This window comes from Moschus berezovskii, chromosome 21, assembly GCF_049115385.1.
Source record: "Moschus berezovskii isolate FMDL1 chromosome 21, NW_MosBer_1.0, whole genome shotgun sequence".
NCBI lineage: Eukaryota > Metazoa > Chordata > Mammalia > Artiodactyla > Moschidae > Moschus > Moschus berezovskii.
In genome coordinates, this window is record NC_142480.1 from 67,935,729 (window position 1) to 68,007,817 (window position 72,089).

The 72,089-nt window shown below is 40.2% G+C and overlaps 1 pseudogene; it reads left to right on the plus strand.

Moving 5' to 3' along the window:
• The first annotated feature begins 6,870 nt into the window (after positions 1-6,870).
• Positions 6,871-15,638, plus strand: LOC129550011 (eukaryotic translation initiation factor 4E-like; annotated as a pseudogene).
• The last annotated feature ends 56,451 nt before the right edge of the window (positions 15,639-72,089 follow it).

Sequence of the window (72,089 nt, forward strand, 5' to 3'; positions counted from 1 at the left end):
AAAAAATCCAACTAAATAACCTAACTCTATACCTAAACCAACTAGAAAAGGAAGAAATGAAGAACCCCAGGGTTAGTAGAAGGAATGAAATCTTAAAAATTAGGGCAGAAATAAATGAAAAAGAAACAAAAGAGACCATAGCAGAAATCAACAAAGCCAAAAGCTGGTTCCTTGAGAGGGTAAATAAAATTGACAAACCACTAGCCAGACTCATCAAGAAACAAAGGGAGAAAACCAAATCAATAAAATTAGAAATGAAAATGGAGAGATCAAAACAGACAACACAGAAATACAAAGGATCATAAGAGACTACTATCAGCAATTATATGCCAATAAAATGGACAACTTGCAAGAAATGGACAAATTCTTAAAAAAGTACAACTTTCCAAAACTGAACCAGGAAGAAATAGAAAATCTTAAGAGACCCATCACAAGCACGGAAATTGAAGCTGTAATCAGAAATCTTCCAGCAAACAAAAACCCACGTCCAGACAGCTTCACAGCTAAATTCTACCAAAAATTTAGAGAAGAGCTAACACCTATCCTACTCAAACTCTTCCAGAAAATTGCAGAGGAAGGTAAACTTCCAAACTCATTCTATGAGGCCACCATCACCCTAATACCAAAACCTGACAAAGATGCCACAAAAAAAGAGAACTACAGGCCAATATCACTGATGAACATAGATGCAAAAATCCTTAACAAAATTCTAGCAATCAGAATCCAACAACACACTAAAAGGATCATACATCATGACCAAGTGGGCTTTATCCCAGGGATGCAAGGATTCTTCAATATCCAAAAATCAATCAATGTAATACACCATGTTAAGAAAATGAAAAATAAAAACCATATGATTATCTCAATAGATGTAGAGAAAGCCTTTGACAACATTCAACATCCATTTATGATCAAAACCCTCCAGAAGGCTGTAATAGAAGGAACATTCCTCAAAATAATAAAAGGTATATATGACAAACCCACAGCAAACATTATCCTCAATGGTGAAAAATTGAAAGCGTTTCCCCTAAAGTCAGGAACAAGACAAGGGTGCCCACTCTCACCACTACTATTCGACATAGTTTTGGAAGTTTTGGCCATAGCAATCAGAGCAGAAAAAGACATAAAAGGAAACCAAATTGGAAAAGAAGAAGTAAAACTCTCACTGCAGATGACATGATCCTCTACAAAGAAAACCCTAAAGACTCTACCAGAAAGTTACTAGAGCTAATCAATGAATATAGTAAAATTGCAGGATATAAAATCAACACACAGAAATCCCTTGTATTCCTATACACTAATAATGAGAAAATAGAAAGTAAGGAAACTATTCCATTCACCATTGCAATGAAAAGAATAAAATACTTAGGAATATATCTACCTAAAGAAACAAAAGACCTATATATAGAAAACTATAAAACACTGGTGAAAGAAATCAGAGAGGACGCTAATAGATGGAGAAATATACAGTGTTCATGGATTGGAAGAATAAATATTGTGAAAATGAATATATTACCCAAAGTAATTTATTAGTTCAATGCAATCCCTATCAAGCTACCAATGGTGTTTTTCACAGAGCTAGAACAAATAATTTCACAATTTGTATGGAAATACAAAAAAACCTCGAATAGCCAAATCAATCTTGAGAAAGAAGAATGGAACCGAGGGTATCAACCTGCCGGACCTCAGGCTCTACTACAAAGCCACAGTCATCAAGACAGTATGGTACTGGCCTAAAGACAGAAATATAGATCAATGGATCAAAATAGAAAGCCCAGAGATAAATCCACGCACCTATGGACACCTTATCTTTGACAAAGGAGGCAAGAATATAAAATGGAGAAAAGACAGTCTCTTTAACAAGTGGTGCTGGGAAAACTGGTCAGCCACTTGTAAAAGAATGAAACTAGAACACTTCCTAACATCATACACCAAAATAAACTCAAAATGGATTAGAGAGCTAAATATAAGACCAGAAACTATAAAACTCCTAGAGGAGAACTTAGGCAAAACACTCTCTGACATAAATCACAGCAGGATCCTCCAAGACCCACCTCCCAGAATATTGGAAATAAAAGCAAAAATAAACAAATGGGACCTAATTAAAATCAAAAGCTTCTGCACAGCAGAGGAAACTATAAGCAAGGTGAAAAGACAGCCTTCAGAATGGAAGAAAATAATAGCAAATAAAGCAACTGAGAAAGGATTAATCTCAAAAATATACAAGCAACTCCTGAAGCTCAATTCCAGAAAAATAAATGACCCAATCAAAAAATGGGCCAAAGAACTGAACAGACATTTCTCCAAAGAAGACATACAGATGGCTAACAAACACATGAAAAGATGCTCAACATCACTCATCATCAGAGAAATGCAAATCAAAACCACAATGAGGTACCATTTCAAGCCAGTCAGAATGGCTGCTATCCAAACATCTACAAGCAATAAATGCTGGAGAGGGTGTGGAGAGAAGGGAACGCTCTTACACTGTTGGTGGGAATGCAAACTAGTACAGCCACTATGGAGAACAGTGTGGAGATTCCTTACAAAACTGGAAATAGAACTGCCATACGACCCAGCAATTGCTGGGCATACACACCGAGGAAACCAGAATTGAAAGAGACACATGTACTCCAATGTTCATTGCAGCGCTGTTTATAATAGCCAGGACATGGAAGCAACCTAGATGCCCTTTGGCAGAGGAATGGATAAGAAAGCTATGGTACATTTACACAATGGAGTATTACTCAGCAATTAAAAAGAATACATTTGAATCAGTTCTAATGAAGTGGATGAAACTGGAACCTATTATACAGAGTGAAGTCAGTCAGAAAGAAAAACACCAATACAGTATACTAATGCATATATATGGAATTTAGAAAAATGAATAATGATAACCCTGTATATGAGACAGCAAAAGAGACACAGAAGTATAGAACAGTCTTTTGGACTCTGTGGGAGAGGGTGAACGTGGGATGATTTGGGAGAATGGCATTGTAACATGTATATTATCATATGTGAAATGAACTGCCAGTCCACGTTCAATGCATGATACAGGATGCTCAGGGCTGGTGTACTGGGATGAACCAGAGGGATAGGATTGGGAGGGAGGTGGGAGGGAGGTTCAAAATGGGGAGCATATGTACCCCCAGGGCAGATTCATGTCAATGTATGGCGAAACCAATACAATAATGTAAAGTAATTAGCCTCCAACTAAAATAAATAAATTAAAAAAAAAAACACACAAAAGTATCAGTTATTCCCCATTCAGCCTTTTTTACGGTCCAACTCTCACATTCATACCTAACTACTGAAGAAAACATAACTTTGACTATACTAACCTTTCTCAGCAAAGTGATACCTCTGCTTTTTAATATGCTGTCTAGGTTTGCCATAGCTTTCCTTCCAAGGAGCAAGCGTCTTTTAATTTCATGACTGCAGTCAGAGTCTGCAGTGATTTTGGAGCCCAAGAAAATAAAATCTGGTGCTGTTTCCACCTTTTCTCCTTTTGTTTGCTGTGAAGTGATGGCAAAGAATGCCATGATCTTGCTTTTTTGAATGTGGAGTTTTAAGCCAACCCTATCACTCTCCTCTTTCACACTCACCAAGAAGTTCTTTAGTTCCTCTTCACTTTCTGCCATTAAAGTGGTATTATCTGCATATCTGAGATTGTTGATATTTCTCCCAGCAATCTTGATACCAACTTGAGCTTCATCCAGCCCAGCATTTCATATGATGTACTCTGCATATAAGTTAAATAAGCATGGTGACAATATAGACCATTGTTCCATGTCCAGTTCTGTTACGTCTTGACCTGCATGCAGGTTTCTCAGGAAACAGATTAGGCAGTCTGGTATTCCCATCTCTTTAGGAATTTTCCACAGTTTGTTGTGATCCACACAGTCAAAGGCTTTAGCATAGTCAATGAAGCAGAAGTAGACTTTATCTTGAACTCTCTTACTTTATGATCCAATGAATGTTGGCAATTTGTTCTCTGGTTCCTCTGCTTTTTATAAACCCAACTTGTATATCTGGGATTTCTCAGTTCACATACTGTTGAAGACTAGCTCAGTAGATTTTGAGCATAACCCTGCTAGCATCTGAAATGAGTGCCATTGTATGGTAGTTTGAACATTCTTTTGCATTGCCCTTTTTTGGGATAGGAATGAAAAAGGACCTTTGTGACCTTTTCCATTCCTGTGGCCACTGCTGAGTTTTCCAAATTTTCTGGCGTATTGAGTACAGCATCATCTTTTAGGATTTGAAATAGCTCAAATAGAATTCTATCACCTCCACTAATTTTGTTCATAGTAATGCTTCCTTAAGGCCCACTTGACTTCACACTCTGAGATGTCTGGCTTTAGGTTAGTAACTACGCGATTGTGGTTATATGGGTTATTAAGACTTTTTTGTATAGTTCTTCTGTGTATTGTTACTCTCTTCTTAATCTCTTCCACTTCTGTTAGGTCCTTACCGTTTCTGTCCTTTATTGTGCCCATTCTAGATAAGCAATCTGGAGACAGTTTATAATATATGGTAGGATGTGCACAGATTACATGCAAATATCATATCACTTTATAAAAGGAGTTTGAGCATCCATGGATTTTAGCATCTTTAGGAGTGAGGGTGGGGGGAGAGGGTTCTGTGGGTACTGAGGGGTGACTGTACTTGATGGGCACCAGGGAGGAAATGCAAAACTCTCCCTTAATTTTCCCACCAATCAGCCACATAATTTAGTGAACTAATGTGTTGGTCCAGACAGTCTCCAGCACAGAGCCCACTGGGTCCTGTTCCCACATTCACACTCCCATGTCTGCATCCAAGTCTCACTGCTGTGGAAAGTAAGTCCTTTCTAAGGGATTTACCAGAATGTCCTAATGGCGCAGGTCACTAGGTCCCTGCGAGACACACTTCCTTCCTTGGTGAATGAGACAGAAATCCTGATCCCAACGGGGCTATGTTTGTGGTGGAAAGATGCAAACTGTCCCAAACACGGGAGGAAGAGTTGGAGATAGCTGAAGGTTCTGAAGTGTGTGGAAGGGTATGTGAAGGGGAGGAAGGTCACGGAAAATGCTACAGAGGAAGATGAGCCTTCCTCAGGTAGACGAGGGAGACAAGGAGCTTCCAGCAAAGGAAACACTTGAACACTTTCCCCATTCTTATCTGATCACCTGCAGGTGGTCAGGTCCCCATTGACCTTGTCCACTCCCTCCTTAGTCCCTATGGGATGAGGACACAGTCAGTGCTAGGTAAATGCTTATTATGAGGAAGAAGAGAAGGAAAAATACAGGGAAACACACTTCAGCTGGGAGATGGCTAGTCTGGTAGAGCTGAGGTGGGGAAACCAAGGGAAGAGGTGAAATTAGAAATTCAGGGGAGGCAGAGGCAGGAGTAGGCCTGGTGTGCTGAAGTCCATGGGGTCGCAGAGAGTCGGACACAACTGAGCGACTGAACTGAACTGAGAGGCAAGAGTCTGGTGTGACATAGTGAGGAGCTGGGCTTCATTCTGAAGGGATGATGGGAACTCTTATTTTAAGAAAGAGAGAACACACAGTTGCTGTTGCTGCTGCTGCTGCTGCTAAGTCACTTCAGTCGTGTCCGACTCTGTGTGACCCCATAGACGGCAGCCCACCAGGCTCCCCCGTCCCTGAGATTCTCCAGGCAAGAACACTGGAGTGGGCTGCCATTTCCTTCTCCAATGTGTGAAAGTGAAAAGTGAAAGGGAAGTCGCTCAGTCATGTCTGACTTGTAGCGACCCCATGGACTGCAGCCTACCAGGCTCCTCCGTCCATGGGATTTTCTAGGCAAGAGTACTGGAGTGGCTTGCCTTTGCTGTTACATATTAGAAAAACAACCCTGGAAGTGGTAGGCCAGATGGACATGGGGCAGAAAGGGTAGTTGGAGGGTTGGACAGGATATGTGCCTGCAGACCAGTTTAGAATACTTGGGAAAGCTGGAACAGCATGGCGCATTGAGTAGGGTGGTCAGGTCAGGCAGGCAGGAGTGGGGGGAGGGCAGGACAGAAAGAAAGCATGTCATGTTGCTTAAAGATGCATTCTGTTTCTTCAAGAATCAAGATTGCACTTTGAAAATATTTTTTTCATCCATCCTAATTGGCATTTCTCCAGTTACACTTTTTTCAGGTTAGAAATTTGTGGTAAATTAAAGGAAAACGCCAACTTAGAGTATTCAAAAAAAGATCCCAACAGTGTAATAGAACTGTGTTAGATCAGTCCCGGTGAAATTGCAGAGATCCAGCCTACAGTCTGCTCTGCAACCTCCCTCTCAGGCACTGCCCACGGAAGGGTGTCCCCTCTGTTCTGACCATGGTCTAGGCTCAGTCCACTATAGATTTTAATGACAGGGCTCTGGGTTAGCATCTCTTCCCATTCAGACTTGGAGTGAGAGTAGCCCTACCTTTACATACTCTAAATTCTCTTTTTGTTGTTGTTTTTCTGAGCTTCAAAACTTAACATGGGAACTTGCTTGTGAGCGTCGTTTCTCTTGCTCAAATTGGATTTCTGTTCATGAAGCTCTTTTTTATATCAGCAAACAGATTGCTCAGGAGGCCAAAAACAAACCTGGACTTGACTACCTAGCAATATTATGTTGACTATATGATGGTAAACTGATAATCAATTTTCCTTCCAAATTTTTATTATGAAAAATCTAAAGATAAAGAACAATTGAAAGAATACTACAGTGAACATTCACATATCCACCAACAATATTCAATATTCCACACTTTGTCATGTGAACTTCTCTACCTAAGCTAGCTGCTCTGTTTTTGGACCTATTAGAAAGTGCGTTACACTACTTTACCTCTTCAGCATGCATCTCTTGGGAAAAAGATCATTCTCTATGACTACAATGGCATCAGTTCAGTCAGTCCATCGAGCTGGTGATGCCACCCAACCATCCTCTGTCATCCCCTTCTCCTCCTGCCTTCAATCTTTCCCAGCATCAGTGTCTTTTCCATGAAACCAGTTCTTCGCATCAGGTGGGCAAAGGATTGGAGCTTCAGCTTCAACATCAGTCCTTCCAATGAATATTCAGGACTGATTTCTTTTAGGAGGGAGTAGCTGGATCTCCTTGCAGTCCAAGGAACTCTCAAGAGTCTTCTCCAACACCACAGTCAAAAGCATCAGTTCTTCAACGCTCAGCCTTCTTTTTAGTCCAACTCTCACATCCATACATGACTACTGGAAAAACCATAGCTTTGACTAGACAGACCTTTGTTAACAAAATAATGTCTCTTCTTTTTAACATGCTGTCTCCGTTGGTCATAACTTTTCTTCCAAGGAGCAAGCGTCTTTCAATTTCATAGCTGCAGTCACCATCTGCAGTGATTTAGGAGATCCCCCCACCCCCCCAAAGAAGATCTCTACTGTTTCCAGTGTTTCCCCTTCTATTTGCCATGAAATGATGGGACCAGATGCCATGATCTTAGTTTTTTTAATCTTGAGTTTTAAGTCAGTTTTTTCACTCTCTTCTTTCACTTTCATCAAGAGTTCCTCTTTACTTTCTGGCGTAAGGGTAGTGTCATCTGCATATCTGAGATTATAGATATTTCTCCCGGTAATCTTGATTCCAACTTGTGCTTCATCCAGCCTGGCGTTTGGCATGATGTACTCTGCATACAAGTTAAATAAGCAGGGTGACAATATACAGCCTTGAAGTACTCCTTCCCCGGTTTAGAACCAGTCTGTTGTTCCATGTTCAGTTCTAACTGTTCCTTCTTGACCTGAATACAGATTTATCAGGAGGCAAGTAAGGTGGTCTGGTATTCCTTCAACAGCATAATTACCCTTAACTTCAATTCCCTAATATCATCTAATATCTTCTACATATTAGCATTTACCAGTTGTCTCTAAAGTGTTTTCTAATTAATTTAATTATTTTATTTGGAGGCTAATTATTTTACAATATTGTGGTGGTTTTTGCCACACATTGACATGAATTAGCCATGGCTGTACAATGGCAAGCCATGGCAAGCCACTCCAGTACTCTTGCCTAGAAAATCCCATGGACGGCGGAGCCTGGTAGGCTGCAGTCCATGGGGTCGCTACAAGTCAGACATGACTGAGCAACTTCACTTTCACACATTGGAGAAGGAAATGGCAACCCACTCCAGTGTTCTTGCCTGGAGAATCCCAGGGACAGGGGAGCCTGGTGGGCTTCCGTCTATGTGGTCACACAGAGTCGGACATGACTGAAGTGACTCAGCAGCAGCAGCAGCAGCCATGGCTGTACAAGTGTCCCCCATCCCAAAACCCCTGCCACTTCCCTCCCCACTCCATCCCTCTGCATTGTCTCAGAGAACTGGCTTTCAGTGCCCTGTCTCATGCATCAAACCTGGACTGGCTATCTATTTCACATACGGTAATATACATGTTTGAATGCTATTCTCTCAAATCATCCCACCCTTGCCTTCTCCCACAGAGTCCAAAACTCTGTTCTTTATATCTGTGTCTCTTTCGCTGTCTCGTGTATAGGGTCAACCTTACCATCTTTCTAAATTCCCTATATATGTGTTAATATACTGTATTGGTGTTTTTCTGACTTACTTCACTCTGATAACAGGCTGTAGTTTCATCCATCTCATTAGAACTGATTCAAATGCATTCTTTTTAATAATTGAGTAATACTCCATTGTGTATATGTACCACAGCTTTCTTATCCATTCCTCTGCCAATGGGCATCTAGGTTGCTCCCATGTCCTAGCTATGGTAAACAGTGCTTCAATGAACATTGGGGTACATGTGTTTCTTTCAATTCTGGTTTCCTAAGTGTGTATGCCCAGCAGTGGGATTGCTGGGTTCTATGGCAGTTCTGTTTCTAGTTTTTAAAGGAATCTCCACACTGTTCTCCATAGTGGCTATACTAGTTTGCATTCCCACCAACAGTGTAAGGGGGTTCCCTTTTCCCCACACCCTCTCCATAATTTATTATTTGTAGACTTTTTTGATAACAGCCATTCTGACTGGGGTAAGATGGTAACTCATTGTGGTTTTGATTTGCATATGTCTGATAATAAGTGATGTTGAGCATCTTTTCATGATTGGGTCATTTATTTTTGTCGTATTGAGCTCCATGAGCTGCTTGTATATTTTGGAGATTAATTCTTTGTGAGTTGCTTCATTTACTATTATTTTCTCCCATTCTGAAGGCTGTCTTTTCACCTTGCTACTTGTTAAAGAGATTGCCTTTTCTCCATTGTATATCTTTGCCTCCTTTGTCAAAGATAAGGTGTCTATAGGTGCGTGGATTTATCTCTGGGCTTTCTATTTTGTTCCATTGATCTATATTTCTGTTTTTGTGGCAGGACCATACTGTCTTGATGACTGCAACTATGTAGTGTACTGTGAAGTCAGGGACATTGATTCCTCCAGTTCCATTCTTCTTTCTCAAGATGTCTTGGGCTATTCGAGGTTTTTTGTATTTCCATACAGATTGTGAAATTATTTGTTCTAGTTCTGTGAAAAATACCATTGGTAGCCTGATAAGGATTGCATTTAATCTATAGATTGCTTTGAATAGTATACTCATTTTCACTATATTGATTCTTCCGATCCATGAATATGATACATAAAAGACAATAAAAAGTTGTCCATTTTATTGGCATATAGTTGCTGATAGTAGTTTCTTATGATCCTTTGTATTTCTGTTTTGTCTGTTGTAATTTCTCCATTTTCATTTCTAGCTTGATTCTCTTCTCTTTTTTTCTTGATAAGTCTGGTTAATGGTTTGCCTATTTTCTTTATTTTCTCAAAGAACCAGCTTTTAGTTTTGCTGATTTTTTGCTGCAGTCTCCTTTGTTTCTTTTTCATTTATTTCTGCTCTAAGTTTTGCTCCATCTATTTGTGTCATATTTGATTCCTCTCATCAGTGTTTTACAGTTTTCTATATATAGGTCTTTTGTTTCTGTTAGTAGATTTATTCCTAAGTATTTTATTCTTTTCATTGCAATGGTGAATGGGATTGTTTCCTTAATTTCTCTTTCTGTTTTCTCATTGTTAGTGTATAGGAATGCAAGGGATTTCTGTGTGTTGATTTTATATCCTGCAACTTTACTGTATTCATTGATTAGCTCTAGTAATTTTCTGCTTGTGTCTTTAGGGTTTTCTATGCAAAGGATCATGTCATCTGCAAACAGGGATAATTTTTTCTTCTTCTTTTCCAATCTGGATTCCTTTTGTTTCTTTTTCTTCTCTTGTTGATGTGGCTAAAACTTTCAAAACTATGTTGAATAGTAGTAGTGTGTGGGCACCCTTGTCTTGCTCCTGACTTTAGGGGAAATGCTTTCAATTTTTCGCCATTGAGGATAATGTTTGCTGTGGGTTTATCATATATGGCTTTTATTATGTTGAGGTATGTTCCTTCTATACCTGCTGTCTGGAGAGTTTTTTATCATAAATGGGTATTGAATTTTGTCAAAGGCTTTCTCCTCATCTATTGAGATAATCATATGATTTTTATCTTTCAATTTATTAATGTGGTGTATCACATTGATGGATTTGTGAATGTTGAAGAATCCTTGCATGCCTGGGATAAAGCTTACTTGGTCATGATGTATGACCTTTTTAATATGTTGTTGGATTCTGTTTGCTAGAATTGTGTTAAGGATTTTTGCATCTATGTTCATCAGTGATATTGGCCTGTAGTTTTCTTTTTTTGTGGCATCTTTATCTGGTTTTGGTATTAAGGTGATGGTGGCCTCATAGAATGAGTTTGGCAGTTTACCTTCCTCTGCAATTTTCTGGAAGAGTTTGAGTAGGATAGGTGTTAACTCTTCTCTAAACTTTTGGTAGAATTCACCTGTGAAGCCATCTGGTCCTGGGTTTTTGTTTGTTGGAAGATTTTTGATTACAGTTTTGACTCCTGTACTTGTAATGCTTCTATTAAAATTTTCTATTTCTTCCTGGTTCCGTTTTGAAAGTTTATGCTTTTCTAAGAATTCGTCCATTTTTTGAAGCTGTCCATTTTATTGGCATATAGTTGCTGATAGTAGTTTCTTATGATCCTTTGTATTTCTGTGTTGTCTGTTGTGATTTCTCCTTTTTCATTTCTAATTTTGTTGATTTGATTCTTCTCCCTTTTTTTCTTGATGAGTCTGGCTAAAGGTTTGCCTATTTTCTTTATCTTCTCAAAGAACCAGCTTTTAGTTTTGCTGATCTTTGCTATAGTTTCCTTCGTTTCTTTTTCATTTATTTCTGCTGTAATTTTTGATTTCTTTCCTTTTACTATCCCTGAGGTTCTTCATTTCTTCTTTTTATAGTTTCTTTAGGTTATTTATTTGTTTTTTCTCTTGTTTCTTGTATTGCTATGAACCCTCCCCTTAGCACTGCTTTTACTGAATCCCATAGGTTTTGGGTGGAGAAGGAAATGGCAACCCACTCCAGTATACTTGCCTGGAGAATCCTGTGGACAGAGGAGCCTGGTGGGCTGCTGTCCATGGGGTAGCACAGAGTCAGACACGACTAAAGCGACTTAGCATGCATTCATGTATTGGAGAAGGAAATTGAAACCCACTCCAGTATTCTTGCTGGAGAATCCCAGGGACACAGGAGCCTGGTGCCATCTATGGGGTCTCACAGAGTTGGACACGACTGAAGCGACTTAGTAGCAGCAGCATAGGTTTTGGGTTGTCATGTTTTCATTTTCATTTGTTTCTATGTAAATTTTTATTTCCTTTCTGATTTCTTCCATGATTTGTTGGTTATTCAGAAGCATGTTGTATAGCCTCCATATGATTGTATTTTTAATAGTTTTTTTCCCTGTTGTTGACATCTAATCTTACTGCATTGTGATCAGAAAAGATGCTTGAAATGATTTCAATTTTTTTGTATTTACCAAGGCTAAATTTATGGCTCAGGATGTGATCTATCCTAGAGAAGGTTCCATGTGCACTTGAGAAAAAGGTGAAATTCATTGTTTTGGGGTGAAATGTCCTATAGAGATCTATTAGGTCCAACTGGTCTATTATATCATTTAAAGTTTGTGTTTCCTTGCTAATTTTCTGTTTGGTTCATCTGTCCATAGGTGTAAGTGGAGTATTAAAGTCTCCCACTATTATTGTTTTACTGTTAATTTCCCCTTTCGTACTTGTTAGCATTTACCTTACATATTGAGGTTCTCCTATGTTGGATGCATATATATATTTATAATTGTTATATCTTCTTCTTGGATTGATCCTTTGATTATTATGTAGTGTCTTCCTTTGTCTCTTTTCATGGTCTTTACTTCAAAGTCTCTTTTATCTGATGAGTATTGCTACTCCAGCTTTCTCTTGGTCTGCATTTGCATGAAATATCTTTTCCCAGCTCTTCACTATAAGTCTGATATGTCTCTTGGTTTGAGGTGGGTCTCCTGTAGACAGCATATATAGGGGTCTTGTTTTTGTATCCATTCAGCCAGTCTTCATCTTTTGGTTGGGCTTTCAACCCACTTACATTTAAGGTAATTATTGATAAGTATAATCCCATTGCATTTACTTTGTTGTCTTGGGTTTGATTTTATAAAACTTTTTTGTGTTTCCTGTCTGGAGAAGATTCTTTAGCATTTGTTGAAGAACTGGTTTGGTGGTTGCTGAATTCTCTCAGCTTTTGTTTGTCTGTAAAGCTTTTGACTTCTCCTTCATATTTGAATATAGTAATCTGGGTTGTAGGTTTTTCTCTTTCATCACTTTAAGTATGTCCTGCCATTCCCTTCTGGCCTGAAGAGTTTCTATTGAAAGATCAGCTGCTACCCTCATGGGAATCCCCTTGTATGTTATTTGTTGCTTTTGCCTTGCTGCTTTTAATATTTGCTCTTTGTATTTGATCTTCATTAGTTTGATTAATACATGTCTTGGGGTGTTTTGCTTTGGATTTATCCTCTTTGGGACTCTCTGGGTTTCTTGGACTTGAATGGCTGTTTCCTTCCCTATTTTAGGGAAGTTTCCAACTATTATCTCCTCAAGTATTTTCTCATGGTCTTTCTTTTTGTCTTCTTCTCTGACTCCTATGATTTGAATGTTGGGGCATTTGACATTGTCCCAGAGGTCTCTGAGGTTGTCCTCATTTCTTTTAATTCTTTTGTTTTCTTTTTTCCTCTCTGCTTCATTTATTTCCATCATTCTATCTTCCACCTCACTTATCCTATCTTCTGCCTCAGTTATTCTGCTGTTGTTTCCCTCCAGAGTGCTTTTGATCGTTGATCGACTCTTCTTTATTTCTTCTAGGTTCTTGTTAAATATTTCTTGCATCTTCTCAATCCTTGTCTCTAATATATTTATCTGTAACTCCATTTTGTTTGCAAGATTTTGGATCATCTGTACTATCATTATTCTGAATTCTTTTTCAGGTAGACTCCCTATCCCCTCCTCTTTGGTTTGGTTTGGTGGGCACTTATCATGTTCTTTTACCTGCCAAATATTTCTGTGACTTTTTATTTTGTTTAGATTTCTGTCTAGGGTGCCCTTTCTTTGGCTGGAAGTTCATTTATTGTGGAGCCTGCTCCCTGTATGTGGGGTTGGACAGAGTTTCCTGGTTAGGGGAGCTTGCATCTGTGTTCTGGTGGGTGGAACTGGATCTCTTCTCTGAAGTGCAATGAAGTGTCCAGTAGTGAGTTTTGGGGGGTCTATAGCTTTGGCGTGGCTTTGGGCAGCCTTTCTTTTAATGCTCAGGACTGTGTTCCTGCTCTGCTGGAGAATTAGCATGTTATGTCTTGCTCTGGAACTTGTTGGCTCTTGGGTGGAGCTTGGTTTCAGTGTAGGTGTGGAGGCTTTTGGGTGAGCTCTTTTCTATTAATGTTCCCTGGAATCAGGGGTTCTCTGATGTTCTCAAGTTTTGTAACTAAGCCTTCTGCCTCTAGCTTTCAGTCTTATTCTTACAGTAGCCTCAAGACTTCTCCATCCATACAGCACAGATGATAAAACTTCTAGGTTAATGGTGAAACAATTCTCCACAGCGAGGGACATCCAGAGAGGTTCACAGAGTTACATGAAGAAGAGAAGAGGGAGGAAGAAGATAGAGGTGACCAGGAGAAGAGAGGTAGTCAAAAGGGGAGAGACTAATCTAGCCAGTAATAAGTTTCCTAAGTGTTCTCCACAGTCTGGAACACCCAGAGAGATTCACAGAGTTAAGTAGAGAAGAGAAGGAGGAGAGAGGAGATAGAGGTGTCCTGGGAAAGAAAAGGGAGAGTCAATAGGGGAGACAGCAATCAAACCAGTAATCATACTCCTAAGTGAAAATGGATACTGAATATTAAATTCTTAAAGGTACAAAATTGATAACAAATACCAAAAAGCAAAGATTAAAAATCTAGAGTCTAGGTTCAGATCATTTCAGTTCAGTCACTCAGTCGTGTCCCACTCTCCGCGACCCCATGAATCACAGCACACCAGGCCTCCCTGTCCATCACCAACTCCCGGAGTTCACTCAAACTCATGTCCACAGAGTCGAGGTTAGACTCTCAAAAATACAATATTAAAAATACAAAACAAAACCAATCACAAAAATTGTAATATATATATATATATGAAATTTGCATGAAAAATAGGGTCATTTTTGGGGGAGGAGTGAGGCCTACGGAGAGCTGCTCCCCACGTGGTTGCCAGCAGGACCTGTCTTCCATTCATTCATCATTTCCATGCTGCGCACGTGCCTCAGAGAATGCAAATGGGCCTAGATCAGTCTGTTCTTCCGAGTCTTTATTGTCTTGAAGATTTCACAGACACAGGTTATTGGAAGTAGCAACTTAACTTTTCAAGTTAATTTTCCATTTGATTTTCTCTTTATCTCTTCTACTGGCTTCCTTCCCAATTTAGGAAACCACCCCTACTCCGAATCCCCCGCCTAAGCAGACGAGAAAACAGAATTTAATCAGGAGGTTGCTAACCCAGAACACTATATTAAACGCCCTTTACAGAACAGATGGTCACTCTGGTTTTTAAAAAATGATAATGCTGGGCTGGTGCACGGGGATGACCCAGAGGGAGGATAAGGGGAGGAGGGAGGTGAGAGGGGGGTTCAAGAAGAGGAACACATGTACACCCAGGGCGGATTCATGTCAATGTATGGCAAAACCAACCAATATAATATTGTAAAGTAATTAGCCTCCAATAAAAAATAAACTAATTAATTTAAAAAAATGATAAAAGCAAAACTTTGCAACCACACCTCTGATTGATATCTAAGTTTGATATTGTTGAAGACTTTTGGGCTCTGTACAACCATATCCAGTTGTCTAGTAATTTCATGCCTGGCTGTGACTACTTACTTTTTAAGGATGGTATTGAGTCTATGTGGGAAGATGAGAAAAACAAATGAAGAGGATGATGGCTAATTACTCTGAACAAACAGCAGAGATGAAGTGACTTTGATTGTTTTTGGCTAGAGACACTGCTGTGCCTTATTGGAAAATCTTTTGATGACTACAGTGATGATGTATGTAGAGTTATTGTTAATGTTAGAGCTAAAGGTGATAAAATATCAATATGGACTACTGAATGTGAAAACAGAGAAGCTGTTACACATATAGAGAAGGTATACAAGGAAAGGTTAGGACTTCCTCCAAAGACAGTGATTGGTTATCAGTCCCATGCAGGCACAGCTACTCAGAGTGGCTCCACCACTAAAAATAGGTTTGTTGTTTAAGAAGATACCTTCTGAGTATTCTCATAGGAGACTGCCTCAAGCAATCGAGATTTTGGAGCTGAACCAAAGCCTCTTCAAAAGAAGCATGGATTGCATTTAAATTTGATTTCCATCTAAATGTGGCTAAGATACAAAAGAAGTCTCATTTACCTTTGTCTTGTACTTCTGTGTTCATATTTTCTTTTCTTTTTTTTTGTCTAGAGTATCCATTATTGCAATCAAAGAATTACAGTACACATCATCCCCAGAATCCATAAATGTGTTCCTGGCCCATTCTGCAATAGCTTAATAGAATTAACCATTACAAACACATTTGACCCATCTACAATATTAAAAAAAAAAAAAAAGCTTGCATTTCTATTCCTGACAAGAGAATGATTTTGTTTATGTTCCATTGTATTCAGGAGCATATTTTGCTGGTTTGAAAGAGTATGATGCATACAGTTTTCCTGCAATTTTCTTTGTTTTTTTTTTTTACAGCATTATCTTTGCTGTACTCTTGCTGATGGCTGCTAGATTTTAATTTATTTGTTTTCCCACTTGATAAGATTAGTGATTCTGATTTCAGTTTTTCATTTGTTTTGCTTTAGTTTTTCTTTCTCATGTAACATTGGTGAAGGATCTCAGAATATGACACAAAGGTGGAATAAACATTAATTTTGTGCATTCTTTGGTAATTTTATTTTGTAACTTAACTGTAACACTTTGCTAAAAATTTATGCATTTCATTCAAATCAGTGATCTATATTTTTGTGATTTCCTAAACTTAATTATGGATTATAAAAAATGTAACATCATAATTCATTCCTAATTAGAATTAGTATGTCTGTTTTTATATCTTTATGCTGTATTTCAACACTTTGTATTACTTAGGTTATTATGTTTTGGTTAAAAATTTGGATCAAGTAGAAAGGCAGTCCCATTCATATTAAGACAGTGTACAAAACTGTAAATAATACGTGTACAATGAATTTTCTTTTGGGCTACTAGAATTATCCTTTTATTTCTCCATCTCTGTAGCAAGAATTTGTATTTATTTTTGCAAGGCAGTCTCTATTGTGTCTTCTCTGTAGTGTCTTCCACATGAGCAGCATAAGTTTGGAGTATAAGTTTGTTAATTTTGTTTATTTTAATTTTTATTAAATTGAATAGGTAGCATCATAAAAAATAGGGTTTTTTTGCAAGGTAATAGGTTATAAATATGAAAATTAAAGATGTAATAAAGAACTTAAATTTTAAAAAATTAAAAAGTGATAATAGTAAAAATATATGTAGGAATTTCTCTGGAGCTGTTTTGGGCAGTGTGGGATCAGTTCAGTTTCAGATAGTTCCTTGTTCCAGCTTGTGCTTGTTCTCAAGCATAGCCTCCTTCCAATGCTTAGTCAATGTTAATGGCAGGGTTTTAATCTGTCACACCTGTCACTTCCAGAACAGTTCCCTCTTCTTTGTTTATTTTGGATCCTCTTTTTGCACATTCTTCAGTGTCTAATTTCCGCCCTGACACAAGGGGGCAAAGGTGGTCACTTATTTAGGCTCACTTGTTCAGTTGTGTTGTGGGGAGGGAGGAACACTGCAAACAAATATCACTGGCATATGAGGGGAGTGCTCACAGTGTCTTGGCCACACTGGGTCTGCCCCCACTCACAGGGCGTGTGCTTTCCAAGTCTACACTGCTCAGGCTCCAGGTTGCTCTGCAGGGGAACTGTCCAAAGTGGGCCCTGGGTTTCGTTCACTCCCCAGGTCTAAGCCACTCAGGTTCAGGTTCTTGGGGTACTCCACAAGGGCACAGACTCAGCTGGGCATGCCTTTTGTGCCCTTCCCAGGTCCGAGCAGTTCAGGGGACCAGGTGCTTGGTGAGCACACTGTCGCAGGTGGTCCGTGCATCTTAATCACCTCCCCAGTCCCAGCCGCTTTGTTTCCAGGGTGTGCTGTGAGAGCATTGTCTCAGATGTGCTTTGTGTCTCCTTTGGGGAGCTGATCTCAGGCTGCAACCCTGCTAGCAGATATCAACCATCTAGGATCCCAGGAAGACATGGTTAGCAACTGGGAGCCTGCTTACAGTTTCGTGGAGGATGCCTGTCTTTGAGGCTGAGATTGCAGCAGCCCCTTGCCATCTAGCTCTGGGTGTCGCTCTCCTGCCTCTCAACATCCAGCGGGGTTGAGTTGAGGGAGTTGGGGGGAAGGGTCTGTATGCAGCTGGCTAGCTCTCCTTTGGTACTGGAGCAATCCTTTGTTCTGTGAGCAGGCCAGTGTCCTCGTTAGAGCCTTTCACTGGAAAGCTCTCTTTCTTTTCTCTCTGGTGATACCACAGTTTGGGCTGCTGTCTCACGTTAGCTCCCTCAGATTGTCTTCAGGGCACTCAGGTCTGGTCCTTACCCTAAGCACTGATTATGCAGCCCACGCCTCTCTGTCCAGCCCCGACTCCTTGGTGGTGGACCCAAGCGTCTGGGCTATTTCTCTGCTAGCACTTGCGGTTAGGCATGTATTCTATGGGGTTTTTTCCTTCTCCAAGTTACGTTGCCCTCTGACAGTCCAAAACTCCCCACAGACCCGCCTGTGAGAGGGTTTCCTGCCGTTCGGAAACTTCTCCTTCATGACTCCCTCCCTAGGACGGGTCTCTGTCCCTAACTCTTTTGTCTCGCTTTTTGTCTTTTATATTTTGTCCTACCTCCTTTTGAAGAGATTGGACTGCCTTTCTGGGTGCCTGGTGTCCTTCGCCAGCAATCAGAAGTTGTTTTGTGTAAGTTGCTCAGCATTCAAATGATCTTTTGACGAATTCATGGGGGATAAAGTGGTCTCCCCATCCTACTCCTCTGCCATCTTGGGACCACCCCCCTCTGAAGTGTTTTTTTTATATCCCAATTAAAAAAAAAAAAACCGTAGATGCAACCAAGATTGATAGCTTGCATTTGGTGACTGCATCTTCTCAGTCCTTTTTGATCATATTTAGAAGTGACTAGGACAATTGCCTTATGAAATGTCCAAGTTCTGTATTTGATGGTGATGTCACTTGTGGCATCATTTGACACTCTCCTATAAACTAGAAGTCAAAACAAAAGCTGCAGTTGGATTTAGTGTAGATATTTTCATCAAGAATACTTTAACTTGACTAAAATATTTCCCATTTTCAAACTGTGCCAAATTGGGTTTGATAGCCCCAAGAATACAATGAGGTCACGTTGTAGACGTCCTGAAGATCTTCCTGACTCCTGTCTGTGTATGGGTGTCAGAACTATGGTAGGTTACTTCACTGAAAAATCCATGAACACCATTGTTCTAGGTGGTGGAACAGTGCAGATATGGATTCCAAGATGTTTTTGAATCAACCCTGAAGCTTCAGTTTAGCACTTTAGTTCCTTGAGTTTTCTTTAGCAATGACATTAACATTGTCATGTAACTATCAACAACATCCATCTGTCTTCCAACTCCTCAGCTTCCCAAACTAAAATTCTGTACCCATTAATGTACAACTCCCCATTTTCTTCTCACTCCCCAGCCCGTGGCAACTTTTCTGCTTTCTATCTCTATGGGTTTGTTTTCTCTAGGTACTTTGTATAAATGGAATCATACAATATTTGTCCTTTGGCGACTGTCTAATTTTTATTTAGGATAAAGTTCTCAGAGCTAATCCATGCTGTAGCATGTGCCCTATTCCACTTTATGTATAGACCACATTTTGTTTATTCATTTATCTTTAGATAAACTTTTGAATTATTTTCTTTTGGCTATGCGACAAGTTGACTCACTGGAAAAGAGTCTGATGCTGGGAGGGATTGGGGGTGGGAGGAGACGGGGACGACAGAGAATGAGATGGCTGGATGGCATCACCGACTCGATGGACATGAGTTTGAGTGAACTCTGGGAGTTGGTGATGGACAGGGAGGCCTGGCGTGCTGTGATTCATGGGGTCGCAAAGAGTCGGACACGACTGAGCGACTGAACTGAACTGAACTGAACTGATGGTGAGTAATGCTACTATGAACATAAATGTGCAAATGTCTGTTTGAGTCCCTGTTTTTAATGCTTTGCGGTGTATACCCAGAAGTGGAACTGATGGATTATATGGTAATTCTATGTTTTTTTAAACTTATTGAAAATAATCATAAACTTTAAGGGTGGCAAATAAAAGTATGGTGAAATTTCTATACATAATATTAAAGAAATCATAAGGACAATTTACACATTTCAGTTAAGGTCACATTTTCCTCAGGTAAACAAAATCTGTGAAGCAGCTTCTTGATCTCAGTTTCTGAGACCAGCATCTCAGTGAATGGTGCATAATCTCCATTAGGACTCATGTAAACACTTCCAAAGTGGGCCAATCTGCAGGGAATAGTCCAGGCAGATGGACGGTGAATTATAAGAACCAATAGAACAGATGACAAAAACGTTCATCAAAGCTGCCAGGTCCAGAGATGTTATTCATAGGATGAAAGGAAGTAACTTTTAGATACTGGTTCAGATATGCTAACTCAGGGAGAAATTACGCCAATTTTGAGAATGCAACTCTCTACGTTGTACTGGCAATCTTTTTTTTTTTTTTTCTTTTAATGACTGCAACAGAGAACTAAGCACGTCAGAAACTGGGCCAGTCTCTTTTTTAAAATTCTTTTTTCGTTTTTACTCAGACTAGTCTGAGGGAATATACTCTTTTATGTTGCTGATAAAAGGACTTTTGAAGGAGAAGAAGAAACTGAAATCTGGAGGAAAAAAATAACAAAGAAAACAAAAGAAATGGAGATGAACAGCATCTAATAAGTAAATGGATAGCTTTACATGTATGTATATGTCTGTAAGTATCTCTTTCTCTGGAATCAGTGGGTCCCAATGCCAGCAGACACTCTGAAAGCTGTCACCGAACTCTGCAGCAGGAAGGTAGGGAACGATCAGCCAGTCCTCTGCATGATTTAGGGGAGGTCCTAAAATCCAGGGACAGGACAGGAAAGGCCGCAGCCTGCCTCTGCAAATAGGAGACAATGAATTATTCACTCTGGAAAGTAGAGTCATCCAGATACCATGAATTCCTTAATGCAAAATTCAAACTTAAATTGAAGAAAGTAGGGGAAACCACTAGATCATTCAGGTATGACCTAAATCAAATCCCTTATGACTATACAATGGAAATGACAAATATACTCAAGGGACTAGATCTGATAGAGTGCCGGAAGAACTAAAGATGGAGGTTCATAACAGTGTACAGGAGGTGGTGACCAAATCCATCGCCAAGAAAAAGAAATGCAAAAAGGCAAACTGCTTGACTAAGCAGGGCTTACAAATAGCTGAGAAAAGAAGAGAAGCAAAAGGCAAAGGAGAAGAGGAAAGATATACCCATCTGAATGCAGAGTTCCAGAGAATAGCAGGGGGAGATAAGAAAGCCTTCCTAAGTGAACAATGCAAAGAAATAGAGGAAAGCAATAGAATGGGAAAGACTAGAGATTTCTTCAAGAAAATTAGAAATACCAAGGGAACATTTCATGTGAAGATGGTTACAATAATGGACAGAAATGTCAAGGCTCTAACAGAAGCAGAAGTAGAAGATATTAAGAAAAGAGAGCAATACTACACATAAGAACTATACAAAATGATCTTAATAACCCAGATAAACACAATGGTGTGATCACTCACCTAGAACCAGACATCCTAGAGTACAAAGTCAAGTGGGCCTTAGGAAGCATTAGTACAAACAAAGCTAGTAGAAATGATGGAATTCCAGTTGAGCTATTTCAAATCTTAAAAGATGATGCTCTTAAAGTGCTGTACTCAATATGCCAACAAATTTGGAAAACTCAGCAGTAGCCACAAGACTGGAAAATGTCAGTTTTCATTTCAATCCTAAAGAAGAGCAATGCCAAAGTATTCAAAGAGATGGTTGGATAGCATCACCAACTCATTGGACATAAGTTTGAGCAAACTCTGGAAGATAGTGAAGACAGAGAAGCCTGGTGTGCTATAGTCCATGGGGTAACAAAGAGTTGGATACAACTTGGGGACTGAACAATAACAACAAGAGATACTTTGCTCACCTAGCTTAAGATCTGAGAATCTGAGGTTTAGATGTTCTCCAGACAGAGTGCTCGGGGAGCTGTTGACCCATATACCATCCCAACAGAACTCTGGTTCTCCATGGACAGCAGCAAATACAAAGCAGGACCTGAGTGGCTGAGAAGAAGGACTACAAACAAAAGTTACTTCAGCATGAAAGGGCTTTCCTCCTGAGGCAAGACTAGATCACAAACACCATGATGGCCTTCTTCCACTGTTTTAATTTTCACTCCATTGCTCACCATGTGAATAATAGCTGGAATCACACAGAGGAGCTTCTATTCACACAGATGCTGCACCATCCACAGCCCTCTTCACATGCCACTTTTTCTGCCATATAGAATCAGCAGCAGAGACAAGATGAGGCCCTGCATCTCTTTCAACAAAATTAGACACAGTTTTCCCTTACTTTTCCTGCTCTTCTTGACCCCTGGCTGTCAGTGCTCTCTTTCAGCCCTGGGGACCACCATAGCATGGAAATTCAGGTCTAGGGAACAAGGCTGAGTGTCTGCTGCTGGGGTCCATGGTGCCCAGGATACTGGTGGGGACATATGGGGCTTGACTCAGCTCTGTTCTCATTGTGCTTCCTCCCTCCTCAGCAGCTGCTGCTAACACTCCCTTAAGCTCTCCTGACTAAACTGAAGCTCTCCTGGGAGACAGCTGGCTACACTGTGGGGCCCATGTCTCTCACCTCACTCTGGTCCTAGGCACAGATGCACTGGACAAAAGGCCCTTTTGCAGAGGTCATCCACATGACTTTTTATATCAAGTGTTACAGCATCTCCTGAAGAAGGCCTTAGTGTAGAAAATGAGACGCACAATTGGGCACATGATAATTGTATTCATAGTCCATGTAAATTGTCCTTGATGTTCTCTCAGCGACCACTCAGGTCACATGTAGTACTGGGCTCCTTTCTGCAAAGCTCAGGCCTAGAAACAAGTGATCTCTGGTTTATTCCTTCTATCATGTATCTGTTCATTACCTCACATCTCTATCTGAGAAATGATGGCTGGGCTCTGAGACTCTGCCTTGCTTCTGCAGTCTCTCTAAGTTTTAGATAATGAGATTTGGATGTATTGGAAGACTTTCTTTAAAAATATCTGCAGTACCTCCCTACAAATCATGGTCCATTAAACTGTAACTGCTTTTGGAACATCCCAAGTCTCACACAGAAGCTTTATTTTCCAAGGTTCTTAAACTTATGCTATCGAGAAGAACTATACAGACAAAAAGTGCTCAGTTGCTCATTTGTGTCCTACTCTTTGCAGACTCATGGACGGTAGCTCACTAGGTTCGTCTGCCCATGGGATTTTCCAGGCAAGAATACAGGTGTAGGGCCATTTCCTACTCCAGGAGATCTCCCTGACCTAGGGATCAAACACACATCTCTTGCATCTCCTGCATTGACAGGCTGATTCTTTATCACCACACCACCTGGGAAGCCCATACACAAAGGGAGAAGATGTTAATGCTAACATAACTTTTTGGATTCAGTATCCATAGTCAGAATTGACACTGATAACCCGAATTATTATAAATGTTTCTTTGTAATTTTTCCCAACTATGAAAGTAATAAATTGTTCAGCAATGATAGTTGTGACTTAGCAGCAGCAGCTAGTTCTAGTAAAAATTAAACTATCTGGATGATGCTAAAATATATCATCTTAAAAGCATCCAAGAGCTACATATATGTAGGCTTGCTAAGTCACTTCAATTGTGTCCAACTCTTTGTGACCCTATGGGCTGTAGCCCACCAGACTCCTCTGTCCAGGGGATTCTCCAGGCAAGAATGCTGGAGTGGGTGGCCATGCCTTCCTCCAGGGTATCTTCCCAATCCAGGGATCGAATGCAGATCTCTTATGTCTTGCACATTGACAGGAAGGTTCTTCACCACTAGTGCCACCTGGGAAACCCTATCCAAGAGCTAACTAGAGAGTAAAGAACCATTCAGACCACACTTTAAAAGAAGACAAAAACCAGGAAAGGTAAGCCAAAAACTCAGAGGTATTTTGCCCCTGGGAATCTTCTCTATACACAAACAGCGAGAAAACTGATTTTAGGTCAGAAGGAATTAAAGTCAAAACTCCAGGCCTCCTAAAATAGGACTGAAAATAGACTACATCGACATAGAGTCAGAACTTAAAAGGCCAACACTTCCAGGGTGAGAGTGAAGTGGACATAAATAAACCTGTGCCTAGACTTGCAGCTTGCCTTAGATCTGTCTATGTGCCAAAGGAACCTCAGGTTTTGAATAAGATATAAGGAGTCCTAGCTGAGTGATACATCCAAATCTTGACATTTAAATTAATGGTGTATCCAGAAATTGGAGTACTGTCATACTATTAAAAGAGATTATGTTGGGGAGTAAACTCCAGGATATATTTTTTAAGGGAAAAGAAAGATGGAAAAAATCTGTCGCATGTAACATGCTTCATTTTTCTGGTCAGGGTAGAGGTAAAATATACATATATTATATGTAATATATAGGTATGTATGTATACATGAGCATATATTTTTGAGTACACAATAAAAAATAGATTGTTCTCAATTTAGTGTGTTTTACAAGTTTGACTTTGGGATTATATATTTTCTACAACTGAGCTATTTCAAATCCTAAAAGATAATGCTGTTAAAGTGATTCACTCAATATGCCAGCAAATTTGGAAAACTCAATAGTGACCACAGGATTGGAAAAAGTCAGTTTTCATTCCAATCCCAAAGAAAGATAATTATAAAGAATGTTCAAACTACTGCACAATTACACTCATCTCACATGCTAACAAAGTAATGCTCAAAATTCTCCAAGCCAGTTGTCAACAATACATGAACCGTGAACTTCCAGATGTTCAAGCTGGATTTAGAAAATGCAGAGGAACCAGAGATCAAATTGCCAACATCTATTGGGTCATCAAAAAAGCAAGACAGTTCCAGAAAAACATCTACTTCTGCTTTATTGACTAAGCCAAAGCCTTTCACTCTGTGGATCACAACAAACTGTAGAAAGTTCTTAAAGAGATGGGAATGCCTCTTGAGAAATCTGATGCAGATCAAGAAGCAACAGTTAGAACCAGATATGGAACAATAGACCGGTTGCAAATTGGGAAAAGAGTATATCAAGGTTGTATACTGTCACCCTGATTATTTAACTTATATGCAGAGTATATCATGCAAAATGCCAGCCTGGATGAAGCACAAGCTGGAATCAAGATTGCAAGGAGAAATACCAATAACCTCAGATATGCAGATGACACAAACCTTATGCAGAAAATGAAGAAGATCTAAAGAGCCGCTTGATGAAAGTAAAAGAGGAGAGTGAAAAAGTTGACTTAAAACTCAAAATTAATAAAACTAACATCATGGCATCCAGTCCAATCACTTCATGGCAAATAGATGGGGAAACAATGGAAACAGTGACAGACATTAATTTGGGGGACTCCAAAATCACTGGAGAAGGAAATGGCAACCCACTCCAGTGTTCTTGCTTGGAGAATCCCAAGGATGGGGGAGCCTGGTGGCCTGCCATCTATGGGGTCGCACAGAGTCGGACACGACTGAAGTGACTTAGCAGCTTAGCAGCAAAATCACTGCACATGTTGACTGCAGCCATGAAATTAAAAGACACATGCTCCTTGGAAGGAAAGTTATGACCAACTTTCAGTCAGTCAATTCAGTCACTCAGTCATGTCTGACTCTTTGCGACTCCATGAAATACAGCATGCCATGCCTCCCTGTCCCTCACCAACTCCTGGACATCACTCAAACTCATGTCCATCAAGTCGGTGATGCCATCCAGACATCTCATTCTCTGTCGTCCCCTTCTCCTCCTGCCACCAACCCCTCCCAGCATCAGAGTCTTTTCCAGTGAGTCAACTCGTCGCATGAGGTGGCCAAAGTATTGGAGTTTCAGCTTCAACATCAGTCCTTCCAATGAACACCCAGGATTGATCTCCTTTAGAATGGACTGGTTGGATCTCCTTGCAGTCCAAGGGACTCTCAAGAGTCTTCTCCAACACCACAGTTCAAAAGCATCAAATCTTCGGTGATCAGCTTTCTTCACAGTCCAACTCTCACATCCATACATGACCACGGGAAAAACCATAGCCTTGACTAGATGGACCTTGGTTGGCAAAGTAATGTCTCTGCTTTTTAAAGTGCTGTCTAGGTTGAACATAACTTTCCTTCCAAGGAGTAAGCGTCTTTTAATTTCCTGGCTGCAATCAGCATCCGCAGTGATTTTGTAGCCCCCCAAAATAAAGTCTGACACTGTTTCCACTATTTTCCCATCTATTTCCCATGAAGTGATGGGACCATATGCCATGATCTTAGTTTTCTGAATGTTGACCTTCAAGTCAACTTTTTAACTCTCCTCTTTCACTTTCATCAAGAGACTTTTTAGTTCCTCTTCTCTTTCTGCCATAAAGGTGGTGTCATCTGCATATCTGAGGTTATTGATATTTCTCCCGGCAATCTTGATTCCAGCTTGTGCTTCTTCCAGCCCAGCGTTTCTCATGATGTACTCTGCATAGAAGTTAAATAAGCAGGGTGACAATATACAACCTTGACGTACTCCTTTTCCTATTTGGAACCAGTCTGTTGTTCCATGTCCAGTTCTAACTGTTGCTTCCTGACCTGCATACAGGTTTCTCAAGAGGCAGGTCAGATGTTCTGGTATGCCCATCTCTTTCAGAATTTTTGACAGTTTATTGTGATCCACACAGTCAAAGGCTTTGGCATAGTCAATGAAACAGAAATAGATGTTTCTCTGGAACTCTCTTGCTTTCTCCATGATCTATTGGATGTTGGCAATTTGATCTCTGGTTCCTCTGCCTTTTCTAAAACCTGCTTGAACAAATGGAAGTTCATGGTTCACATATTGCTGAAGCCTGGCTTGGAGAATTTTGAGCATGACTTTACTAGTGTGTGAGTTGAGTGCAATTGTGTGGTAGTTTGAGCATTCTTTGGCATTGCCTTTCTTTGGGATTTGAATGAAGACTGACCTTTTCCAGTCCTGTGGCCACTGCTGAGTTTTCCAGTTTGCTGGCATATTGAGTACAGCACATTCACAGCATCATCTTTCAGGATTTGAAATAGCTCCAGTGGAATTCCATCACCTCCACTAGCTTTGTTCCTAGTGATACTTTCTAAGGCCCACTTGACTTCATATTCCAAGATGTCTGGCTCTAGGTGAGTGATCATAGCATCGTGATTATCTTGGTCTTGAAGGTCTTTTTTGTACAGTTCTTCTGTGTATTCTTGCCACCTCTTCTTAATATCTTCTGCTTCTGTTAGGTCCATACCATTTCTGTCCTTTATTGAGTCCATCTTTGCATGAAATGTTCCCTTGCTATCTCTAATTTTCCTGAAAAGATCTCTAGTCTTTCCTATTCTGTTGTTTTCCTCAATGCTTTTCATTGATCGCTGAGGAAGGCCTTCCTATCTCTTCTTGCTATTCTTTGGAACTCTGTATTCAGATTTTTATATCTTTCCTTTTCTCCTTTGCTTTTCACTTCTCTTCTATTCACAGCTATTTGTCAGGCCTCCTCAGACAGCCATTTTGCTTCTTTGCATTTCTTTTCCATGGGGATGGTCTTGATCCGTGCTTCCTGTACAATGTCATGAACCTCCATCCATAGTTCATCAAGCACTCTATTTATCAGATCTATTCCCTTAAATCTATTTCTCACTTCTACTGTATAATCATAAGGGACTTGATTTAGGTCATACCTGAATGGTCTAGTGGTTTTCCCTACTTTCTTCAGTTTAATTCTGAATTTGGCAATAAGGAATTCATGATCTGAGCCACAGTCACCTCCTGGTCTTGTTTTTGGTAACTGTATAGAGCTTCTCCATCTTTGGCTGCAAAGAATATAATCAATCTGATTTCGGTGTTGACCATCTGGTGATGTCTATGTGTAGAGTTTTCTCTTGCGTTGTTGAAAGAGGGCATTTTCTATGACCAGTCCGTTCTCTTGACAAAACTCTGTTAGCCTTTGCCCTGCTTCATTCTGTGCTCCAAGGCCAAATTTGCCTGTTCCTCCATGTGTTTCTTGACTTCCTACTTTTGCATTCCAGTCCCCTATAATGAAAAGGACATCATTTTTGGGTGTTAGTTCTAAAAGGTCTTGTAGGTCTTCATAGAACTGTTCAACTTCGACTTTTTCAGCGTTACTGGTTGGGGCATAGGCTTGAATTACTGCAATATCGAACGGTTTGCCTTGGAAATGCACAGAGATCATTCTGTCGTTTTTGAGATTGCATCCAAGTACTGCATTTCAGACTCTTTTTTTGACCATGATGGCTACTCCATTTCTTCTAAGGGACTCCTGCCCACAATAGTAGATATAATGGTCATCTGAGTTAAATTCACCCATTCCAGTCCATTTTAGTTTGCTGACTCCTAGAATGTCGACGTTCACTCTTGCCATCTCCTGTTTGACCAACCTAGGCAGGATATGAAAAATCAGAGACATTACTTAGTCAACAAAGGTCTGTCTAGTCGAGGCTATGTTTTTTCCAGTAGTCATGTATGGATGTGAGAGTTGGACTATAAAGAACGCTGAGTGCAGAAGAATTGATGCTTTTGAACTGTCGTGTTGGAGAAAACTCTTGAGAGTCCCTTGGACTGCAAGGACATTCAACCAGTCCATCCTAAAGGAATTCAGTCCTGAATATTCACTGGAAGGACTGATGTTGAAGCTGAAACTCTAATATTTTGGCCACTTGATGCGAAGAGCTGATTCATTTGAAAAGACCCTGACACTGGGAAAGATTGAAGGCAGGAGGAGAAGGGGATGACAGAGGATGAGATGGTTAGATGGCATCACCAACTCAATGGACATGAGTTTGGGTAAACTCCAGGAGTTGGTGATGGACAAGGAGGCCTGGTGTGCTGCGGTTCATGGGATCGCAAAGAGTCAGACATGACTGAGAGACTGAACTGAACTGAAGAAGGAATTGTATTAGATGAGCAGAAAGCAAGGAAACTTTCAGTCTCCTAGGGTCATGCCAAAAAGACTCGTAGTCTGTCTGAAGAGGCTTCCAGTGGACAAAATAAGAGAATTGTAGCATCAAGAAAGCTAATAATGCCACAGGCTAAAACACATCAAATTCATTAAATCCATGAAATCATAAGGATAATAATAGTAGCAACAATAACAAAATTCTGGGCTCATTTCTTTGATGCCTAGAAATCAGTTCATTCTTTTGAAATAAAGGGAAATAATGAAAGCTTTTATTCTGCTTTTCCTATTCAAATTGTACATAAGGGCAAGCAATCAATAAATAAAAAACTAAAAGAAAAAGAATACTTGATTTATAAAATTGTGTTTGTTTCAGGTGTACAGCAAAGTGATTCAGTTTTATATATATATGTGAATATATATATTCTTTTTCAGATTCCTCTCCATTATAGGTTACTTTATGATATTGAATGCAATTCTGTGTGCTATACAGTAAATCCTTATTGCTTATGTTTAGTAGTGTGTATCTGTCAATCACATACTCCTAATTTATTCATCCTTTTCCCTCTTTGACCTTTGGTAACCATAAGTTTGTTTTCTATGTCTGTGCATCTGTTTCTGATTTGTGAATAAGTTCACTTGCATTATTTTTTAGATTCTACATATAAATAATATATTTGTCTTTTTTAAATTAATGTATTTATTTTAATTGGAGGCTAATTACTTTACATTATTGTACTGATTTTGCCTTACATTGACATGAATCCGCTCCGGGCATATTTGTCTTTTAATGTCTGACTTACTTCATTTAGTATGATAATTCTATTTCCATCCATATTGCCAATGGCAATATTTCATTCTTTTTTATGACTGACTAATATTCCATTGTGTCCTGGTGGCTCAGTGGTAAAGAATTTGCCTGCCAATGCAGGATAGGCAGGTTCAGTCCCTAGGTCAGGAAGATTCCCTGGAGAAGGAAACGGCAACCCACTCTGGTACACTTGCCTGGGAAATCCCATGGACGGAAGAGCTTGGCGGGCTGCAGTCCATGTAGTTGCAAAAGAGTCGACATGTCTTAGCAACTAAAAAACATGGACAATTCTGTTTCATTAATCATAGCTATTTCTGTGACAATACCATGCTCTTTTGATTACTGTAGCTTTTCATCATTGTCTGAAGTCTGGAATGGTTATGTCTCCAGCTTTAGTTTGTTTGTTTTTTGTTTGTTTGTTTGTTTTTTCCTGATTGCTTTGGCAAGTCTGGTCCAAAATTGGGAAAGAGTAGATCAAGGCTGTACATTGCCACCTTCTTGTTTAACTTATCTGCAGAGTGTATCATGCAAAATGCCATGCTGGGTGAATCACAGGCTCGAATCAAGATTGCTGGGAGAATTATCAGTAACCTCAGATATGCAAATGATACCACCCTTATGGCAGAAAGCAAAGAGGAACTAAAGACCCTCTTGATGAAGGTGAAAGAGGAGAGTGAAAAACTGGCTTAAAACTCAACATTTAAAAAACAAAGATCATGGCATCTGATCACATCACTTCATGGCAAATAGATGGGGAAGCAATGGAAACTGACAGACTATTTTCTTGATTTCTCCAAAATCACTGTGGATGGTGACTACAGCCATGAAATTAAAAGGCACTTGCTCCTTGAAAGGAAAGCTAAGACAAACCTAGACAGTGTATTAAAAAGCAAATATATCATTTTGCCAATAAAGGTTCATATAGTCAAAGTTATGGTTTTTCTAGTAGTCATGTATGGATATAAGAGTTGGGCCATAAAGAAGTCTGAGCACCAAAGAATTGATGCTTTCAAATCGTGGTGCTGGGGAAGACTCTTGAGAGCCCCTTGGACTGCATGGAGATAAAACCAGTCAATCCTAAAGGAAATCAATCTTGAATATATATTAGAAGGGCTGATGCTGAAGCTGAAGCTCCAATACTTTGGACAACTGATGCAATAAGCTGACTCATTGGAAAATACCCTGATGCTGGGAAAGACTGAGGGCAAGAGGAGAAGGGGATGATAGAGGATGTGCTATTTGGATGGCATCATCAACTCAATGGACATGAGTTTGAGCAAACGCCGAAAGATAGTGAAGGGCAGGGAAGGCTGACATGCTGCAGTCCATGGCGTCACAAAGAGACTACAACAACAGCAACATGGCTTAAGGAGATTCGTATGGGTGATGGATAATTTTATGTGTCAACTTAGATTCATCATACTACTCAGATATTTGATCAAATAGCTGTATGTTTCTCTGAAGGCCTTTTCAGGATGAAATTGACATTTAAATTGATATACGTTGAGTAAAACAGATGGCACGCCATAATGTTAGTGGACCTCATCCAGTCAATTGAAGCCTTAATAAAACAAAGACTGACTTTCCCTGAGCAGGAGGAAATTCTGTCAGATGACTGTCTTTGGGTTTGAACTGCAACCCTGAAAATTTTGGACTTACCAAGCTTCGTAATCACATGAATCAATTCCTTAAAATAAACATCTTTATATGTGTGTGAATATGTGCACACACACATCTTGTTGGTTATGTTTCTCGGGAAAATCTCCTAACACACTATAAAATCTCACTGAAAGAAGTGAAAGTTCAGTTCAGTTCAGTTCAGTCGCTCAGTCGTGTCTGACTCTCTGCAACCCCATGAATCACAGCACGCCAGGCTTCCCTGTCCATCACCAACTCCCGGAGTTCACTCAAACTCATGTCCATAGAGTTGGCGATGCCATCCAGCCATCTCATTCTCTGTCGTCCCCTTCTCCTCCTGCCCCCAACCCTTCCCAGCATCAGAGTCTTTTCCAGTGAGTCAACTTGTTGCATGAGGTGGCCAAAGTATTGGAGTTTCAGCTTTAGCATCAGTCCTTCCAATGAACACCCAGGACTGATTGATCTCCTTTAAAATGGACTGGTTGGATCTCCTTGCAGTCCAAGGGACTCTCAAGAGTCTTCCCCAGCACCACAGTTCAAAAGCATCAATTCTTCGGCGATCAACTTTCTTCACAGTCCAACTCTCACATCCATACATGACCACTGGAAAAACCATAGCCTTAACTAGATGGACCTTGGTTGGCAAAGTGAAAAGAAGTGAAAATGACTGAATAAATTGAGAGCTATTCTATGTTCATAAGACTGAGACGAACACATTGTTAGGATGTCAATTCTTGCCATATTGCTTGATGAATTCAAATAAATCCTACTAGCTTTTGTTCTTGTGAAGAAAATAGACAAGCTAATTAAAAAATGTATGTGAAAATGCAAAGGACTGAGAAGAAACAGAGCACTTAAAGAAGAAAAGCAAAATTCAAGAATTTCAAGACATTTTAATGTTACAGGAATTCAGATAGAGTGGTAGTGGAGGGAAGATGGATAGAGAAAAGCATAACCCACACACAGTCCAAAAATAGACACAAACATGACTTATGCCAAACATGCCACTGCTAGTCAGTCAGAAACAGATGGTGTTTCTAATAAATAAATAAAACAATGAGCTATCTGTTTGAGAAAAATAAGCCTCAACTCCTATCTCACACTTTAAACAAAAGTTAATTCAAGATGGATCATTTATCTCAGTATAAAAACTAAAAAAAAAAAAAATCTAAATTTTAGGAGAAAGCATAGTCGAATTTCATAATGCTATAATAGGCCAAGACTTTAAAAACGTGATACAGAAAGCACAAATCACAAAAGAAAAATATGGTAATTTGGACTCTTAAAATGAAGGCCTTTTGTTCAACAAAGGACATTATTAAGAAAAGCAGAAGTCAAGACAAATGGAAGAATGTATCTGCAATAAATAAACATGATAAAAGATTCATCTAGAATATATAAATAATTCCTATGAGCAAATAATAAAAATATGAACAACTCAAATAAAAATGGGCAAAAGACTTGAACATTCAGTTTACAAAAGAGTATATCCAAATGCCCAATAATCATATAAATTAATGTTCATCATCATTACTCATTGGGCTTCCCTCATAGTTTAGTTGGTAAAGAATCCACCTGCAATGCAGGAGACCCCAGTTTGATTCCTGAGTCAGGAAGATCCACAGGAGAAGGGATATAGGCTACCTACTCCAGTATTCTTGGGCTTCCCTTGTGGCTCAGCTGGTAAAGAATCCACCTACAGTACAGACGACCTGGGTTCAATCCTTGGATCAGGAAGATTCCCTGGAGAAGTGAAAGGCTATCCACTCCAGTATTCTGGCCTGGAGAATTCCATGGACTGTATAGTTCATGAGGTCGCAAAGAGTTGGACCCAACTGAAAGACTTTCACTTTCACTATCATTACTCATTAGTGAAATGCAAAGTTTGGCAATACCAAGTATTGGTGAAGATTTGAGGCAAGTTACACTTTCATACTTTGATGAAAAATAAGCTGGATCAATAACCTGAAAATTTTGTCACAGGACACCAGGTTGAACTCCCTGCATCATACAGCAAATTCCCACTGGGTATCTATTTTGCATGTGGTGATGGACATGTTTCAGCTCTGCTCTTCAGTTTGTCCCACCCTCTCCTTCTCCTGCTGTGTCCACAAGTCCGTTCTCTATGTCCATGTCTCTATTGCTGCCCTGCAGCACCATTTCTCCCATTTCCATGTACATGTGCGAATGTATGATATTTGTTTTTCTCTTTCTGACTTCACTCTGTATAACAGGCTCTAGGTTCATCCACCTTAGTTCGGGAATATTACTTAGCTATAAAAGGGAATGAATTTGAGTCAGTTGAACTAAGGTGGATGAACCTAGAGCCTGTTATACAGAGTGAAGTCAGAAAGAGAAAAACAAATATCATATATTTACACATGTATATGGAAACTAGAAAAATGGTGCTGCAGGGCAGCAATACCACAACGTCTTTATCCATTCACCTGTTGATGGGCATCTAGGTTGCTTCCAAGTCCTGGATATTGTAAACAGTGCTGCAATGAACATCAGGGTACCTCTTAACTGAAGTAATTGCTATCATTTTCACTCAAGGAGTGAAGAAATTTTTCAATATGTCAAGATATCAGCTGTGCATCCATTTCTGGCTTCTCAAGCAGGGAGAAAAACACAGCTGTGTGGGACTAACAGCAGCCACAAGCCAGCTTTGTCTTCAGGTCACAGTGACAAGTTTGAGACAGAAGCCTGGCATCCAGAAATGGACAGCTTTGGCCATGAAAATATGAGCATAATCCTAAGTATTCCAAGACAGATCTTCCTGGCACCCACATTGGCCTATTCTGAGGAATCTTTCAAATAAGACTCCTGGCAGCAGGCCCCTGTTGTTCAGTTGCTCAGTCGTGTCCGACTCTTTACAACCCCACAACTGCAGCACCCCAGGCTTCCCTGTCCTTCACCATCTCCCAGAGCTTGCTCAAACTCATGTCCTTTGAGTTGGTGATGTCATCCAACTATCTCATCCTCTATCGTCCCCTTCTCTTCCTGCCGTCTATATTTCCCAGCACCAGCACCTTTTCCAATAAGTCAACTCTTCACATCAGAGGGCCAAAGTATTAGAGCTTCAGTATCAGTCCTTCTAATGCCTATTCAGTGTTGATTTCCTTTAGAATTGACTGGTTTGACCTCCTCACAGTCCAAGGGACTCTAAAGAGTCTTCTCCAACACCCCAGTTCAAAAGTATTAATTTTTCAGGGCTCAGCTTGAAATACGTGACTATTGGAAAAGCCATAGCTTTGACTAGATGGACATTTGTCAGCCAAGTGATGTCTCCACTTTTAAATACACTGTCTAGGTTTGTCATAGCTTTTCTTCCAAGGAGCAAGCACCTTTTAATTTCAAGGCTGTAGTCATTGTCAACAGTGGTTTTGGAGCCCAAGAAAATAGTCTTTCACTGTTCCTATTGTTTCCCCATCTATATGTCATGAAGGATGTCATGATCTTTGTTTTTTGAATATTGAGTTTTAAGCCAACTTTTTCATTCTTCCCTTTCACCTTCAACAAGAGGCTCTTTAGCTCCTTGCTTTCTGCCATAAGGGTGGTGTCATCTGCATATCTGAAGTTATTGTTATTTCTCCTGGCAATCTTGATTTCAGCTTGTAATTCATCCAGCCTGGCATTTTGCATGATGTACTCTGCATATAAGTTAAATCAACAGGATGATATTATACAGCCTTGACATACCCCTTTCCCAATTTGGAACCAGTGTGTTGTTCCATGTTTGATTCTAACTGTTGCTTCTTGACCTGCATACAAGTTTCTCAGACGGTAGGTAAGGTAGTCTGGTATTCCCATTTCTTTTGAGAATACTCCACAGTTTGTTGTGATCCACACAGTAAAAGACTTTAGCAAACTCAGTGAAGCAGATGTTTTTCTGAAATTCTCTTGCTTTTTCTATGATCCAACAGATGTTGGCAATTTGATCTCTGTTACCTCTGCTTTTCTAAATCCAGCTTGAACATCTGGAAGTTCTCAGTTCACATACTGTTGAAATCTAGCATGGAGGATTTTGAGTATGACCTTGCTAGCATGCGCAATGAGTGCAATTGTGCGGTAGGCCCATGTGTTACAGAAATATACCCTGGGTCCTCAAAGCAGTCACTGGCCCCATCTCTCTGCTGTATCTTGGTGTTCTCGGTAATTCAGTTATTCTTCAAATTGTTTTTTATGTGAGCAGCCAGTGAATCCAATTTCCTAAATAAAGATTTAAAGGTGCCCCTCCTTATGAAGATAAAATGAGTGTAGGCTTGGTTGAGTGTGTTTGCTATCCTCAAAGCACGTGGAAACATTGTCCACCTTCTACACATGCATGCCAGTGTTCAGTTCTATCCAAGGGTCAAAGGGCAATGACTTTCTGTACAAGTGGCACACTATCTTCACAATGCTGCCAAGAAAATATGCAATAGAGAGCAGGCAAAAAGCACCTTTTGGAATTCTCCTATATATCTGCTTTTCCCAGCTATCTTCAGAAATATGTGTATGCGTGTGCAAACCTGGCTTAAAAGGAGCAAGATTCTGTGATGTGCTTTCCAGATGGTGTATCAAGTAATGGATATGTAGTATAATTTAGGACCATGGAAAGAACTCTTGTCTCCAGTACTGCTCATTTAATTCTCATCAGGTTCAGCTGTTCCCACATTGGCACTGTCTCATGTATGTTGCCCTCATGTTCCCCTTAGTCTGAATAGCTCACCAGGTTGCTGACTGGAAATGAGCTTGCAAACTTCAGTCTCCTCCACAGAGCTGACAACTCACATATCACTTATTTAAGAGCTCTCATGGGTCCTTCTAGAATTCCCACTCCTTAGTCAAAGCTATAGTTTTTCCAGTAGTCATATATGGATATGAGAGTTGGACTATAAAGAAAGCTGAGCACCAAAGAATCGGTGCTTTTGAACTGTGGTGTTGGAAAAGACTCTTAAAAGTCTCTTGGACTGCAAGAAGATCCAAGCAGTTCATCCTAAAGGAAATCAGTCCTGAATATTCATTGGAAGGACTGATGCTGAAACTGAAACTCCAGTATTTTGGCCACCTAATGTGAACAACTGACTCCTTGGAAAAGACCCTGATGCTGGGAAAGATTGAAGGTGTGAGGAGAAGGGGATGACAGAGGTTGGATGGCATCACTGACTCGATGGACACGAGTTTGAGCAAGCTCCAGGAGTTGGTGATGGACAGGAATACCTGGTGTGCTGCAGTCTCTGGCATCGCAAAAAGTCGGACATGACTGAATGGCTGAACAGAACCACACCTTAATTTTTTAGCTCAATCCACTTGGGTCAATTTGCTTTTATTTTAGCTTTGTGCATATGGAGTTTCTGGTATCTCTTTCTTATCTGATGTTATACTAGTCTTTTTAAAGAAAGTCTTTTAAAAATTAAAGTAGTTTCATTATTAATGATGATATGGTTTATATATTTATTTATTAGTCTGTATAAACTACAGACAGGAGATATTAAGCTGAGCCACTTGTTAGAAGAGATCTGGCTGGCCACTCTGCCAGGACTCTGCTGACCCCAGGGCAGGAAGGATATGCAAGAGGATTTGCCTTGTCCATGGTGTAGGTAGAGTTAGGGTCCCAGAAACATGTATGAGCCATTCAAGGGTCACAGTTGAATGGTTCCAGGGTTGCTCCAGAGTCAAGCACACTGGACATGTGTCCAGGTGTGCCATGTGTGAAATCTGAGGCTGAATGAATCTGAGCCCTGGATCTTGTTTCTGGGCTGGAATCATGTGAGCCTACAGGGCAGAGTCCCAGTGGTGGATGCCATTCCAACACCTGCCACTCCCCTTCTTGGCTCACATTTCACATCTATGTCCCTGAGTTCAGTCCCTCGTCATGGAGATGAAACAATGATAATTAACCCACACTGCATATTCTAAGTTAAGAGACATTATTTTTTAGATCAGCTTCAAGTTCACCATATAACTGAGGTAAAGATACAGAGATTTCCATTCATATGCCTCCTACTCACACACATGTATAGTGTCTCCCATTAACATCCCCCACCACTTGCTACAATCCATGAACCAACAGTACCACATTATTTTCACTCAAAGTCCATAGTTTGCATTAGGATTTACTCTTGTGGTGTACATCCTATGGGTTCAACAAATATATGATTCCATGTATCCACCATCATAGTATCCTACAAAGCAGTTTCATTGCCCTAAAAATTCTCTATTCTCCACCTATTTATCTCTCCCCCCAACTCCTGTCAGCCGCTGATCTTTCTTACTCACTCCATAGTTTGTCTTTAACAAAATGTCATAGAGCTGGAATCATTTAAAGTTTTCTCAAGGCTTCTTTCACTTAGTAAAATGCATTCAGGTCTCCTCCATGTTTTTTCACAGCTTGATAGCTCATTTGTTTTCAGCACTGAATAATATTACATTATCTGAAAGTCTTTCAGCTTCCCAAGAGGCACTAGTGGTAAAAAGAAAAAAAAAAAGGCTGCCTTCCAATGCAGGAGATGTAAGAAATGCAGGTTCAGTCCCTGAGTGGGGCAGATGCCTGAAGGAGGGCATGGCAACCAAATTCCGTATTCTTGCCTGGAGAATCCCATGGACAAAGGAGTCTGGTGGGCTATGGTCCACAGGGTCCCAAAGAGTCAGACATGACTGAAGAGACTTAGCATGCATGCATGCATCAGTTTATTTATCTCTTTATCTACTGAAGGACATCTTGGTTTCCTTCAAGTTTTGGAAAATTATGAATAAAACTTTTATAAACATTCAGCTGTAGGTTTTTGTGTGGACATAGGTTTTCAGCTCCTTTGAGTAAATATCAAGGAGCACAAGTGCTAGATTGTACAGTATGAGGATGTCTAGTTTTATTCTTTTAAAAATTCCCCAAACTGCCTTCCAAAGTGGTTATATAACAAAATGGTTATATAACATTATATAATGTTATATTATATAATGGTTATATAACATGTATAACAAAGTGGTTGTTTAATTGCATTGCCATTTATGAGCATTTTTAACATATAGAGAATTCTCAGATATACTGTTTCATCCAGTCATTAAGATAAACTCATCAGGTGATACAATTAACCCAACTGTGTGACTGGAAATGGTGGCTCTGAGCGTCAGGAGATTCCCCCGGGCCACACAGACAGGGTTAGCAAACTCTCTGAGAAGCAAGTCTTAATATAAGTTAAGTTTAATGTATGTTACGAGGCAAGGGAACTTACAAAAAGGGAAAGTTGACTAGAATCTAAGGAAAATGATGCAACAAGATCCATAATGCAAGGAAGAATTAAAGAATAAACATACAGAGACAAACAGCACAATTACTGAAATTAAAAATACTCTAGAAGGAATAAATAGCAGAATGCCTGAAGCAGAAGAACGAATCAGTGAGTTGGAAGATAAAATGGTGGAAATAACTTCTGAAGAGCAGAATAAAGTAAAAAGAATGAAAAGAACTGAGTATAGTCTCAGAGACCTCTGGGACAATATCAAATGCATCAACATTCACATTATAGGGGTCCCAGAAGATGAAGAGAAAAAGAGAGTATGAGAAAAATTCTGAAGAGATTATAGTTGAAAATTTCCCCAACATGGGAAAGGAAATAGTCAGTCAAGTCCAAGAGGCACAAAGAGTCCCATACAGGGTAAACCCAAGGAGAAACATGACAAGACACATACTAGTCAAACTAACAAAGACTAAACACAAATAAAGAATATTAAAAGCAGCAAGGGAGAAGCCACAAGTAACATACAAAGGAAACCCCATATACTTAACAGCTGATCTTTCAGCAGAAATTCTGCAGGCCAGAAGGGAATGGCAGGATACATTTAAAGTACTGAAAGAAAAAATCTACAACAAGATTTCTGTACCTGGCAAGGATCTCATTGAAAATTGATGGAGAAATAAAAAGCTTTTCAGACGAGCAAACGTTAACAGAATTCAGTACCACCAAACCAGCTTTACAACGAATGTTAAAGGGACTCATATAGTCAAGAAATACAAGAGAGGAAAAAAGATCTACAAAATCAACCCCAAACAGTTAAGAAAATGGCAATAGGAACATTTATATCAATAATTACTTTAGATATAAATGGATTAAATGCTCCAACCAAAAGACACAGACTATTGAATGTATACAAAAGCAAGACCCATATATATGCTGTCTATAAGAAACCCACTTCAGACCTAAAGACACCTGTAGAATGAAAGTGAGAGGATGGAAAAATATATTCCATGCAAATGGGAGGCAAAAGAAAGCTGGAGTAGCAATCCTCATAGGAGACAAAATAGACCTTAAAATAAAGAAGATTACAAGAGATGAGGAAAGACACTACATAATGATCAAGGGATCAATCCAAGCGGAAGACATAACAATTGTAAATATCTATGCACCCAACATAGGAGCACCTCAATACATAAAACACTAACAGACATCAAAGGAGAAATTGACAGTAACACAGTAATAGTAGACTTTAACACCCCACTCACACCAATGGGCAGATCATTAAAACAAAATTAATAAGGAAACACAAGTCTTAAATGATACATTAGATGAGATGGATCTCATTGATATCTTCAGGACATTCCACTCAAATGCAAAAGAATACACCTTTTTCTCAAGTGCTCATGGAACATTCTCCAGGATGGAGCACATCTTTGGTCACAAATCAAACCTCAGTAAATTTAAGAAAATTGAAATCGTATCAAGCATCTTCTCTGACCACAATACTATGAGACTAGATATCAATTACAAGAAAAAAAACTGTAAGAAACAAAAACACATGGAGATTAAACAGCACGTTTCTAAATAATCAACAGGTTACTGAAGAAATCAAAAGGGAAATAAAAAATTTCTAGAAACAAATGACAATGAAAACACAACAACTCAAAACATATGGGATGCTGCAAAAGCAGTTCTAAGAGGGAAGTTTATAGCAATACAATCCTACCTCAAGAAACAAGAGAAACAACAAATAGACAATCTAACTTTTCACCTAAAACCACTGGAAAAAGAAGAACAAAAAAGCTGAAAAATTAGTAGAAGGAAAGAAATCTAAATATCTGAGCAGAAATAAATGAAAAAGAAATGAAAGAAACAATAGTAAATATTAATAAAACTAAAAGCTGGTTCTTTAAGAATATAAAAAAATTGACATGCTTTTAGCCAGACTCATCAAGAAAAAAAGATAGAAGAATCAAATCAACAAAATTAGAAATGAAAAAGAAGAGTTTACAGCAGACAATGCAGAAATACAAAGGATTATAAGAGACTATTGTGAACAACTATATGGCAATAAAACGGATAATATGGAAGAAATGGACAGATTCTTAGAAAAGTTCAATCTTCCAAAGCTGAACCAAGAAGAAGTAGAAATTATGAACAACGCAATTACAAGCACTGAAATTGAAGCTGTGATCAAAAATCCCCCAGAAAAAAAGGCCAAGGACCAGATGGCTTCACAGGAGAATTGTATCAAACATTCAGAGAAGAGTTAATTCCAATCCATCTAAAACTCTTTTAAAAAATTGTAGAGGAAGGAACACTCCCAAACTCATTTTACAAGGCCACCGTCACCCTGATACCAAACCCAGACACAGACAACACAAGAAAAGAAAACTACAGGCCAATATCACTGATGAACACAGATGCAAAAATCCTCACAGAATTTTAGCAAACAGAATTCAGCAACACATTAAAAGGCTCATACACCAGGATCAAGTTGGGTTTGTTCCAGGAATCAAGGGTTCTTCAATACACATGAATCAATGTGATACACCATATTAACAAATTAAAATTTAAAAACTATATGATAATCTCAATAGATGCAGAAAAAGCCTTTGACAAAATTCAGCACCCATTTATGATTAAAACTGTTCAAAAAATGGGCATAGAAGTAACCTACCTCAACATAATAAAGGGCATATATGATAAGCCTACAGCAAACATTATTCTCAATGGTGAAAAACTGGAAGCATTCCCCCTAAGATCAAGAACAAGACAAGGATGTCCACTTTCACCACTATCATTCAACATAGTTCTGGAAGTCCTAGCTACAGCAATCAGAGAAGAAAAAGAAATAAAAGCAATCCAGATCAGAAAAGAAGTAAGGCTCTCACTGTTTGCAGATGACATGATACAGTACATAGAAAATGCTAAAGATAGTATCAGAAAATTACTAGAGCTAGTCAGTGAATTTAGCAAAGTTGCAGGATACAAAATTAATACACAAAAATCACTTGCATTTCTATATGCTAACAACTAAAAATCAGAAAGAGAAATCAAGGAATCAACCACATTTACCCATTGCAACAAAAAAAAATTAAATATCTAGGAATAAACTTACCTAAAGAAACAGAAGAACTGTACACAGAAAATTATAAAACACTAATGAAAGAAACTGAGCGACTAAAATGAACTGAACTGAATGAAAGAAATCAAAGATGACATAAACAGATGGAGAGATATTCCATGTTCCTGGGTAGGAAGAATCAATATTGCGAAAATGACTATACTACCAAATGCAATCTACAGATTCCATGTGATCCATATCAAATTACCAATGGCATTTTTCACAGAACTAGAACAAAAATTTTCACAGTTCATATAGAAACACAAAAGATCCTGAATAACCAAAGCAGTCTTGAGAAAGAAGAATGGAGCTGAAGGAATCAACCTTCCTAACTTCAGATTATACTACAAAGCTACAGTCATCAAGACAGTATGTTACTGGCACAAAAGCAGAAATATAGACAAATGGAACAAGATAGAAAGCCTAGAAATAAACCCATGCTCCTATGGGTACCTTATCTTTGACATAGGAGGCAAGAATATACAGTGGGCAGAGACAGCCTCTTCAATAAGTGATGCTGGGAAAACTGGACAGCTACATGTAAAAGAATGAAATTAGAGCTCTTTCTAACTCCATACAGAAAGATAAACTCAAAATGGATTAATGACTTAAATGTAAGACCAGAAGCTATAAAGCTCTTAGAGGAAAACATAGGCAGCACACTCGATGACATAAATCGAAGCAAGATCCCCTATGACCCACCTCCTAGAGTAATGGAAATAAAAACAAAAGTAAACAAGTGGGACCTGGTTAAAGTTAAAAGCTTTTACACAGCAAAGGAAACTATAAGCAAGGTGAAAAGACAACCCTCAGAATGGGAAAAAATAATATCAAATGAAACAACTGACGATTAATTTCCAAAATATACAGAACGCTCATACAACTCAATAGCAGAAAAACAAACAACCCAATCGAAAAGTGAGAGAAAGACATAAACAGACATTTCTCCAGAGAAGACATACAGATGGCTAACAAACACATGAAAAGATGCTCAACATCACTCATTATTGTGTGTGTGTTAGTTGCTTAGTTTTTGCAACCCCAAAGACTGTAGCCCACCAGGCCCCTCCATCCATTGGATTCTCCAGGCAAGAACACTGGAGTGAGTTGCCATTTCCTTCTCTAAAAGGAACTATAGAAAGAAAGAAAGTGAAGCTGCTCAGTTGTGTCTGACTCTTTGAGACTCCATGGACTGTAGCCTACCAGGCTCCTCCATCCATGGAATTTTCCAGGCAGGAGTACTGGAGTGGGTTGCCATTTCCTTCTCCATCGCTCTTTATTCGAGAAATCCAAATCAAAACTACAATGACATATCACCTCACACCAGTCAGAATGGCCATCATCAAAAAGTCTACAAACAATTAAAACTGGAGAGGGTGTAGAGGAAAAGGAATGCTCTTGCACTTTTGGTGGGAATGTAGATTGATACAGCTACTATGGAAGATGGTATGGAGATTCCTTAAAAAACTGAATAAAACCACCATATGACCCTGCAATCCCACTCCTAGGCATATACGCCGAGGAAACCAAAATTGAGAAAGACGCATATTTCCCATTGTTCATTGTAGCGCTACTTACAATAGCTAGAACATGGAAGTAACCTAGATGTCCATCGACAGATGAAAGGATAAAGAAGCTGTGGTACATACACACAGTGGAATATCACTCAGCCATTAAAAAGGAATGTGTTTGAGTCAGTTCTGATGAGGTGGATGAACCTAGAACCTATTATACAGAGTGAAGTGAGTCAAAATGAGAAAGATAAATATATTCTAACACATATATATGGGATCTAGAAAAATGGTTCCGTTCTGTTCAGTCGCTCAGTCGTGTCTGACTCTTTGCGACCCCGTGGACTGTAGCCTACCAGGCTTCTCCGTCCATGGGATTCTCCAGGCAAGAATACTGGAGTGGGTTACCATTTCCTTCTCCAGGGGATCTTCCTGACCCAGGGATCGAACCCAGGTCTCCCGCATTGGAGGCAGACGCTTTAACCTCTGAGCAACCAAGAATTTATTTATAGGAGAGCAATGGAGAAAGAAGAATTGATGCTTTTGAAGTGTGGTGCTGGAGAAGACTCTTGAGAGTCCCTTGGACTTCAAGGAGATCCAACCAGTCCATTCTAAAGGTGTTCAATTGGAAGGACCGATGCTAAAGCTGAAACTCCAATACTTTGGCCACCTCAGGCGATGAGTTGACTCACTGGAAAAGAGTCTGATGCTGGGAGGGATTGGGGGTGGGAGGAGGCTGGGACGACAGAGAATGAGATGGCTGGATGGCATCATTGACTCGATGGACATGAGTTTGAGTGAACTCCGGGAGTTGGTGATGGACAGGGAGGCCTGGCGTGCTGTGATTCGTGAGGTCGCAAAGAGTCGGACACGACTGAGTGACTGAACTGAACTGAATGGAGAAAGAGACATAGAGAATAGACTTATGGACATGGGGAGAGGGGAGGAGAGGGTGAGATGTATGGAAAGAGTAACATGGAAACTCACATTACCACATGTAAAATAGACAGCCAACAGGAATTTGCTGTATGGCACAGGAAACTCAAACAGGGGCTCTGTGTCAATCTAGTGGGGTGAGATGGGGTGGGAGATGGGAGGGAGGTTCAAAAAGGGAGGAGATATATGTATACCTATGATTGATTCAAGTTAAGATTTGACAGAAAACAACAAAGTTCTGTAAAGCAACTATCCTTCAATAAAAAAATAAATTTAAAAAAAGTCACCTCACAGAAACCAGAATCCCAAACTGGTATCATTTACAAGAGTGAATCCAAGTTCTGCATCATAAGATGCAGAAACCATACACTGAAAATTCAATATATCCACTAGCCTGGAACTTGTGAAATTTGAAGGGCAAACGTGGAACCATCCTGTCGGGACACTTCTGAATCCCAAGGCCATAGGTCACACAAAGAAAATCCTCTCCATTCAAGATAACACTCAGGGAGCAAACAGCAAGGGAATCTGTTGTTCGTTCTCATCCCCGTCTCCTGCAGCAGGGGCCCCAATAAAAACTTGCTAAAAAAAAAAAAAAAATACAACCTTCCCTGGCCTCAAGAACCACACAGTACAAACTCCAAACATATTACCCCCAATAGAATTTTACCCATCACATTAGTAGTTTCCACATTTTCATAGGTGAAGGTGAAGATGAAGTCGCTCAGTCGTGTCCGACTCTTTGTGACCCCATGGACTAGTCTACCAGGCTCCTCCATCCATGGGATTTTCCAGGCAAGAATACTTGAGTGGGTTGCCATTTCCTTCTCCAGGAAATCTTCCCGACCCTGGGGTTGAACCCGGGTCTCCCGCGTTGTAGGCAGACGTTTTACCATCTGAGCCACCAGAGAAGTAAAAAAGCAGCATATTAAAAGGAGGTGAATGGTATCTTTTAATTTTGCCAATAAGAACTAAATTTTTAAAAAATATCATTTAGTGTCACCACCATTTTACTAGAGAAAGAATATTTTACCACCAAAAAGTAAGGAGGACATAATCTCAACATGATTATATTTGTTTCTGCAATCCCCTTGTCCTGCTTTGTCTGTTTTGACAGAGGTCCATGAAAACTTCATCAATGCTGGGCACCACGCAGGGACTGGCACCTGGGGACTATTGCTTTGGAGTTTTGTTTTTAATTAAAAGACACACACACACACACACACACACACATACATGTATGCTTGCCTGTAAAGTTGCTTCAATCATATATGACTCTTTGTGATCCCGTGGACTGTAACCCAGTCCTTGGACAGACTCCTCTGTCCATGGGATTCTCCAGTCAAGAATAATGGAGTGGGTTGTATGCCCTCCTCCAGGGGATCTTCCTGACCCATTTCTCTTATGCTTCCAGCATTGGCAGGTGGGTTCTTACCACTAGTGCCACCTGGTAAGCCTATATGTATGTACGTATATATACACATATAATATACACAAATATAGCACATGTGTATGCAAATATATATATATAAGTGTGTGTATATATATAAAACACACACATATATATATATAAATAAAATATGCACACACACACACACACACATATATAACCATCTATCTTCAGATGGCAGTTAAAGGACCAGGGGTCAAGCGGGTTTCCTTGCTCAAGGCCACATTCTAACTATGGGCAGTCTGCCTGGATCTCAGCACACTGCCTCACATACTGTGTATGTTGGATGTCCACTGTGTAGCCTGCTGTGTGCATACTCATGAGCCCATGCACGTCCCTGACACGTGGAGGCAGCAGCCCCACAGACCTCTGTGTTCCTGTGCCATGGATGCACATTCCTATCTAGACATGGAAAACACAGCAGTTGCCTGAGCCTTTTCTGTAGGCCGGGCAGCCCCCAGTGTGGGTGCACCTCCTGCTGAGGCAGCAGAATCTTCACGCTCCCTGCGTCCTCCTTGTGAGTGAAAGGACAACCCGCCACTGCCTTTGGCAGCACACACTTTCAGTTGGAAGAAAATCTGAAATGATTCAGGGAAAGGGTGCAAAGACAGCTGTGTGGAAAGATGCCCTATTCTAGAATCCCCTTGCCACTGCAATTCTTTCTTCCAAGCACGGCTGTCTTTCAGCAGCTTTCCCAGCCCACAAGGAAAAGACAGGGAGAAACAGGAAATCCACACTGCCAACAAGGACTGGGGAGAAGGAGCGTTACTCAGATTCTTGGCAGGAACTGAGCTCAGCCAGGAAAGTGGAAACATAGCCAGTGCCCTCGTGATTCAAGGGAGCATTGGTAGCAATAGAGAGTGGGGACTTCGGGGACAACTGGCTATTCCAGCAACCCGGCAGCTGGGATCAGAAGCTCCTGGAGCTAGAAGGGATCAGGAGGGCACAGAAGCAGCTTGAGGGACCCAAGCTGACCAGTTCTGGGCAAGTCAGGCATGGTCTCAGTCCTGAGCTCAGGTCCCTCTCCAAGCTGCCTCCTTGGGGGATGTGCTCACTCCAGCTCCCTCGTGAAGCTATCCTTGAGTAATGTCCCACGACTCACAGTCCTGATCCCTGAGTCTAAATGTGTACAAGCAGCCCCTAGAAAGAGCCTTATTTTCCAGGATTTGGGAAGCACTGTTCCACCTCCTTGTAACACATCACTAGACATATTTCTTATTCTTATGGTTTCTGACAGATATTTTATTTTCTCTGCTTTATCACCTTAATCAGTGGTTCTTGACTCTTTCTCTGCTCTAATCTGCTTGAGGAACTAAATGGGATGGGACTCTACAAAAGAGTAGGTATATGTATATGCATAACTGATTGACTTTGCTGTGCAGCAGAAGCAAACATAATGTTGTAAGGCAACTATATTCCAATAAAAATTTATTTCAAAAACAATGAGGAAGAAGGTAGTCCTCTCCCCCTCCCCAGTTTTCCTTTGATTATAAAACTGTAGCTTACTAAGTTCTTGGGGTACCACTCTCCTGCTCACCCACTTGTAAACCTCAAAATGCATCCTATTCTAGTAAGTCACTTCTTATCTATCACTTTGAAAAGTCACTCAGTCTTGTCCGGCTTTTTGTGACCCCATGACTTTGCTTTTCACTAAATTCTTTCTATGTGGGCACATAAAGAACCAGAGTTCTTCACAGTCCCTTGAAACCCATTTCTGGGATTTCACATCCAGGGCAGGATCTAGAAATTCTGGAATTCTTGGTCCCCTTTAATCAGGGGTCTCCAGGAGAGAGTCTGTTCTGATAGAGAAGGATCCTCTTTCCTGGACTGCCCTAGACAACAGGGCTGCCCCATTTCCTTGAGCCCAGCAAGTTTGGAGTATTTATTTGCAACCTTAATAAAGGCAAGACAAACTGAAAAAGAAACTGGTTTTATGAATGGCAAATTTCATTTCTCACAAGCTGACTCTTCTCCGGCATGACTCTTCCTGAGCATCTTCTGAGATCTCACACAGGCACAACTCCCTTGGAGAAGGCTTCAGGGACTCCTAAAGACTCCCCCACGCCCTCTGTCTGTGCTGCTGAGAGGCTGAGATCTAACAGTTGTTTACACATCGGCAGCCCTTGGAGACTGAACACCGCAAGCGCGGTGGTGGGACAGAGCGAGGTCATTCATCCTGTATTCTCACTCCTGTGTCTGGCATGCAGCAGGAGCCTCTAACTAAATATTGGCAGATGACTAACTTTCTTGTGCCTTTTACATCTCCATAAGTATTATATCCCTATGATAAATCAAAACAGGCAATATGTGGTTTCCTACCATACATGTATGCATGTGTTCCAAGCTACTTCAGTTGTGCCCAACACTCTGCAATCCTATGGACTGTAGCCTGCCAGGCTCCTCTGTCCCTGGGATTCTCCATGCAAGAATACCAGAGTGGGTTGCCATGCCCTCCAGGTGATCTTCCCTACTCAGGGATTGAACCCACATCGCTTATGTCTCCTGCATGGGCAAGCAGATTCTTTACCAGTAGTGCCATGGGGGAAACCCTCTACCATGCATAAAGTGAAGTGAAGTCACTCAGTTGTGTCTAACTCTTTGCTACCCCATGGACTATAGTCTGCCAGGTTCCTCTCTCCTTGGGATTTTGCAGGTAAGAACACTGGAGTGGGTTGCCATTTCCTTCTCCAGGGGACCTTCCTGACCCAGGGATTGAACCCGGATCTCCAACACTGTAGGCAGACTCTTTACCATCTGAGCCACCAATGCATACCCACAGGTTATTATGCCAAGTAAAACAAGAAATTAGGTGCAAGCTTTCTACTGGGAGAAGATCCTTTCTTGTTGCACACCTGGGGCCAAGATGAAGACACTCTGGCCACAAACAAGTGGGAGGGAAGTGCATAGGATCGACTTCATGGAGGTGGATCAGAACACCAAGTGATGGCTATGTCCCAGCCTTTCAGCTACAGGCTTTGAGAAAAAAAGTGAAGACCGACCAAATGAGAAAAGCAAAGGCTAGAGCAAAGGAGTCAGTGAGTCACCATCATCTGAGTTTGCCAGAGACACAAAAGCAGGCAGAAGAGGAAAAGAGATTTATAATGGAAAACAGAGAGGGCTTCAGGGGGTGCCGTGTTGGCCTGGAGAGACTGGGGGTGGGTTCACTGGAAGTGGGGTGTCCTGTGTGGTTGCGTAGGGGTACATATTTGGTTTTCTCTGAATGGTTCTGAATTGGAATTGGGGACAAAAGTTAGGGAAACAGCTGGTTATTAATTAAGGCCTGGCCAATTTTATCTGATTTTTACAGAAGTTGTTCAGCTTCCTGGGTTGTTACAGTAACTAGAGATGGCAGTCTGGACTCCAGCAAGTCTGACTGAGACTTGTCCAACACCAGGGCCTTGGTTAGTTAAGCTGTGGGTCCAAGTTTTATTTTTACTATATGATCTGGTCGTTGTCCCTTTCTATTTTCAGTTTCTCGTTTGGAATCACTAATATGAACATGCTGCTGAGAGCCACAGAATTAGGTAGCTGAAAGAAAACCTAGAATCTTCTGCTGCAGCCCCAATTTTTGTGTGAATACATACATACACACATACACACACACACACACACCGTTTGTCTCCATGATTCAGGGGGATGTTATCTCAGGCAGCCTCTCTTCCAAAAATTACATAAAATCCCCACACATCCGGGAATGTCCTCAAAGGCAGACAAACTATCCTAAATGAAAGTTACTCCTCCACCCCCACAAGCTTTCTTAAGCAGGGGACAGAATTCAGCACTTCTTGGACTGTATTCTCCCACCCAACTCTGCATCCAGTCCATTTAAATCCCACTGTCTTTTCTGGGAGTACTGTGTGTGCTTAAACTGTGGCGGTTCGCGGGGGCGAGGGGTAGTGACTTCTCAGAAGTCAGACGGAGGCTCTTTTTGGTCTTCTGGTGTCTGTCTTTCCAGACAAATTTCGAAATTTCGAAATCCAAACACAAGAGCTACGAATTAGCTTGTGAAACCCATAATCGAAGGCTGCGGATTCCGGGCACTAACACAGCCAAGACTGGTCCGCGCTCGCCCCCAGCACTCCTCTCCTGGCTCAGACCAGTCCAGATGCACTAACTGGGCCGGCACCGCGTGGTCCCTGCGTCCTTGGTGCGCCCAGGCGCCTGCCGCCGGCGCTGCTATTTTCCGCCCCCCAGCGCTGCGGTCCTCGCTGCTGTGCCGGAGATGCAGTCCGAGCGTGTCCCACCAGCGCCGCAGGGACACAAACCCTCCCCGTCCAGAGAAGGCTTTCCGTAGCTCTGTCAGCTCCCTCGGGCCCCAGTGAACGTGCCAGCCGCCCGAGAGTGTCAGTACTGTCGTCATTTCATTTTAAAGCGATTTAATCAGACTCAGAGGGAGGGGCGCCTGGGAGTAGAAGGGCTCTCTCCCACGGGAGCTCTGGCGGAGCTGCAGGGCCGGGCTTTTCCAGGTGGCTCAGCACTAGCAGTCTCGCCCTCCCCAGCCGAGGGACCCCGTTTTGCCACTCTATTGATCTTGCTCCTACACGCAGGGTTCCATAGGCCATCTGGAGGCGCCCTTGATAGGTGGAATCCGTCCCCTCCCGCCTCCTGGGGCTCCCCCTACTGTGTCCGAAGGCGTCCCCCTCAGCACTTAGATTGCGGGGTTGGGGGGGTGGGGCAAGCTCTGCCCCAGCCTGACCTGGAGGCCCACACACCACATTTTTGGCTATGGTCTGCTGTGGAAACTTAACTGTCCGAGTCAAATATCACTGATCGGGCAAACAAAACCAAGTTGTGTCATGTCCTCTAAGGTCATTTGGAAATGTTTTGTGAATTTGCTACCGTTTTGCATGATCGAACAAGTGATAGTTTGGGGGCATAGATTGAGATGGCCTGTGAATTAAAAGGTTTTATAGGTATATAATTTTTGGCCACACCGTCTCCAGCTTGTAACATCTTAGTTCCCTGACAAGGGATGGGAAGGCACCCTCTGCAGTGAAAGCAGAGTTCTAACCGATGGACTGGGAGGGAATTCCCTAAAGAGTTTTGCACTGTGTTTCCAACAAGCCAGATTTTATTTTTAGATATTATATTACTAAATCTAGTGACCTAGAAAGCAGAGGAAAGTTGTATGTCTGTGGGGGGTTGGCAGGAGGGTTACAGTTACAGAATGCAGGGTTGGTAATAGCCAGCAGATAAAGATGAAAAGGAGCTTTTTCTCCCACGTCCAGCTGTGTATGAGGCCAGACTGGGTCGAGGGTTCTGGCGGAATTTGGAGATAATGTGACAAACCATTTTGTACTTTCTATTCTCCAGAAATTTAATGACTAATAGGAAAGACTGATGGAGGGATATTTGGTCTCCAGATGCATGAGTGTTGGAAACACATGGGCAATAATTCTGTTAAAGAGAGATGATCTTGATGTGTGAAAACACAGACTGTCAAACTGGCTACGTAATTTGTATGGCACAGTCCAGTGGTTAAGAATCCGTTTGCCAATGCAGGGAACTTGGGAAAATTCCTGGTCCTGGAAGATTCCATGTGCTGCAGGGCAGCTAAGCCCATACAGCCACAAGTACTGAAGCCCATGTGCCCTAGAGCCCTGTTCTGCAACAAGAGAAGCCACTGCAATGAGAAGTCCACGCACCACAATTAGAGAGTAGCCCCTGCTTGCCACAACTAGAGAAAGCCTGCAGGCAGTGAGACCCAGTCAAAAGTTAATTAAGAAATCCGTGCCACCCAATGCAGAGTGAAAGAGGTAGAGAATATCCCCCCATCAAAAATTATTAAGAATTTCAAGATGGTGACAGGAAAGTTTTAAACCTAGGGTGGACCCTGTGTGACTACCCACATCACAGTGGGTAACCACTGTGAAACCACACTGTGAAACCACCCTAGAAAGTATGGAAATGCTAGAAATAAAAAGAATTCACCAGTCTGGCCACAGGGTACTATGCTATGCTTAGCAGGTATCAAGAAGCAGTTGTGTTCAGAGAAATATTCTAGCAGATCTAGGGAGAGACGTAGAAAGTAAGATTAATTTCATGGCATATTCACCAGGGAAATATGGTTTTGCTGAGATGTCCAGTTGAGGGTAACATCATCTGTCTTTTTCCTAATAGGTCCAGGGAGACTACATGTATGTGTATGGCCAAGTCCCTTTGCTGTTCACCTGAAACTGTCACAACATGGTTAATCAGCTGTGTGCTGTGCTGTGTTTAGTCGCTCAGTCATGTCTGACTCTCTGTGACCCCATGGACTGTAGCCTGCCAGGCTCTTCTGTCCATAGGGATTCTCCAGGCTATACCTAAATACAAAATGATAAATTTATAAATGAAAAAAGAAAGAATAGAGGACACACACCGAACCACTGAAATAGTTTTATCTGTTGCTTAATTTTTTTCATATTTCAAAATAATGTATTTTATAATTCTAAAATATTAAAGCGCCCTCTTCCAAAAAAGTGAGGTATGGCAAGAAGAATGGGATGAGATTGCCATTATGAGTGGATGCAAAGAAGCCTTCCTATAAACTCACTCCTACCTAGAAGTTTCCAGAACTTTCCTATACCTCCAAATGCTGTTGTTCTGTTCTGATGGTAGCAGTTTTTCAATAAGCTGATAGAAGGAGCTAACATGGGTGCATTCTAATGCTTATTCCCAAAAGAGCAATGGAACTTGCTATATAGTCTCTGGTCTTTCATCTAGTATGTTAAAGATGGATTCTGAAACACCCTATTGTATTTTGTTTATATTGATACAAAAGGCCCATTTCTTCACATCAATTATATGCAGAAAGCAACTTTGCTTTAAAAAGTATTTGGGCCATTGCTTTTCCCATAATCAAAAACATGAGAATAAGAATTTACTTTAAAAGAATGAAAAAATGCCAATGGCAGGAACATGGATGAAAAGTTTAGTATGATAGAGATTATCATACTAAGTGAAGCAAGCCAGGAGGAGAAAGACAAATGTGATATGTAGAATCTAAAGTATGACACAAATGCAGTTCTTTACAAAACAAAACTTGACTTATAGACAGAAAACAAACTTATGGCTACCAAAGGGGAAAGAAGGAGGAGAAATAATTTAGGAGGTTGGAATTAACATATAAACACTACTATATATAAAGTAGATAGCAAACAAAGGCCTATTATATAGCACAAGGAAATGTACTCAATATTTTTCAATTGCCTATAATGAAAATTAATCTGAATATATATATGTGTGTGTTACTGAATCACTTTGCTGTACACCTGAAACTAACATGATATTGTAAATCAACTATACTTCAATTTAAAAAATTAAAAAACTTTGTTTAAGAAGAAATTGGCAAATATTGGCTCTTATAAGTATATGAAAAAATTATGCAAATAGTTTGCTTTTAATACCTCTAAAATAGCTAAGCTAAAACTCTGGACTAAAAGCTTCCTGTAGCTCACTCCTGATAGCCGATGGAGGAAAATCCACATACCTATTTCCCTCCACAGCATTTACTGAGTAGTCATTTATGAAGCTTCCTGAGAAATGATGAATTCTCATTTAGCTGCTCACTTCTGGAAGACTGGATTTTGCTGAGTGGACAAAAAAAATTGAAAGGTATTTATGAAGCTCTGTTAGAGAAAACATTATAAAGATGAAAAACTTATTTGTTTATGTTAAATGTCTTCATGAGGTTCATTGTTCAATACAAACATCCAAGTGGACAAAGGTGGTGACCCACCATCAATTTCCAGGCTGTTCTTGAGAATCTTCTGCTTCCGACAATAAATATCCTTGATTTCATGCTTAATTTCACCTGATACTTCCTGGCTCAGACTTTATGTTAGTATAGAGAGGAAACCGGAGAAGGCAATGGCAACTGACTCCAGTAATCTCGCCTGGAAAATCCCATGGATGGAGGAGCCTGGTGGGCTGCAGTCCATGGGGTCACTAAGAGTCAGACACGACTGAGCGACTTCACTTTCACTTTTCACTTTCATGCATTGGAGAAGGAAATGGCAACCCACTCCAATGTTCTTGCTTGGAGAATCCCAGGGATGGCAGAACCTGGTGGGCTGCCATCTATGGGGTCGCACAGAGTCGGACACGACTGAAGTGACTTAGCAGCAGTGGCAGCAGAGAGGAAACGGCAAAGTAGTAATGGAATGAGAGGCTAGAGGGTCATGGAATTAAAAGAAGAGGATCTGAAAGGAAGAAAGTATTCAGATTTAAAATCTGCCTGTGATGCAGGAGATTAGGGTTCAATCCCTGGTTTGGGAAATTCCTCTGGAGATGGAAATGGCAACCGACTCCAGTATTCTTGCCTGGACAATTCCATGGAGAAGCCTGGTGGGCTACAGTCCTTGGGGGTCACAAAGAGTCAGACACGACTGAATGACTAACACACAAAGGGGCCGAGAAATAATCATGATAATGGCAATTAAGCTATAATACTTACTCTGTCAAGCATTTTTTAACAACATTATTATCCCCATTTTACAAATGAGGAGATTGAGGCAAAGATAGGTTAAGTAACTTGCCTAAAGTCATGGGCAAGTAAGTGGGCGGGCCAGAAGGTAGAGCTGTACATTCTAATCTAAACCACCCGTTGCCCCCATCCCCAATCTGGGGTTGCAGCACAAAGACCAAGAGTTCTGGAATGCAATGAATGAAGAAAGGCATTTGTTTCCAACCCAGTAGAAATGTCAAAGACAGAATTTTAGCCCCAGATGGAATTTTTAAGTGTCAGTACTTGATTACTTCTGGTCCCACCAAAGCAGAGCAACCCCATTGCTCCCAAGTCTTCCCCTCAGAACTGTAAATCCCTGGATGTAACCCAACAATTGCACCTGGGAGGGCTGACAAGTGGGAGGAGAAGTGTTGCTGCTTCCCAGAGTCCTGGTAGGGCTGCAGAGCTTCCCCTGAGCCACTGCAAGCACAGACAGAGAGCCTTGAACAGGCTGGCCCTCCAAGCCAATAGCCAGGAAGGCTGAGCTAAGGATGGAAAACCGTTTGGCACATCCACCCTCCATCAGCCAAGTGCCAAGGGAGAGAACTGCTCCTTCCCTGGCTTCAGATGGTCTTCCACCTACTGCCTGCACCATGGAGCAGGTTACAATCCTCCTGTCATGGGGCTGAATGGTGAGCTCACTCTCCATCTCTTACCAGAGACACACAGGTGCACACCAATTTCCCTCATCAAAATCTCTTCAGAATAACCTGTCTGTTGCTTTGCCAGTGGCCCAGGCAGTAAAGAATCTGCCTGCAAAGCAGGAGACCTGGGTTTGATCCCTGGGTCAGAAAGATCCCCTGGAGAAGGGAATGGCAGCCTACTCTAGTATTTGTGCCTGGAGAATCCCATGGACAGAGGAGCCTGGTGATCTGCAGTTCATGGGGTCACAAAAAGTCAGACACAACTGAGTGACTGGAACCCCAACAGTGTGAGTCAGCCCTCTGCTTCCCTCCCCTCAGGCCAGCAGGGGCTGAGCTTATACCACCACCTCCTCTACTTGGAGGCAATGTGCTGGTGTGTCATACAATGTTTCACCCAGAAGGGGTCAATAGCAGAAGGATGGCGGAACTTTCACCTGCATCCCCACAGGGAGCAAGTGAGTCAGTGTGCTCCGCTTTTGCAGTGAGCATTGGCCGGGCTCAGTGAAAGATGAATATGTACACCCAGGAGGATGTGGCACCTCTGTGCTGCACATTTGTGTTGCACCTCTACAGGCAGATACCTGCTTAAAAGATGATTATGGGGATCAAGTCTCATAATATAATATCTCAAAAGGCTAGGATACAAGTGAAAGTCATGCATCAAACTAAGAACTGGGAAGATAACAACATGGATGAGAAAAGGCAACCAACAGACCAAAACCAAATGTTGAAGTTCTCTGACAAGGATTTTAAAACAAACATCATGAAGATGTTTTAATATGCATTCACTGATTCTCTTGAGACAAATTGAAAGAAATGGAAAATTACAGAAAAGAAATAATAGTTGTCTTAAAAGTATCAGGTACAAATTACAGAACTGAAAAAATATAAAAACTAATATAAAAAGCTACCTGGATAAATTTAATAGCAGAGTGGAGATTGAACTCAGGCCATGGCAGGAGAGTGCTGAGTCCTAGCCACTCGACCTCCAAGACCAGTGGCCAGTGACAAGGCCATGACCTTTCGGCTTTTTAGAAAAGAATTCTCATAAAGAGACAGAAAGCAGTGAAACAAGTCAAGTGTTTATTAGGAGGAAAATAGTACATGTGAATAGGCACATACAGGTGGACTCAGAGAGAGTGGGGCCCTCGTGGCTGTTTGAATCATTTAGATGATGCATTTCTTCCAGGTTTCCCTTGGCCAATCAAGGGAAGATCCTTTTTCAAATTAAGGCATTGTTGACTGGTTCCCCAAGGTTTGACATAGATATTTGTTGGATGAAGGGCATTTGTCAGTCCCCCATGCCTACAGATTCAAGAAGCTGAATGAACCTCAAGTAAGATAAAGCCAAAGACATACCAAGACACATCATAATTAAATGTCTTAAAAACCTAAGACAGAGAAATCTTCAAAACTTCAAAGCAAATGACATGTTGCTTTTAAGGGAAAACAATTTGAATAACAGTGGATTTCTCCTCTGAAGTCATAGAAGCCAAAGTGAAGAATTCAATGTGTAAAAGCCAGAAGTGTAAAACAGCAGGGCTGTTCTTGCTTTTGTCAGAGAAGATACCATGTTCCACCTGCTCTGTTCCATCTACCCAATTCTTACCCCCACCAGCAAAGAATGTCACCAAGACCTCTTTACAAAACATAAGATTTAGTCAAGCACTTTTACACAAGTATCCAAAAATATAAAATTTTAAACCATGTCCATTTCTTTTTTCAAGATCTGCTGTTCCAAGTGACTTTCATTCATGCTTTAATATACCAACTCTATCTCATGCATAGTGTCATACACAGTGAATATGGGATTGATAGAAACAACACATTGGACAATGAATATAGAGCTCCTCAGACTTTATTTAGCAAAGCAGTTCCTGAGTCTCTGCTAATTCAGTGGGTCAGGATGGTGGTGGACCTGAGAGCTGAGTCTGATTTACTTTTTTTTGAACAATCTGCCTTTTATTTAAATGTAGAATTAGAGTTTTAATTTACTTACTTTATTTTGTATTTTTAAACCCAGTAAAGTGAGAAAAGTATACAAGTTAGGAATAATCCAAAATTAAAGTAGAAAGCCACAACTGGAAAAATAAAAGTGGTCTTTCTTTGATATTAACTCTATAATATAAACCTATCAACTCCATATAAAAAAATTTGCCAACAACAAAAAAGGCCAGATATATTTTTGCTGCAATTTATACCCTTAGTTCATTACTTGAATGTCAACAATTCAATTAAAATCTCTTGAGAAGTTGTTATCATTATATTTTTAATTCCATAATATTGGTATCTTTGATTTTCTCTTGCATAATTTTCTAATTTTATAATACAATGTTGCTTGTTTCTATGTACTTTTAGCTTTCAGTTCAGTTCAGTTTCTATGTACTTTTAGCTTCACTGAGATATAATTGGCAAATACAGTTATAAGATATTTAAAATGTACACTGTGATTTTTCAGTGCATGTATGCATTACGAAAGGATTCATCTCATCTGATTAGTTGACACATCCATCACTATATATCTCTGGTGAGAACATTTAATTCTACTCCCTTGGGGAATTTCAATTATACAATACAGTGTTATCACCTATAGTTGTTCAGAACTTATTCATTGTGTAGCTAAAATCTGTACCCTGTTGCAAAGGCAGTACAAACATCTTATGTACCATAATCCAATTTCCCCAAATGGTCAGATCTTACACGATTACAATGTAAAAAACGTCCAAGATTTTGACATTGATATGATGTGAGCATATAATTCATATCATTTTATTGCATATGTGCATTTGTATAACCATTATCACATACAAGAGACAGAATTTACTACCAAGATAATTTTTTTTCTACATTTTCCTCACCTGTAGTTTGCTTGCTATCTCTATAATTTGCCCTCATTTCAAGAATGTGATATATTAATAAATGGCATTATATGGTGTGTAACCTTTTGATGTTGGATTTTTTTTTACTCAGCACAATGTGCTTAATATATATCCAAGTTATTATATCAATAATTTATTCCATTTATTGCTAAGTAGCATTCCATAGTATGGCCTTATTCTAATTTGTTTAGCTATTCACCCATTAAAAATATTTTGATTGTTGCCAAATTTGGACTATTACAATATAGTAATATTGCTAAGAACAGTTATGTGCAGATTTTTGTGCAAATATGTCTCCAATCCTCTGAGATAAATCCTAAGCATTGTATGGTAGTATATATCAATTTTTTAAAGAAATTGTCAGTGTTTTCCATAGTAGTTGTACTATATTGCATTTCTAACAGCAACATATGAGAAATTCAGTTTCTCTGCATAAATTGCAGGGTTTGGTAATGTTACTTTTTTTTTTTCTCACTTTAGCTGTTCTAATAGGTATGTATATGCATGCATCCATGCTAAGCTGTTTCAGTTGTGTCCAGCTCTTTGCTACCCTATGGACTATAGCCCACCAGGCTCTTCTGTCCATGGGACTCACCAGGCAAGAATACTGCAGTGGGTTGCCATGCACTCCTCCAGGGATCTTCCCAAGCCAAGGATTGAACCCACCTCTCCTGTGTCTCCTGCATTGGCAGACTGGTTCTTTACCACTAGTGCTACCTGGGAAGCCCAGTAAGTATGTATTGACATCTAATTGTGATCTTAATTTTCATTTCCCTAATAGCTGATGATGAAAGCAAAAGTCGCTCAGCCATGTCCGATTCTTTGTGACCCCCATGGACTGGAATTCTTCAGGCCAGAATACTGGAGTGGGTAAACTTTCCCTTCTCCAGGGGATCTTCCCAACCCAGGGATCGAAACCAGGTACGCTGCATTGCAGACAGATTCTCTACCAGCTGATCCATAAGGGGAGCCCAAGAATACTGGAGTGGGTAGCCTATTCCTTCTCCAGCGGATCTTTCTGACCCAGGAATTGAACTGGGATCTCCTGTATTGTAGGTGGATTCTTTACCAGCTGAGCAATCAGGGAAGCTCCTAATAGTTTATGATGTTGAATATCTTATGTGCTTATTTGCCATCTATATATACCTGTATATCTTTTTAAGTGAAACATCTCTTCAGGTCTTTTGCTCATTTCCTGACTGGTTTCTTTGTCTTTCAGTATTGCATTTTAAATATTCTAGATATGATTCTCTTGTCATATATATGGTTTGGGAATACATTCTCCAGTCTTTATTTCATCTTCTCATATTTTTAACACGGTATTTTCCGGATTTAAAAAAAAATAAATTTTAAGAATTTCTATGCATCAATTTATGTTTGCAATACCCTACAACTTAAAGGTCAGTCTTCATTCCAATCCCAAAGAAAGGGAATGCCAAAGAATGCTCAAACTACTGCATAATTGCACTCATCTCACACACTAGTAAAGTCATGCTCAAAATTCTCCAAGTCAGACTTCAACAATATGTGAACTGTGAACTTCCAGATGTTCAAGCAGGTTTTTGAAAAGGCAGAGGCACCAGAGATAAAATTGCCAACATCTACTGGATCATGGAGAAAGCAAGAGAGTTCCAGAAAAACATCTATTTCTGGTTCATTGACTATGCCAAAGCCTTTGACTGTGTGGATCACAGTAAACTGTGGAACATTCTGAAAGAGATGGGCATACCAGACCACCTGACCTGCCTCTTGAGAAACCTGTATGCAGGTCAGGAAGCAACAGTCAGAACTGTATGGAACAACAGACTGGTTCCAAATAGGAAAAGGAGTACATCAAGGTTGTATATTGTCCCCCTGCTTATTTAACTTCTATGCAGAGTACATCATGAGGAACGCTGGGCTGGAAGAAGCACAAGCTGGAATCAAGATTGCTGGGAGAAATATCAATAACCTCAGATATGCAGATGACACCATCCTTATGGCAGAAAGTGAAGAGGAACTAAAAAGCCTCTTGATGAAAGTGAAAGAGGAGAGTGAAAAAGCTGGCTTAAAACTCAACATTCAAGAAACAAAGATCATGGCATCTGGTCCCATCACTTCATGGGAAATAGATGGGGAAACAATGGAAACGGTGTTAGAATTTATTTTTGGAGGCTCCAAAATCACTGCAGATGCTGACTGCAGCCTTGAAATTAAAAGACGCTTACTGCTTGGAAGGAAAGTTATGACCAACCTAGACAGCATATTAAAAAGCAGAGAATCACAGGAAAAGGAGTTTTGAGAGAAAAAATGTGATCAGGAACAGGGCTGCCACAGAGTGGCAAGAAACGGTGTCTCTTTCCTCCAGGACTGTGCAGCTGCTTTAACCCTTCTTTCAGTTACACACTATTCCCTCAATTTCTCATATGTACAAAAATATAAAACAATAAACTTCAGTTTATGTTTCAGTGAAAAAAAAATAAGAAAAGAAAAAGCAGAGACATTACTTTGCCAACAAAGGTCTGTCTAGTCAAGGCTATGGTTTTTCCCGTGGTCATGTATGGATGTGAGTGTTGGACTGTGAAGAAAGCTGATCGCCGAAGAATTGATGCTTTTGAACTGTGGTGCTGGAGAAGACTCTTGAGAGTCCCTTGGACTGCACGGAGATCCAACCAGTCCATTCTAAAGGAGATCAATCCTGGGTGTTCATTGGAAGGACTGATGCTGAAGCTGAAACTCCAATACTTTGGCCACCTCATGTGACGAGTTGACTCACTGGAAAAGACTCTGATGCTGGGAGGGATTGGGGGCAGGAGGAGACGGGGACGACAGAGAATGAGATGGCTGGATGGCATCACCAACTCGATGGACATGAGTTTGAGTGAACTCCGGGAGTTGGTGATGGACAGGGAGGCCTGGCATGCTGTGATTCATGGGGTTGCAAAGAGTCAGACACGACTGAGCGACTGAACTGAACTGAACTGAACTGAACAACTTTGCTGAACTCAGTTGTAGGACTGTTTAGTATATTCTCTGAGATTTACAATATAGACAATGTCTTACACAAGTATAATAGTTTTATTTCTCCCTTTCTGTGGTGCATATCTTTAACTTCTTATTCTTGCTTTATTGTGCTGGCTAGAACTTTGAGTACTATGTTGAACAGCAATGGTAAGAGTGAACATCTTTGTTTTGTTCTCAACCTTAGAAAAAGAATTTAGTATTCATCATTATATATGATATTAGTTGCAACATTTTGTAAATGATTTTTAATAAGTTGAAGAAGTTCCCCTCTATTCCTATATTTTGAGGATTTGTAATGAAAAAGTGTATTGAATTTTGTCAGATGCTTTTTGCCTGAATTGACATGATCGTGTGATTTTTCTTCTTTATCTTATTGATATGACAATTTTCAAATATTGAACCACCCTTGCATCACTGGAATAACTCCCTCTTAGTTATGGCTTTTAATGCTTTATATATTTCTGAAATACATTTAATAATTTTAAAAGAACTTTTATGTCTATATTTGTTAAGGATATTGGCCCATAACTTCCTGTTTGAACTGTCTTTGCTTGGTTTTGGTAGCCAGGCAACACTGGCTTTACAATTTAAGCTAACAAAGTTTCTAAAAAATATTGTGAAGAATTGGTATTATTTCTTCATTAAGTTTTCAGTAGAATTCTGCAGTGAAATAATCTGTACCAATAAATTTGTTTTGGGGACGTTTAAAATTATGAGAAAAAGCAAGAAATTCCAGAAAAACATCTACTTCTGCTTTATTGATTAAGCCAAAGCCTTTGACGGTGTATATCACAACAAACTATGGAAAATTCTTCAAGAGATAGGAATACCAGACCACCTTACCTGCTTCCTGAGAAATCTGTATGCAGGTCAAGAAGCAACAGTTAGAACTGGACATGGAACAACAGACTGATTCCAAATAAGAAAAGGAGTATGTCAAGACTATATTGTCACCTGCTTATTTAACTTATATGCAGAGTACATGATGTGAAATGCCAGGCTGGATGAAGCACAAGCTGGAATCAAGATTGCCGGGAGAAATATCAATAACCTCAGATATGCAGATGACACCATCCTTATGGCAGAAAGTGAAGAGGAACTAGAAAGCCTCTTGATGAAAGTGAAAGAGGAGAGTGAAAAAGCTGGCTTAAAACTCAACATTCAAGAAACAAAGATCATGGCATCTGGTCCCATCACTTCATTGCAGCTAGATGGGGAAAGAGTGACAGTCTTTATTTTCTTGGACTCCAAAATCACTGCAGACGGTGACTGCAGACACGAAATTAAAAGACACTTGCTCCTTGGAAGAAAAGCTATGACCAATGGAGACAGTATATTAAAAAGAAGAGATGCTACTTTGCCAACAAAGGTCCATCTAATCAAAGCTATGGTTTTTCCAGTAGTCATGTATGGATGTGAGAGTTGGACTATAAAGAAAGCTAAGTGCTGAAGAATTGATGCTTTTGAACTGTGGTGTTGGAGAAGACTCTTGAGAGTCCCTTGGACTGCAAGGAGATCCAACCAGTCCATCCTAAAGGAAACCAGTCCTGAATGTTCATTGGAAGGACTGATGCTGAAGCTGAAGCTCCAATACTTTGGCCACCTGATGTGAAGAACTGATTCCTTGGGAAAGACCCTGATGCTGGGAAAGACTGAAGGCAGGAGGAGAAGGGGATGACAGAAGATAAGATGGTTCGATGGCATCGTCGATTCGATGGACATTAGTTTGAGCAAGCTCCGGGAGGTGGTGATGGACAGAGAAGCCTGGGATGCTGCAGTCCATGGGGTCACAAAGAGTCGGACATGACTGAGCAACTGAACTGAACTGAAAATTATGCTTACTTTTCTTAATAGCAATCCTGCTGCTGCTAAGTTGCTTCAGTTGTGTCCGACTCTGTGCAACCCCATAGACGGCAGCCCACCAGTTTCCTCTGTCCCTTGGATTTTCAAGGCAAGAATCCTGGAGTAGATTGCCGTTTCCTTATCCAATCCATGCATCCATGTTAAGCTGCTTCAGTCGTGTCTGACTCTGTAATAAGGCTACTCGAATAATTATTTCACTTTGGGTAAGTTATGGTAGTTTCTTACAGTCTGTATCAGATTTTGGTGGTTTGATTTCCCTGGTTGTTTTCTGTTTTAATTTTATTGATGTCTTCTTTTATCTTTACTATTTTCTTCTTCTGCTTCAGTTCAGTTCAGTTGCTCAGTCCTGTCCGAATCTTTGCGACTCCATGAACCGCAGCATGCCAGGCTGCCCTGTCCATCACCAACTCCCAGAGTCCACCCAAACCCATGTACATTGAGTCGGTGATGCCATCCAACCATCTCATCCTCTGTCGCCCCCTTCTCCTCCTGCCTTCAGTCTTTCCCAGAATCAGGGTCTTTTCAAATGAATCAGCTCTTTGATGCTCACCAGTCGCATCAGGTGGCCAAAATATTGGACTTTCAGCTTCAACATAAGTCCTTCCAGTGAGCACCAGGACTGATCCCCTTTAGGATGGACTGGTTGGATCTCTTTGCAGTCCAAGGGACTCGCAAGAGTCTTCTCCAACACCATGGTTCAAAAGCATTAATTCTTCAGTGCTCAGCCTTCTTTATAGTCCAACTCTCACATCCACACATGACTGCTGGAAAAACCATAGCCTTGACTAGATGGACCTTTGTTGGCAAAGTAATGTCTCTGCTTTTTACTATGCTGTCTAGGTTGATCATAACTTTCCTTCCAAGGAGTAAGCATCTTTTAATTTCATGGCTGCAATCACAATCTGCAGTGATTTTGGAGCACAGAAAAATAGTCAGCCACTGTTTCCACTGTTTCTCCATCTATTTGCCATGAAGTGATGGGACCGGATGCCATGATCTTAATTTTCTGAATGTTGAGCTTTAAGCCAACTTTTTCACTCTCCTCTTTCACTTTGATCAAGAGGCTCTTTAGTTCTTCTTCACTTTCTGCCATTAGGGTGGTGTCATCTGCATATCTGAGGTTATTGATATTTCTCCCGGCAATCATGATTCCAGCTTGTGCTTCATCCAGCCCAGCGTTTCTCATGATGTATTCTGCGTATTAGTTAAATAAGCAGGGTGACAATATACAGCCTTGACATACTCCTTTTCCTATTTGGAACCAGTCTGTTGTTCCATGTCCAGTTCTAACTGTTGCTTCCTGACCTGTATATAGGTTTCTCAAGAGGCAAGTCAGGTGGTCTGGTATTCCCATCTCTTCCAGAATTTTCCACAGCTTATTGTGATCCACACAGTCAAAGGCTTTTGCATAGTCAATAAAGCAGAAATAGATGTTTTTCTGGAACTCTCTCGCTTTTTTGATAATCTAGCAGATGTTGGCAATTTGATCTCTGGTTCCTCTGCCTTTTTAAGCCAGCTTGAACCTCTGGAAGTTCATGTTTCACATATTGCTGAAGCCTGGCTTGGAGAATTTTGAGCATTACTTTAGTAGCATGTGAGATGAGTGCAATTGTGTGGTAGTTTGAGCATTCTTTGGTATTGCCTTTCTTGGGATTGGAATGAAAACTGAACTTTTCCATGGTCACTGCTGAGTTTTCCAAATTTCAGGGGCAGTGGCCAAGTGGAGATACCCCTCATCCAAGGTAAGGAGCAGTGGCTGCACTTTGATGGAGCAGACGTGAAGACATACCCTACGTCCAAGGTAAGAGAAACCCAAGTAAGACGGTAGGTGCTGAGAGAGGGCATCAGAGGGCACACAGACTGAAACCACAATCACAGACAACTAGCCAATCTGATCACACAGACCACAGCCTTGTCTAACCCAATGAAAGTAAGCCATGCCATGTGGGCCCACCCAAGATGGACAGGTAATGGTGGAAATGTCTGACAGAATGTGGTCCATTGGAGAAGGGAATGGTGAACCACTTCAGTATTCTTGCCTTGAGAACCCCATGAACAGTACTTCTGCTTACTTTGAGCTTATTTTGGCATTTTTGTGATTTCTTAAGGTGGAGGTTACATTATTGAATTGACTTTTTCTCTTCTCAAAGTATTTAGTGATATAAATTCCTCTCTTGCTGAATAGCTGAGTTTCACAAATTCTGATGTGTTGTATTTTCACTTCTATTCATTTCGTTTAGTTGCTGAGGCATGTACAACTCTTGCGACCCCATGGACTGTAGACCACCAGGCTCCTCTGTCCAGAGGGGATTGCCTGGGATTCTCCAAGTAAGAATACTGGAGTGGTTGCCATTTCCTTCTCCAACATTACTATTAAGTTCAGTGTATTTCTAAAATTTCTGTGAGATTTCTTCTTTTTAAAAATATTTATTTATTTATTTTTGGCTGTACTGGGTCTTCATTGCTGCATACAGGCTTTTCTCTAGCTGCACCCAGCAAATGGGGGCTACTCTGTAGTAGTGGTGCAGGGGTCTCTCATGGTGGCAGCTTCTCTTGTTATAGCGCACTGACTCTAGGGCACATGGGCTCAGGCTTAGTTGACCCACAGCATGTGGAATCTTCCCAGACCAGGAAACCAACCTATGCACTGGCAAGCAGGTTCCCATCCACTGGACCAATCGTCTCTACATCTGTTGCTATTTTGTCAACAAATTTTAGGTAATATTCTAAAGCTTTTGCTGTCATTCCATTGACTTCACAGCATCCTCATCAGAAGTAAATTCTATTTCAAGAAATCACTTTCTTTGCTCATCCATAAGAAGAAAATTAAAATTTTATCTTTAGATTGTAGCAATTCAATCACAACTTCAGGGAAGCCTGAAATTTCCTCTTTAGCCAGCAAAATATTGAGGAGTGTGCTAGTTTTTTTCTATGTCTTGTGGTTTTCCTGTTACCTCTCTGTTATTGATTTATAGTTTTGTTCTCTTGTGGTCAGAAAGCATAGAGCTACACCTCAGTTCCAGACCACCAAAATAAAACCAGTATTGCAGAAAAGATAGTCATATGAATGTTTCTGTTTTCCCAATACACACAAAAGTTGTGCTTATGCTATTCTGCAGTCACTTAAGTGCACAATAGCATTATGTCTAAAAAATGTATATATATACAAATTAAAAAATACTGTATTTCTAAAATGTACTAACCATCTGAGCCTTAAGCAAGTCATAATCTTTTTAATGGTGGAGTATCTTACCTTGATGTTGATGGCTGCAGACTGATCAGGGTGGTGGCAGCTGAAGGTTTGGGTAGCTGTGACAATTTCTTAAAATAATAGTGAAGTCTGCTGCACAAATGATTTCTTTGCAGCATGCCATACTGTTTGATAACATTTTATCCACCATAGGACTTCTTTCAAACTTGGAGTCAATCGTCTCAACATCTGTTGCTGTTTTATCAACTAATTTTAGGTAATATTCTAAAACTTTTGTTGTCATTCTGTTGACTTCACAGCATCCTCATCAGAAGGAAATTATATTTCAAGAAATCACTTTCTTTGCTCATCCATAAGAAGAAAATCAAAATTTTATCTTTAGACTGCAGCAATTCAGTCCCAGCTTCAGGCGCCACTTCTAATTCTAGTTCTTTTGCTATTTCCACTGCATCTGCAGCTACTTCCTCCCCTGAGGTCTTGATCTCCTCAAAGACTTCCATGAGGGTAGGAATCAACTTCTTCCAAACTTCCGTTAATGTTGATATTTTGACCTCTTCCAATGAATCACAAATATTCTTAATGGCATTTAGAATGATGAGTCCTTTCTAGAAGATTTTCAATAGACTTTGCCCAGATCCACTGTCTACGGCATTTACAGCATTATGAAATGCATTTCTCAAATAAAAGACTTGAAAGTTGAAATTACTTTTTGATCAATGGGCTGCAGAATAGATATTGTGTTAGCAGGCATGAAAACAACATTCATCTCATTGTACATCTCCACCAGCATTCTTGGGTTACTAGGTGCACTGTTGATGAGCAGTAATATTTTTTACTGAACAGTAAATGTCAGCAGTGGACTTAAAATATTAAGTAAACCATGTTGTAAACTGATGTGTTGTTACCTGGGTTTTGTTGTCCTATTTAGAGCACATAGGCTAAGTTAGCAGAGTAGATTCAGCATAATTCTTAAGGGCCCCAGGACTTCCAGAATGGTAAATGAACATTGGCTTTGAGTTTAAGTCACCAGATACTTTAGCCCCTAACAAGAGAGTCAGCCTGTCCTTTGGGGCTTGGAAGTCAGGCATTGACTTCTCCTAACTATGAATTTTAGGTGACATCTTCTTCCAATAGGTGACTGTTTCATCTACATTGAAAATCAGTTGTTTAGTGTTCCCACCTTCATTAATTATCTTAGCTAGATCTTCTGGATAACTTGCTGCAGCGTCTATATCACAACTTAGTGGTTCACACTTTATATTATGGAGATGTCTTCTTTCATGCATATAAGAATGGTTTTACCTTCATTTCAGAATATTTTCACTGGATATACAATTTTGGGTTTAAATATTTTTCTTTTAGTACTGGAAAAATGTTGCACCACTTCCTCCTGTCCTCCATGGTTTCTGATGTGAAATGAAGCCATCGCACATTTGAACTGTTTTTCCCCTACATATATGCATCATTTTTCTCTGATTGCTTTCAAGATTTTTTCCTTGTTTTTCAGTTTCTATTGTTTTACCATGGTATGACTTGGCATAGACTAATTTGGGTTTATCCTGCTTGAGGTTCTCGCCATTTAATGAATCTCAAAGTTTGTAGTGTTCAATATTTACAAAATTTTCAGATATTAATTCTTCCACCCACATTATATTCGTCTGGGACTCTAAAGACACAAAGATTGAAATTATTTTTCATATAGTCTCAAATGTCCATGAGGCTTTATTTTTATTTTTTCAATCTGTTTTTCCCTATATTGTTCATACTGAGTAATTTCTCTTCTGTCATCAAGTTCACTGATTCTTTTCTGTCTCTTTCTTACTCTGCTGTTGGGATATTCCTGGGTTTTGGTATAGGTGATTTGTTTATTGCAACTTGGATATTTTGGCTATCATGTTATGTAACTGTGGATCTTCTTTAAACTTTATATTTTAACTAGCTTTCTTTGACATCACTTCTTCAGGGAAAGAAGGGCAGCCACCTCATTCCTGTCAAATGGGGGGAAAATCCAGATTTATTACTTGGCCTCTAAAAAGCCTCTTGATGAAAGTGAAAGAGGAGAGTGAAAAGGTTGGCTTGAAGCTCAACATTCAGAAAACAAAGATCATGGCATCTGGTCCTATCACTTCATGGGAAATAGATGGAAAAACAGTGGAAACAGTGTCAGACTTTATTTTTTGGGGCTCCCTAATCACTGCAGATGCTGATTGCAGCCAGGAAATTAAAAGACGCTTACTCCTTGGAAGGAAAGTTATAACCAACCTTGATAGTATATTAAAAAGCAGAGACATTACTTTGCCAACAAAGGTCCGTCTCATCAAGGCTATGGTTTTTCCCGTGGTCATGTATGGATGTGAGAGTTGGACTGTGAAGAAAGCTGATTGCCAAAGAATTGATGCTTTTGAACTGTGGTGTTGGAGAAGACTCTTGAGAGTCCTTTGTACTGCAAGGAGATCCAACCAGTCCATTCTAAAGGAGATCAATCCTGGGTGTTCATTGGAAGGACTGATGCTAAAGCTGAAACTCCAATACTTTGGCCACCTCATGCGACGAGTTGACTCACTGGAAAAGACTCTGACACTGGGAAAGGTTGGGGGTGGGAGGAGAAGGGGACGACCGAGAATGAGATGGCTGGATGGCATCACCAACTCTATGGACATGAGTTTGAGTGAACTCCGGGAGTTGGTGATGGACAGGGAGGTCTGGCGAGCTGTGATTCATGGGGTCGCGGAGAGTTGGACACGACTGAGCGACTGAACTGAACTGAACTGAACTGATGCCTGAGGAAATGACTACACTTTACTGAAGGTTATTTGTAGGGGTACCAGAGGCCAACAGGCTTCTATTCGTACGTCCCTAACTGGGAAGGAGTGGGACATCTTGTTTCTGACCCTCCTGTGACCTCCACTGAAACCATGTGTGGATGTGGCCTTCATACCACTGACCAGCTGAGAAAGTTCTGATTTTTATCTAGGCTGTTTCTGATGCCAGCCCCATGTGGAGGGGTAGAGTTGCTTCCTCAGCACTGGATGAGTCAAGGTGGAAGTCTAGGATCCCTGTATCATGTCCACTGACACTGAGGGAGAGTGGTGGGCTGGCTCCCTGCTTGGCCGTCCTGACAACACTCTGGTAGCGGAAGAGTAGCTGGAATGCAGGTGAGGAAACCTAGACTCTTCACTCTATATTTGCTTGTGATGGAGGGGTTGGAGCCTCACATTTTTTTTTTTTTAATTTTGTAGAGTGTGGCCACAGTAGAGTGCTTATTTTCTGAAAGTTTTTATTCTGGCAAGGTTCTAATTCTTTCCCTAGAAACAAAGTTGTCTTTGGTGGTTGTTCTGTGACAGTTGGTGTTTCTGGGTTTCCAGAATCTCTGGTTTTTAGTCTGGGATATATGAGGCAAAAATATAACTCAAGTAACTAATTATCATGTTACCTTTACTGAGTTTTAAGCTGTGCTTAGCAAAAGAAATACAGAAACATATATCTATCCCATCATTCAAGAGATGGAAATCATCAACTGATAGAGATTCACTGACCAAAAACACCAAGGTAATTCAATAGGGAAAAGATAATCTTTCCAATAAATGGTGCTGGAACAAACGGATATCAAAATAAAAACTAAACCTTGGCCCTTACAACACTGTATACAAAAATTGACTCAAAATTGACTTTAGACTCAAATTTAACAGCTCAAATTGCAGTATTTCTTAAAGAAAAACAAAGACAATATTTTGTTGTTGCTGTTCAGTTGCTAAGTCATGTCCACCTCTTTGAGACCCCATGGATTGCAGCTTGCCAGGCTCCCCTGTCCTTCACTATCTCCTAGAGTGTGATCAGACTCATGTCCATTGATAGTCAGTGATGCTATCTAACCATCTCATCCTCTGCCACCATCTTCTCCTATTGCCTTCAATCTCTCCCACAGTCGGTATCTTTTCCAATGAGTCCATTTTTTGCATCAGGTGGCCAAAGTATTGGAATTTTAGTTTCAGCATAAGTCTTTCCAATGAATATTCAGGACTTATTTCTTTTAGGATAGACAGTCTTGCAGTTCAAGGGACTCTCAAGAGTCTTATCCAGCACCACAATTCAAAAGCATCAGTTCTTTGGCATTCATCCTTCTTTATGGTCCATCTCTCACATCCATACATGACTACTGGAAAAACCATAGCTTTGACTATATGTACCTTTGTCAGCAAAATGATGTTTTGCTTTTATTTATTTTATTTTTTTTACCAAATTAAGACTTGTTTAAAAAATAGATCTGTTCTCAATAAACTTGACCTGATTATTTATATAACCATAGATCCTATTTTTTTTTTTTTTTTGCTGAGACTTTTATGGAGTCTCAAACTTAACTTTATTTTTATTTATTTTTTATTGGAGGCTAATTATTTTACAATATTATATTGGTTGGTTTTGCCATACATTGACATGAATCCCCCTCTGGTGTACATGAGTTCCCCCTCCTGAACCCCCCTCCCACCTCCCTCCTCCCTTTATCCTCCCTCTAGGTCATCCCCGCACACCAGCCCTGAGCATCCTGTAACATGCATCGACCCTGAACTGGTGATTCGTTTCACATATGACAACATACATGTTTCAATGCCATTCTCCCAAATCATCCCACCTTCACCCTCTCCCACAGAGTCCCAAAAACTGTTCTATACATCTGTGGATGTTTTGCTTTTAATATGCTGTCTAAGTTTGTCAAAGCTTTCCTTCCAAGGAGAAAGCATCTTTTAATTTCATGATTGCAGTCACCATCCACAGTTGATTCTGGAGCCAAAGAAAATAAAATCTGTCACTGCTTCTACTTTTTCCCCTTCCATTTGCCATGAAGTGATGGGACCAGATGTCATGATCTTGCTTTATGAATGTTGAGTTTTAAGCCAGCTTTTTCACTCTTCACTTTCACCCTTATCAAGAGGCTCTTTAGTTGCTCTTCACTTTCTGCCATTAGGGTAGAGAATATTTTAGTAACTGTGAATTTGAGATTTAGTGGATACAACACAAAAGTCCAAATGATAGAAGAAAAAAAAATCAGTAAGCTGTTTTTACTCAAAGTTTTTTTTAAAATTTTTTGCTCTTCAAGGATACAGTCAAAAAATGAAAAGTTCATCCAAGTCTTCACAAAACTTGTATCTAAAAATCTTTTATTTAATATATACAGAACTCATAATTTAATAAGAAAAGACAAATTTCCCAATTAAAAGTGATCAAAATATTTGAGCAAATGCTTCACCAAGGAAGATACACAAATGGTCAACATGCACATAGAAAGATGCTCAGCATCATAAATCATAGAGAAATGCAAATAAATATCACAGAGAGATAGTACTACATACTCACTATAAATGCAAAAATAGAGGGAACTCATCACAGCAAGTGTAGGCAGGTTGTGAAGCAACCAGAACGCCTCATAAACTGCTGATTAGAATGAAAAATGAAATAACCAGTTTGGAAGACATTCTGGCTATTTCTTAAAAACTTCAATATGCATGATCCCTATGACCCAGAAATTCAACCCTTGGGCATTTACCCAAGAAGACTGAAAGCAAATACTCACAGAAAGAAAATGCAATAACATTTACGGAGGTTTATTTATAATATCCCTAAACTTGAAACAACCCAAATGCCCATCAAGAGGTGAATAGATAAAATGCATCCATATGACAAAATGGAGGTGAAGTTGCCTTCATGGGAAAGGGGGGATTTATTGCTAGAAGAGGCACAAGGGGGTTTACCAAGAAACATGAAGAAATTTCTGTGGATGGATATACTCATAATATAAATTTAGCTTGTTGTATCAGCTTCATCAATTTATGCAATTTAAATTTGTGCAGCTGAATATCAGTTTATTATACCTCAATAATGCCAACTATAGCATAGTTAATTGTGCATTTGGGCTGAGGATTAAAATGTGACAACATGCAAAGAAACTAACTAAATGTTTCATGCCTCTTTTGATTTTCATTCTCCTCTTCCTCTGCTCCTTCTTCCCCTCTCTTTCCATATTGGACATTCAATAAAGTACAAGAAGAATATATTTTCCTTTCCTTTTTGTGGGATCTGACAGAATGTTCTGAATACCACAGATACTACATGAAAGCTGAAACAACTATGTCATTGAGAGCTCATTCGTTTTATTGGTTTATCATAAGAGTCACAGAGTAAGCAAAACATCACTGTTTTGACTTAGTCTTTTATTAAATCATTTTAATTTAAGAACTTATGTTTCCTTTTTCTCACTTTTAATTCCTTTCTGCTGACTTAACTTCCTTAAATCCTCATCTTCATTTTTCTTTCCATTTCTGCATCTATGCTGCTAGGTTTTATTGGGGCTTGTATTGAAATCTTTTTAAATTACTCATTCTTGATCTATTTTCCACATGCTTGTCACAGTAGACTTTAAACAAATAACATTTAACCTTACAAAATGGTGCTAATATCTTACTCACTGACTTACAGCCTTTTGTACCATACCATTCATTCTTCTCTTTTTTGGTGTTGTCCTTTCTTGGCTGTCCTCTACTTCCTAGTGAAGCATCACATGGATGTGCAGATGCCCTTTGAAACAACAGAAAACAGCAGCATGTGGGAGGAAGGAGAGTGACTCATCGGCCCATGACTGTTGAGTTCTAAAACACCAAACGAGCTTGCTTTATAAT